Source organism: Zea mays, chromosome 4 (assembly GCF_902167145.1).
Source record: "Zea mays cultivar B73 chromosome 4, Zm-B73-REFERENCE-NAM-5.0, whole genome shotgun sequence".
Classification (NCBI taxonomy): Eukaryota; Viridiplantae; Streptophyta; class Magnoliopsida; order Poales; family Poaceae; genus Zea; species Zea mays.
The window spans coordinates 101,617,418-101,689,506 of record NC_050099.1 but is presented as its reverse complement, the minus strand read 5'-3'; positions in this window follow the sequence as shown (position 1 = coordinate 101,689,506).

Below are 72,089 nucleotides of genomic sequence, written 5' to 3'. Positions count from 1 at the left end.
CTCTGCCAAGTTTGGGTTCGCCCCTTGGGGAGGAGTGCGGTGCATTTAGGAAACCTAACGGGTGGCTACAGCCCCGGGGAATCTTTGTAAAGGCTACGTAGTGATGCCCTGCTGGGTCACCTTGGTAGTGATCAATGGAGAGTCATGATCTCCGGGCAGAATGGGAATCACGGCTTGTGGGTAAAGTGCACAACCTCTGCAGAGTGTTTGAAAACTGATATATCAGCCGTGCTCGCGGTTATGAGCGACCAAGGGAGCTCCAGTGATTAGTGGTACTTGATCAGAGATACTTTGGCACAGGTGGTTATGAGATTGATGGTTTTGGTTATGACTATGGTGCTGGTAAGTGGTACTCTTTCCGTTTGGAAAGGAGTACGTTTGGGTTAATAACTTGGGTTAATGCTAAAACTTGGCTTTCTACTAGTAAGTAATAATCTGACCAACTAAAAGCAACTGCTTGACTTATCCCCACATAAAGCTAGTCCACTACAGCCAAACAGGATACTTGCTGAGTATGTTGATGTGTACTCACCCTTGCTCTACACACCAAACCCCCCCCATCCCCAGGTTGTCAGCATTGCAACCACTGCTCAGGCGAAGATGAAGCTGTGGAAGGAGACTTCCAGGAGTTCCATGATTACGACGAGTTCTAGGCGTGGGTTAGCGGCAACCCCCAGTCGGCTGCCTGTGAAGGCCGCGGTTATCTACGTTTCTTTTCCGCACTTTGATTTATTGTAAGGACTATATGGACGTCTCAGACGTATGATGTAATCGACTATTTCCCTTATTAATACTATTTTGAGCACTGTGTGATGATGTCCATATTATGTAACTGCTGTGTACGTGAATAACTGATCCTGGCACGTACATGGTTCGCATTCGGTTTGCCTTCTAAAACCGGGTGTGACATAAGTGGTATCAGAGCCGTGCTGACTGTAGGACCGCTAACCTAGAGTAGAATGGTCGTTCTAAGGACTATAGACCTCTGTCTCTGCCTTGACTTTGATATCCCTTCAAAAGTTGGTCATACCGACCAAACCTATGTTCTACTATATATTATACCTTGCTGAAAATTATGTTTTATTCTAATCCTTCATTTACTTATGATTCATTATTTGCTGGTCATATTAATTCTGTTCTCACCCTTTTGCTTGTGATGTCTTTTGTAGATGGCTCGACTTAGACACACTGCACGAAAGTCAGTCATCCCCTTCTTACCCTCCCGCCTTGCTGAGCGTCCGCTTCGCCGTCCCGTGGCCGGACAGTCCAGCCACTTGGAGAGACTACACCACCGCCTGCGTGAGGAGCAGGAACGTCGACGACAGGAGCAGCAGAGCTCTTCCTTCTCGCTCCAGCAGGAGATAGAGTCTGTGAGGAGCTGCTCCCCTGTGCTTCCTCTGGAGGCGCCCCCTGCACCACCACTGGGCGCCCCAGCCTCCGGAGTAGCTGCTGGAGGAGACCTAGATGACGGAGGTGGCGACGACAGCTCGAGCCACGACACCGACTTCTCTGCTAACCCTGAGCCAGAAGGATGGGTTGCTCGACCCATCACTCGCGACGCTGCTCGCGGGTGTCACTTCCATGATGCGCTCGACACCCTGCTACGTCGGGCATTTAACCGGCATACTTGGTCCGTCGAGTATCGCTGTGTGGTCTACCAGCATAGTCGCGGGGTCTACCCGGACCGCTGGGAGGCAACCTGCTTGGTGCGCTGCCCGGAGAACAGTCTCCAGGGTGCAGAGGCCTGCTCAGAGCACTATTCTATCTCTGAGCGGGACTCAGCTGAGGCAGCCATGCAAGATGCTGCACGGCGTGCGCTTTCGCACTACTGCTCGGTTTTCGGTGGGGCAGCTGACGGTCTTGACCTGAAGTATTACCCCCGCCGTCCATCTGGCAGCACAGGAGGCGTGATTGTCTCACCTGTTGGTGAGGGCAATCCTAGGTTGAGCAGCACAGTCAACCTAGCCGCCGTGCTAAACACGGAGCTGGACCATGCATTAGATGAGCTGAGTAGGGCTCGTGCTGAGATCGCCCTGCTGCGGGCTGAGCGCGCGGAACGTCGTCACCTGGATGGTGGTTCCCCCGCTCCCGTTGGGACTCAGCACCCGTACCGCTCACCTCAGCGTGGACACCAGTCTTATGGCAACCCCGACTGCAAGACCAAGATAACTCTAGAACCATAGATCGTTAGAGTTGGATCTTGTAATTAATACGAAATATATACGTAGAAGTTTCAGTCTTAGCGTTAGTCTCAGTCTTAGTTAGTCTTAGTTAGACAGGGTAGTTTGCTATATCCTGTGCATCTATGTTTGTCATGATGAACTATGTTTGGTTTGGATCTTTGTAATGACTGTTACCAGAGTGTGGGTATCCCCCGCATTTTGGTTTACCTATTATGTTAATGGAGTTAGCTATATAGTTGGGAAACCTTTTCATTCCACTTTCCTCTTTATCTGAGAAGCTGTGTGGTCTGTGTTGGAGATCAGTGAAGATGCTCATCTGTTCAGTGCTGTTGAAGAATTCTATTCTCTTTCCTTATGCTGCAAGATTTGCCAGATCAGTTCTAATGTGTGGTTGCATTCTGCAGATGTCAGAGAACAGGCGCAGAGGAGGAAGGCGTGCTCAGCAGGAGCGAGCCGCTCAACAGGAGGAGGTGCCCCAGCAGCAGCACCTGCCGCCCCCGCCCCCGATGTCCATCGAGCAGATGTTTCTGATGCAGACTCAGGCAGTTCAAGCCATCGGTCAGACTTTGGCCGCCATTCAGCAGCAGCAGCAGCAACAGCAGCAGGCCCCACCTCAGCCTCAGATGCCTCAGATGCCCAGAGACAAGCGTGCTGAATTCATGAGAGGTCATCCGCCAACGTTTGCTCATTCTTCTGACCCCATGGATGCTGAAGACTGGCTGCGCACTGTGGAGCGTGAGTTGCATACCGCTCAGTGCGATGACAGGGAGAAAGTCCTGTATGGTCCCCGTCTGTTGAGAGGAGCAGCCCAGTCATGGTGGGAGTCTTACCTCGCCACCCATGCCCACCCTGACGCCATCACTTGGGAAGAGTTCAGAGGTAGCTTTCGTCAGTACCATGTCCCTGCAGGTCTGATGACAGTGAAGAAGGAGGAGTTCCTGGCCCTCAAGCAAGGGCCATTGTCTGTTAGTGAGTACCGGGACAAGTTTCTGCAATTGTCTCGCTATGCTCCTGAAGATGTCAACACCGACGCCAAGCGACAGTACCGTTTCCTGAGAGGCTTGGTTGACCCTCTGCAGTACCAACTGATGAATCACACCTTCCCAACATTCCAGCACCTGATTGACAGAGCAATCATGACAGAAAGGAAGCGCAAGGAGATGGAAGATCGTAAGCGCAAGATCAGTGGACCCCAGCCTGGAAGCAGCAGTCGTCCTCGTTTCTTAGGCAATCAACCTCAGCAGTTCAGGCAGAACCAGCGTCCACCTCAGCAGCATCAGCAGTTTCAAAGGCAGTATCCTCAGCATCAGTACCAGAACCGTCAGAGCAATCAGTCAGGAGGTCAGTTTCAGAGGCAGAATCAGCAAGCACCTCGTCTTCCTGCCCCAGCAAACCAGCAGAACAGTCAGGCAGCACCAGCTCAGCTTGGAAACAGGGCATGTTTCCACTGTGGAGAGCAAGGCCACTGGGTGATGCAATGTCCGAAGAAGGCAGCCCAGCAGCAGTCAGGCCCCAATGCCCCAGCGAAGCAGAATGTGCCTCAGCCTGGAGCAGGCAATCGCTCTCAGCCGCGCTATAATCATGGAAGACTGAACCACTTGGAGGCTGAAGCAGTTCAGGAGACCCCCGGCATGATAGTAGGTATGTTCCCAGTCGACTCCCATATTGCAGAAGTGTTATTTGATACTGGAGCAACACATTCTTTCATTACTGCATCATGGGTAGAAGCACATAATCTTCCAATTACTACCATGTCAACCCCCATTCAAATTGACTCAGCCGGTGGTAGAATTCGAGCCGATAGCATTTGTTTGAATATAAGTGTGGAAATAAGGGGGATAGCGTTTCCCGCCAACCTTATAGTAATGGGTACTCAGGGAATAGATGTCATCCTAGGGATGAATTGGCTAGATAAGTATCAGGCAGTTATCAGTTGTGATAAAAGGACGATCAAGTTGGTGTCCCCACTAGGAGGAGAAGTGGTGACCGAGTTAGTCCCGCCTGAGCCAAAGAAAAGAAGTTGTTATCAGATAGCTGTAGATAGCGGTGGAGCAGACCCAATTGAGAGCATCAAGGTTGTGTCCGAGTTCCCAGATGTGTTTCCAAAGGACTTACCGGGTATGCCACCAGAGCGGAAAGTTGAGTTTGCTATAGAGCTTCTTCCTGGAACCGCCCCTATCTTCAAGAGAGCTTACAGAATATCTGGACCAGAGTTGGATGAGCTTAAGAAGCAAATTGATGAGCTGTCAGAGAAAGGTTACATTCGGCCAAGCACCTCGCCTTGGGCCGCCCCTGTCCTATTTGTGGAGAAGAAAGATGGCACCAAGAGGATGTGTATTGATTATCGAGCTTTGAATGAGGTCACGATCAAGAACAAGTATCCTTTGCCCAGGATTGAAGATCTGTTCGACCAGTTGAGAGGAGCCAGTGTGTTCTCCAAGATTGATCTGAGGTCAGGTTATCATCAGCTCAGAATCCGACCTTCGGACATTCCGAAGACGGCCTTCATTTCCAAGTATGGTTTGTACGAGTTCACAGTGATGTCTTTTGGTTTGACCAATGCGCCAGCATTCTTCATGAACTTGATGAACAGTGTATTCATGGATTATCTTGATAAGTTTGTGGTGGTATTCATTGATGACATTCTGGTTTATTCTCAAAGCGAAGAAGAGCACGCAGATCATTTGAGGATGGTATTGCAAAGATTGCGAGAGCACCAGTTGTATGCAAAGTTGAGCAAGTGTGAGTTCTGGATCAGTGAAGTCCTGTTCTTGGGTCACATAATCAACAAAGAAGGATTGGCTGTGGATCCGAAGAAAGTGGCAGACATTTTGAACTGGAAAGCGCCAACAGATGCTAGAGGAATCAAGAGTTTCATTGGAATGGCCGGATATTATCGGCGATTCATTGAAGGGTTTTCGAAGATTGCGAAACCAATGACAGCGTTGCTAGGCAACAAAGTTGAGTTCAAGTGGACCCAGAAATGTCAAGAGGCCTTTGAAGCGCTGAAAGAAAAGTTGACTACAGCGCTTGTACTAGTCTTGCCTGATGTGCACAAGCCCTTTTCGGTGTATTGTGATGCTTGTTACACAGGTTTGGGATGTGTGTTGATGCAAGAGGGAAGAGTTGTGGCTTACTCGTCCCGACAGCTGAAGGTTCATGAGAAGAATTACCCAATCCATGATCTAGAGTTGGCAGCAGTGGTTCACGCACTGAAGACATGGAGGCACTATTTGTATGGACAGAAATGTGATGTTTACACAGACCACAAGAGTCTGAAGTACATATTCACTCAGTCAGAGTTGAACATGAGACAACGAAGATGGTTAGAGTTGATCAAAGACTATGAGTTGGAGATTCATTACCATCCAGGCAAAGCAAACGTAGTGGCAGATGCTTTGAGCAGAAAGAGTCAAGTCAATCTGATGGTCGCTCGTCCGATGCCTTATGAGTTGGCCAAGGAGTTTGACAGGTTGAGTCTCGGATTTTTGAACAATTCGCGAGGAGTTACAGTTGAGTTGGAACCTACCTTGGAGCGCGAAATCAAAGAAGCGCAGAAGAATGATGAGAAAATCAGTGAGATCCGGCGACTGATTCTAGATGGCAAAGCCAAAGATTTTCGAAAAGACGTAGAAGGCGTGATATGGTTCAGAGACCGCTTGTGTGTTCCCAATGTCCAGTCCATTCAGGAGTTGATTCTCAAGGAAGCTCATGAGACAGCTTATTCGATTCACCCTGACAGTGAGAAGATGTATCAGGATCTGAAGAAGAAATTCTGGTGGTACGGAATGAAGAGGGAAATCGCAGAGCATGTGGCTATGTGCGATAGTTGCCGAAGAATTAAGGCAGAGCACCAGAGACCTGCTGGATTGTTGCAACCGTTGCAGATCCCTCAGTGGAAATGGGATGAAATTGGTATGGATTTCATAGTCGGATTGCCTCGCACTCGAGCCGGCTACGATTCCATTTGGGTAGTAGTGGACCGCTTGACCAAGTCAGCCCACTTCATCCCTGTCAAGATCAACTACAGCAGTGCCGTATTGGCAGAATTGTATATGTCTCGGATCGTTTGTCTTCATGGTGTGCCAAAGAAGATAGTGTCAGATAGAGGAACGCAGTTCACCTCTCATTTCTGGCAGCAGTTGCATGAAGCTTTGGGCACGCATCTAAATTTCAGTTCAGCTTATCATCCGCAGACAGATGGCCAGACCGAAAGGACCAATCAAATTCTTGAAGATATGTTGAGAGCCTGTGCGTTGCAAGATCAGTCCGGATGGGATAAGAGATTGCCTTATGCAGAGTTTTCCTATAACAACAGTTACCAGGCCAGTTTAAAGATGTCACCATTTCAGGCGCTCTATGGAAGGAGTTGTAGAACTCCGTTGCAATGGGATCAGCCTGGAGAAAAGCAAGTGTTTGGGCCAGACATTTTGCTTGAAGCCGAAGAGAACATCAAGATGGTCCGAGAGAATCTGAAGATAGCGCAATCGAGGCAGCGAAGCTATGCAGACACAAGAAGAAGAGAGCTAAGTTTCGAAGTCGGAGACTTTGTCTATCTGAAAGTGTCACCAATCAGAGGAGTCAGAAGGTTCGGAGTGGAAGGCAAGCTAGCACCCCGCTACATTGGTCCGTATCAGATTCTTGCAAGACGTGGAGAAGTGGCCTATCAGCTCAGTTTGCCCGAGAATTTGTCTGCTGTGCATGATGTCTTTCATGTGTCTCAGTTGAAGAAGTGCTTGCGTGTGCCAGAAGAGCAGTTGCCAGTGGAAGGTCTTGAAGTCCAGGAGGACTTGACCTACGTTGAGAAGCCAGTGCAAATCCTTGAGGTTGCAGACCGAGTCACCCGAAGGAAGACCATCAGAATGTGCAAAGTCAGATGGGATCATCACTCTGAAGAAGAAGCAACCTGGGAGCGTGAAGATGATCTGATGGCTAAATACCCTGAGCTCTTTGCTAGCCAACCCTGAATCTCGAGGGCGAGATTCTTTTAAGGGGGATAGGTTTGTAACGCCCTGAATTTGGGGGTAGAATTTTTTCTTCTTTTCTCTCACCAAATTCGGGCGTTACTCTCTTTTCTCTTTCCCCGTTTGCTCTTTCTTCCCAACTTCAAACCAGTATAGCGGCAGGTGTCCGTGTCATGTATAAACCAAAACCTAAGTGTCATGGGTGTTGCATCATGCCGAAGCACATTTCTTTGTCTAATGTTGAGTGTTCGTCTCGTTCCGTTTCGGATTTCGGTTCGCGATTTAATTCCGTTTAGTGGTCCGCGCTTGTCGTGGGTTTTCGATCCGCGAAGTGGCCCGGCCCAGCCCAGCCGGCCCGGCCCGCCCCGGCCTGCGCGCCCCTGGCGCCCAAAACCCCCCCATGCGCCCCCCCTCCTCTCTCTCTCTCTCATTTGGATCTCCCGTGCAACAACCTCTTCTCTCCCTCTTCCACCTCTCTCTCCCCGTGGTGCCCTAGGATTTGGAGACGGCGATCACCGGATTTTGGACCCCGAGGTGAGCTCCCCTCCCCTCCCCTTCTCCTCTCTCTCTCTCCCTCTCCCTCCTCTTCTTCCCCCCGCGCGCGCCCGCCCCTCCCCCTTCCCCGCGGCGCCCGCTCCCCGCCCCTGCTCGCCCGCGCGGCGGCGCCCGCCCCCTGCCCCTCCCCGCGGCGGCGCTCGCCCGCCCGCCCCTGCCCGGCCCCGCGCGTTGGCGCTCGCCCTCCCCTGGCCCGGCGGCGCTAGCCCGCCCCTGCTCGCCCGCGGCGGCGCCCGCCCACCCCTGCCCGCCCGGCGGCGCCCGTCCGCCCCCGCCCCTCCCCTGCTCGCGCGCAGCGCGGCCCCGGCGCGCCCCCGGCATGGCCCGGCGCGGCCCCGGTGGCCCCTGCTCGCCGGCGCGACCCCGGCGCGTCCCCGGCGCGGCCCTGGCCGGTTCAACCGCCCCCCTGGCCGGTTCAACCGCCCCGGCCCCGGCTCGGCTGCCCGTTTCCCGCCCCGGCCTCGCCCGACCGTATCTTCGCTCGCCCGCGCTCGCGATGATTATTCGTTAATTAGCGTGTTGCGTCGCGCGCTTCGCCGCGCGACGGATTTGTCTAAATTCAGATTCTATCTTGTGTTGCGTCGTGCGCTTCGTCGCGCGACGATCCATTTTTGTTTCAGGTTGTTTAAGGTGTAACGCCGCGTGTGTATTCACGCGACGTTCCACTTTGGACTCAGTTTAGTCGACGTATGCCGTCGTGCGCTTCGTCGCGCGACGCTTAACGTCAGGCAAAGTGTCTCGTTGCGTGCTCGGTCGCGCGACGAGTCGTTAACTTTTTAATTTGTTTTAGAGAGCTTTGTCGCGCGTCTCGTCGCGCGACCATCCTTTTATTTATCTCCACCTACTTATAATAATTAGACATGAAACATGACTTTACTTTACGCTAAACATAGTGTCTACATTAAATTTCCTTCCATTAAGCTAGTGGCTAATTTATAATCATGTAACGTGATCATTTCTCGACTGTCTTTTCCTCTTTCTCCCTTAACCGTACTCGCGAGCCCGCGTGGAACGTCTGTTTACTTATTGCATTCTATTGTATGGTGTACTGTTCTTTGGTATTAAATATGTGGATGTATGTATGTTTGCGCTCGCATAGAGAACGATCCGGTTGAAGAGCCCGAGGAACTCGCAGGAGAAGCCCCTGAGCAGCAGTCGGTTGGTGGAGGCAAGTGTCCCTTGACCTATCTATGTCCTATTCATCATTTAATTCACCTCCCGCTTTACACACTTATGCCTAAGGATTGACTAGTTTTGTTATCCATGTCCTTGTTTACCTATTTGGGTTGGATTATTACTGTTTAGCTTTATGCTATTGCTCAACTATAATCAATGAACATGATGAGATTATCTATGATACGCTGTTTTCCCTTCTCTTATGATGATGTGATACTTGTGGTCTTCAAGGGGGCTCGAGCGGTTTCTCGAGTGCCTCTCTGTAAGGACCTGTTCTATGGATGACCGCCCGGGAAAACAGTGCAACCATGAGGGTGGAATGGGGTGCCCTTAGCTGAATAATTAGAGGATCCGGGGTGTAGTTCACTTAGCCGTCGTGCCGTCAATGGGGCTCGGTGTATGCGGCTCGCTCTGCCAAGTTTGGGTTCGCCCCTTGGGGAGGAGTGCGGTGCATTTAGGAAACCTAACGGGTGGCTACAGCCCCGGGGAATCTTTGTAAAGGCTACGTAGTGATGCCCTGCTGGGTCACCTTGGTAGTGATCAATGGAGAGTCATGATCTCCGGGCAGAATGGGAATCACGGCTTGTGGGTAAAGTGCACAACCTCTGCAGAGTGTTTGAAAACTGATATATCAGCCGTGCTCGCGGTTATGAGCGGCCAAGGGAGCTCCAGTGATTAGTGGTACTTGATCAGAGATACTTTGGCACAGGTGGTTATGAGATTGATGGTTTTGGTTATGACTATGGTGCTGGTAAGTGGTACTCTTTCCGTTTGGAAAGGAGTACGTTTGGGTTAATAACTTGGGTTAATGCTAAAACTTGGCTTTCTACTAGTAAGTAATAATCTGACCAACTAAAAGCAACTGCTTGACTTATCCCCACATAAAGCTAGTCCACTACAGCCAAACAGGATACTTGCTGAGTATGTTGATGTGTACTCACCCTTGCTCTACACACCAACCCCCCCCCATCCCCAGGTTGTCAGCATTGCAACCACTGCTCAGGCGAAGATGAAGTTGTGGAAGGAGACTTCCAGGAGTTCCATGATTACGACGAGTTCTAGGCGTGGGTTAGCGGCAACCCCCAGTCGGCTGCCTGTGAAGGCCGCGGTTATCTACGTTTCTTTTCCGCACTTTGATTTATTGTAAGGACTATATGGACGTCTCAGACGTATGATGTAATCGACTATTTCCCTTATTAATACTATTTTGAGCACTGTGTGATGATGTCCATATTATGTAACTGCTGTGTACGTGAATAACTGATCCTGGCACGTACATGGTTCGCATTCGGTTTGCCTTCTAAAACCGGGTGTGACAATGACGTTATGCCAAAGTTCCCTGTAAGGTAGCTTCGACATTATTTCCATGCTGATCTTCTGAAGGTGTTTCTTCTTATAGGACCTTCGACTACGAAGCAGACCCCCAACAATCCTTGTTAATAATCAAGTTATTTTCCTTAATATAGGGACATGACGCAATCAAGTGCCCCTTTTCAAAGCATTCACTACACTTCTTACTCTTCTTAGTGTGAAGTGTGGCTTGATCATTACCTTGGATGTTACCTTGCATGGAGGCATGGTTGAGGCTTTGGGCAGAGGTATTGATTTTCTTCTTTTGTTCCTTCCTCTTGATATTCCTCAAGTCCTTGACATTTTCTTTAAGGGATTTTGTGCATGCCACGGTTGTTCCTGTCTCAAGATTCTTCACCATGTAATCACGGTTATCTTGAGAAGGTTGAGCAGTGCACTTCCCTTTTAGTTGTGTCAAGCTCATTCTTAGCTTCTCATTTTCTTCCTTGAGCTCTTGACATGTATCATCTTTTATTCCTAGAAATTCTAGCTCAAAGGAGGATTTGCTTGCTGACGAGCAACAAGCATTAACACATGGCAATATAGTTTCAATTTGACTACATGTGCGTGAGGTTGTTGAGATTTTAAGTTTTCTATCACAACCTCATGAGCAATGTTTAGCATGATATGATCATCCATAAGATTTTCATGAGAACATAGAAGCATATCAGGTTTTTCTTGAAAAACTAGATTTTCAATTTTTAGCCTTTCTACTTGGTCCTTAAGCAAGGTATTCCTATTTACTAATTGAGCAACACATAATAAAGAGTTATCTTGCTCAATTGAAATAGTTTCATACCTTTGGACCAAATAAACATGAGAGCACGTTAGCTCCTCATGTTCTTTAGTCAACTCTTCAAAGCTTTGGATTTTAGTGATGAGGACATCTTCTAGCTTGTGAAGAGCTTCGCTTTGCTCTCTCGCTCTTTTTAAAAGTTTGAGCATGACCGCCTTATCTTCTTGGCTTAGATGAGCGTAGAGTTGCATCAAGCTTCTTTCATCCTCCTCATCCTCATTTGTGCTTCCGCTATCATTTTCATTAGCCACACAATATATGTGGGAATTGAAATGGGAAGACAAACCTTTTGGAGAGGTGGATTCATCGTTTGGTCTCCACCATTCATTTTCTTCTTCTTCCTCTAAAAGGTTAGTTTCACAAGGACTAAAGGAAGTAGAAGCATCATATGAACTAACATGTTTGGACTCATCAAATCTATTTTTAATTCTAGTCCAAATATCATGCACATCATGAATAGGTTTATTATATCTAATTATGAAGGCATGATAATCTTCTTTGCTAAGAGAATTACCTAAGATGTCAAAAGCAAGATGATTTAAGTGTAAACATCTTCGATCTTCCTCGGAAGCATTTTTCATATCATAACTAGAAGGTATAATACTCTTGTCTAAAATTTGTTCTAGTTGTGAGTCTATGGTTCTAAAGGCATTTATTACACTAGTAGACCATGAAGCATAATTAGAACAATCGGAAAGTAATATCTCATGAGTTACCTCATTATTCTTCTTGAGTTGTGTCTTCTTGTTCTTTTGGGATCTTCGAGCCATCACTTCAAGCTGTTAGACTCAATATGAAGTGCCTAGCTCTGATACTAATTGAAAGTCGCCTAAAGGGACTGGGTGAAAAGGCGAAACCTAAAATTTATAACTTTAAATCCGGACTTGGTCCCTTGGTTAGTGGTTAGAACAAGATGTGCAATTATCGGAGTATAAAACTAAGTCCTTTGCTTGCAAAGAGTATTGCCTTCAAAGAATGCGGAATTAACAAAATCAATACTACTAAGAATGTTTATAGAGAATAATGCAAGAGGGCTTAGATGAGAAGAGAAATAACACAAGTTCTTTCTTGCAAGGTGTTGCTTCTCTAAATGGGAATTTAACTCGAAGCAACACAAAGTAATATTAATAAAGGATAGTGCAAGAGAACTTAGAGAAGGAAAAAACTAACAAATCACAAGCAATAAACACAAGTGAGACGGGTGATTTGTTTTACCGAGGCTCGGTTCACCAAGAACCTAATCCCCGTTGAGGAGTCCACTAAGGACGGCTATTTTTCAACCCTTTCCCTCTATCCACCGATCACCAAGACCAGCGAGTGTTTCTTCTTAATCTTAAGGATCACTAAGACCCCGCAAGGACCACCACACACTTAGGTGTCTCTTGCTAGCGTTACAAGTCTCCAAAAAGTTTGGAGGAAGATGAATGGGAGTCAAAACTCCACGCTTAAATAATCACAAGATGTAGCGCACATTTTCTCTCAATGATCCTCAGAAGGCACTATCGCTAAACACACATGAGTAGCTCTGTTTTGCTTGATCTCTCTTTTGTGGCACTTATGAGGCTTTGATGTGGGCTAAATCTTGTGTATGAGATAGATCAATGAATGGAGGTGGTTGGGAGGGCTTGAATATGTCTACTATATGCCTTGATATGTTGCTTGGGCTCCCACTCCTTGAAATGGCCGGTTGGGGTGGTATTTATAGCCTCTAACCCCCCAAATAGCCGTTGGACAGAAAGCAACAGCTTTCTGTCGATGGGCGCACCGGACAGTCTGGTGCGCACCGGACTCGACACTGTTTAGTGTCCGGTGCCTGCCACGTCAGTTGCCCGTTGGATTTGTCTGCCCTGAGGTGCACCGGACAGTCCGGTGCGACTGACTTTCTCTAACCGCTTCTGCTCTTCTGTCCTTTCTGACCGCATAGCAGTCGACCGTTGGCGAAGATGACCGTGGGCCCTAGGCTCACCGGGCAGTCCGGTGCACACCGGATAGTCCGGTGAATTTTAGCCACGGGCGCTGAGTTTTTCCCGAGAGCGGCCGATTCGCTGGACGTGCCAGCCTGGGCACCGGACAGTCCGGTGCACCACAGGCTGGTGTAAACTTGTCTTGTCCCATTGTTGGATTTCTTCGCTGACTCTCTTGAGCTTCTCTTGATCTTGAGTCTTGGACTTTTGCTTCTTTTTATGTCTTCATTTTGAGGTGTTGTATTCTCATCTTCTTAGTCCAATCCTCTTTGCATTTTGATTCTTTTACTCATATATCTTCTTTTGCCCAATACTTGCTCCACAATAGTGATATTTTGATTTCGAGCTTTCCAACCTTTCTAGATGTGTTGAAAGGATTTCTTATGGTATTTAGAACTTATACAAAGAGTAGAACTATTGGTAGTTCATCTATTCAATGTATTGCCCCTATTTGGTTGGAACTGAGCTGATTCTAACTTAGAAACTGAATTGTTGATCTTATGAACCTGTGAAGCAGAGACCAGGCAAACTAGTTAGTCCAAATGGTTGTGAAGGTCATCAAGCACCAAAATATGAGAAATGGTTTAAGACCATTTCCCTTTCACATTGCATTGTGGTTTTATTATTAATTTTGATCTCTTATTTATTTGGGTTGGTATCTACTTATACTTAGTAACTGCTAATAAAATTTTGACCGACTTTAAAAGCAAGTGAGCTCATGCACATGCACATTAACCATCTTCTTTGGTAAGCCACATGAGCCCCCGCCTTAAGTGAGCTCATGCACATTATTCCCCACAACTTGTTGAGCGATGAACGTATGTGAGCTCACCGTTGCTGTACTCATATCCCCAGGTCAAGGATAGGTACCACAAGATAAGGAGCATGAAGGATGCCTGAAAGGGAAATAGCATTAACCTTTTCCCACAATTAATTTTGGTGGTTGAATGCCCAACACAAATATATGGACTAACTAGTTTGCTCTAGAATACATGTTCTACAGGTGCACAAATGTTCAACACAAACCAAGAAATACTCAAGTTAGGGATCAAATTCAAAGGAGCAAAAGAAACCTAGTGTGCTCTGGTCTGGCGCACCGAACTGTCCGGTGCACCAGGATCGTACAGAGTCCAAAAAGCCACTCTCGGGTTTCAGCAGGCGCACTCCACTAAAATTCACCGGACTGTCCGGTGTGCCACCGGACTATCCGGTGCACCAGCGGAGCAACGACTACTTCACGCAACCGTCGACTGCAAAAGAGGCTGATAGATGAACAGTGCAGCGGCAGAGTCAAAGCACAGAGTTAGAGGCGCACCGGACTGTCCGATGCCACAAGAAGACAACGACGCAAACGGTCGACTGCTCCAAAACCCTAACGGTTGGGTGACTTGGCGGCGCACCGGACAGTGAACAGGACCTGTCCGATGCGCCCATCGCCAGCAGCCTTCCCCAACTGCTACTTGGTGGTAGAGGGCTATAAATACCCCCCAATCACCACAACTCCAAGGATCCAAGTCTTCTGAAGTTTTCATTCAATACAAGAGCTAGTGCATTCACTCCTAGGCACAATTCAAAAGATCAAAGCCTCTCCAAGTCCCAAATTCATTCCAACCACCTAGTGACTTGAGAGAGTGTGTGTTCATGTTCATTTACGCTCTTGTTGCTTGGATCAGTTTCTTCCTTCCTCATTCTTGTTCCCAAGTGAATTGTAATCAAAGCAAGATACACCTAAGTGTGTGGTGGTCCTTGCGGGATCTAAGTGACCCGTTTGATTAAGGAGAAAGCTCACTCGGTCTAAGTGACCGTTTGAGAGAGAGAAAGGGTTGAAAGAGACCCGGTCTTTGTGACCACCTAAACGGGGACTAGGTTCTTTAGAACCGAACCTCGGTAAAATAAATCACCGTTTTCACTCGCTTGATTTCCATTTGATTTGTTTTCCCCATCTCTCTCAGACTTGATTTAAGTTCTAACGCTAACCCCGGCTAGTAATGTGTGTTTAAAGTTGTAAATTTCAGTTTACGCCTATTCACCCCCCTCTAGGCGACTTTCAATTGGTATCGGATTGGTGCTTCATCAGAGTCTAACAACTCGAAGTGATGTCGGGAGATCACGCCAAGAGTGAGAACGAAACCGGCGACAAGCCCGCAAGCCTTGGGAAGGCTCCATCAAGGGAGTCTGGCAACAAAGCCAAGGAGGGATCCCCTCCCTCCATCAAGTCACATCGGAGTGGCGACAAGAAAAAGAAGATGAATAAGGTGGTCTACTACGAGACCGACTCATCGTCACCCTCTACATCAAGCTCCGAGGAATCCGTCGCTTCTAAGCACCATGAGTGCAAGAAGTATAGTAAGATGCCCCTTCGCTATCCCCGTATTTCTAAGCGCGCTCCTCTACTTTTCGTTCCCTTAGGCAAACCACCATATTTTGATGGTGAGAATTATTGTATGTGGAGTGATAAATGAGGCATCACCTAACCTCACTCCACGCAAGCATTTGGGACATTATTGAGTTTGGAGCGCAGGTACCTAAGGTGGGGGACGAAGGCTACGACTCAGATGAGGTCGCCCAAATTCAGCACTTTAACTCCCAAGCCACAACTATACTCGTCGCCTCATTGTGTTGAGAGGAGTATAATAAGGTGCAAGGGTTAAAGAGTGCCAAAGAGATTTGAGACGTTCTCAAGACGGCTCACGAAGGGGACGAAGTGACCAAGATCACCAAGCGCGAAATAATCAAGGGAGAACTCGGTCGATTCATCCTCAACAAGGGAGAGGAGACACAAGCAATGTACAACCGGCTCAAGACCTTGGTAAACCAAGTGCGCAACCTTGGGAGCACAAAATGGGATGACCATGAAATGGTCAAGGTTATTCTACGATCCCTTGTATTTCGTAATCCCACTCCAGTTCAATTAATACGTGGGGATCCTAGATACAGCCTAATGTCTCCCGAGGAGGTAATTGGCAAGTTTGTGAGCTTTGAACTTATGATCAAAGACTCCAAACATATTGTCAACTTGGAGCAAGGCACCACCTCAACACCTGAGGTGCAACCCGTCACATTCAAGGTGACAGAAGAAGAGAAGAGGGAGTCTACACCAAGTAGGCTTCCAATTGCCATCTCCAAGCTCGACAACGAGGAAATGACGCTCATCATCAAGAGCTTCCGCCAAATCCTCAAGCAACGAAGGGGGAAGGACTACAAGTCCCGCTCCAAGAGGGTGTGCTACAAATGTGGTAAGCCCGGTCATTTTATCGCTAAATGCCCAATGCCTAGTGATAGTGACAGGGGCGAAGACAAGAAGGGCAAGAAAAAAGAGAAGAAGAGGTACTACAAGAAGAAGGGTGGCGATGCCCATGTATGCCGGGAATGGGACTCCGACGAGAGCTCCACCGACTCCTCCTCTGACAAGGACGCAACCAACATCGCCGTTAACAAGGGCCTCCTCTTCCCCAACGTCGGCCACAAATGTTTCATGGCGAAGGACGGCAAGAAAAAGAAGGTGCAATCTAGAGCCACCCCCAAATATACAACATCTAGTGATGAGGGTAGCTCTAGTGAAGATGAAGATGATTTACTTACTCTTTTTGCCAACCTCAACATGGAACAAAAGGGAAAATTAAATGAACTAATAGGAGCTATTCATGAGAAGGATGAACTTTTGGATAGCCAAGAGGAATTCCTTATTAATGAAAATAAAAAACATGTTAAATTGAAAAATGCTTATGCTCAATGAGTAGAAAAATGTGAAAATTTATTTAGGGAGCTTAGCATTCGCCATGAGTCAATTTCAAGCCCTAGAACTGAGAATGCTAATTTAATTTCTAAGTTTGAAAAGTTAAATGTTTGCAATGATTCTATTTCCAGTCTTATAGATGAGAATGCTATATTAAATGTTAAGATTGAGGAATTAAAAACATGCAAACCATCTACATCTACTATTGATCGTGTTACTATTTGTACTAGATGTAGAGATGTTAATGTAGAAGCTATTGATGATCACCTTGCTATGATTAAACAGCAAAATGATCACATAGCTAAATTAACTGCTAAAAATAATGAGCATGAACTTGAAAATGAAAAGTTTAAATTTGCTAGTAGCATGCTCTATAATGGGAGACGCCCTTGTATTAAGGATGGCATTGGTTTCCAATAGGAAAGCAATGTCAAGCTTAATACCCCTAAAAGATTGTCTAATTTTGTCAAGGGCAAAGCTTCCATGGTTCAGGATAATGAGGGCTATATTTTATATCCTGCTAATTATCCTAAGCACACGATTAGGAGAATTCATGCTAGAAAACCTCATAATATTTCTCACCATGCTTTTATGTATAAAAATGAGGCTTCTAGCTCTAGGCATTCTACTCGTGTTAAAATGCCTAAAAAGAAAACTCCTGCTGCATCAAATGAGCATAATGTTTCATTTAAAACTTTTGATGCATCATATGTTTTAGCTAACAAATCAGGCAAAGTAGTTGTCAAATATGTTGGGGGCAAACACAAGGGTTCAAAGACTTGTTTTTGGGTACCCAAGGTGCTTGTTTCTAATGTGAAAGGACCCAAGACCGTTCGGGTACCTAAGAACAAGGCCTAAAATTGTTTTGTAGGTTTATGCATTCGGTGGTTCAAGTTGGATAATCGATAGCGGGTGCACAAACCACATGACAGGGGAGAAAAGTATGTTCTCCTCCTATGAGAAAAACAAAGATCCCCAACAAGCTATCACATTCGGGGATGGAAATCAAGGTTTGGTCAAAGGCTTGGATAAAATTGCTATATCACCTGACCGTTCTATTTCCAATGTCTTTCTTGTAGACTCTTTAGATTACAATTTGTTTTTTGTTTCTCAATTATGTAAAATGGGCTACAACTGTCTTTTTACTAATATAGGTGTTACTGTCTTTAGAAGAAGTGATGACTCAATAGCTTTTAAGGGAGTGCTAGAGGGTCATCTATACTTAGTTGATTTTAATCAAGCTGAACTAGACACTTGCTTCATTGCTAAGACTAATATGGGTTGGCTCTAGCATCGCCGACTAGCCCATGTTGGAATGAAGAATGTTCACAAGCTTCTAAAGGGAGAACACATTCTGGGACTAACAAATGTTCATTTTGAGAAAGACAGGGTTTGTAGCGCATGTCAAGCAGGAAAGCAAGTTGGCGCCCACCATCCACACAAGAACATCATGACGACTGACAGGCCGCTCGAGCTACTCTACTCCATCAACGGCGATAATTCCAGACCGGTTTTGGGCTGAGCCGATTAACACCGCCTTCTACTCCATCAACGGGCTCTACCTTCACCGAATCCTCAAGAAGACATCATATGAACTCCTTACCGGTAAAAAGCCCAATGTTTCATATAGAGTCTTTGGAAGCAAATGTTTTATTCTTATTAAAAGAGGTAGAAAATCTAAATTTGCTCCTAAGGCTGTAGAAGATTTTTTTACTCGGTTATGACTCAAACACAAGGGCATATAGAGTCTTCAACAAATCCACTGGATTAGTTGAGGTTTCTTGTGACATTGTGTTTGATGAGACTAATGGCTCCCAAAGTGGAGCAAGTTGATCTTGATGAGCTAGATGATGAAGAGGCTCCGTGCGTCACACTAAGGAACATGTCCATTGGGGATGTGTGTCCTAAGGAATCCGAAGGGTCTCCACAAGCACAAGATCAACCGTCATCTTCTATGCAAGCATCTCCACCAACTCGAGATGAGGAACAGGCTCAAGATGATGAAAATGAAGATCAAGAGGATGAGCCACCTCAAGTGTGGTGGAACTGCCCGAATTATTCCAACTTAAGTGCCTAAGTCCTGCCTTAGAGGCTAGACCACACTTAAATGGGAATAACCCGTCAATCCCTCGGATCTAGTCCGACGAGGCCACTGATAGGATCAAGTACCACAGTCTCACTCGATGGTGAGTCACAGAGCAAATACAATAAAGCATAAAACCATACATTAAGGAGTATTAAACTTATTACATCATCATCGAAGTTTTAGCAAAAGTAGTCATCCTCGTTTGAAGTGTAGCGGAATAAAACTAACGATAAATAAACATAGAGATGGGGAAGCCTGTCCCATCACTCCTCATGCTCCTCCTCGGCCGAGGCAGGGTCCCACTCGACAGTCCAACCCGGTGGCAAGATGGACGGCCAAGTCACTCCAGCAACCATGTCCTCCAGAGAACCTGTAAAATTATGCCACAAGCAAGGCTGAGTATACTAATACTCAGCTAGACTTACCCGGTGTGAGGAGTCTACTCCTCTACCTCTAGACATGCAGCTGTTTGGCTGAGGGGTTTGGTTGCCAAAAGCACTAGCTGAGTTTGTAAATCAAGTTTTAGCTTTGTCAAGTTTTAGTGTGACTCTCTTAGGACTAAATGTACACCTATCTAATCATACATGGTATCAAACATTTAGCAATCAACAACTTTTGCCAATTCATCTCATTTCCACTTGTTACTCAATGTAGCAGCATGGATCATCGATAATACCCTGCCAATCTCAGTTCAGTCATTGGCTTGGCAATTCTGGAGAAATCCGGAATGAATCATCGATAATACCCTGCCAATCCCAGAAAACTTTGAATCTGTCTCACTATGGTAGGAGGTTTCCAATCCATTACTTCTTGTACCTTTTCAAGATCAACTGATATCCCATCCTGAGAAATTGTGTGACCCAAGAATTTAATTTCCCTTAGCCAGAAATCACACTTAGACAACTTAGCATAAAGACGATGATCGCGCAGTCGCTGAAGCACGATGTGTAGATGCTCAGTATGCCTGTCTTCATTCTTGGAATAGACTCGAATATCGTCAATGAAAACGACCACAAATTTGTCCAGCTCTGGCATGAACAGCCCAAAAGACATCACCAAGAATTCATAGAGCCCATATCTGGTAGAGAAAGTCGTCTTGGGAATATCGCTGGCATGGATCTTGATCTGATGGTAGCCCGACCGAAGGTCTATCTTGGAGAACACTTTGGCTCCCACCAACTGATCAAACAAAACATCAATGCGGGGCAGCGGGTATTTGTTCTTGATGGTCACCGCATTGAGAGGGCGGTAATCAACACACATTCTCAAACTCTCATCCTTTTTCTTCACAAATAAGGCCGAACATCCCCACGGTGAAGTACTTGGGCGAATGAACCCCTTGTCCAACAACTCTTGCAGTTGCTTCTTCAATTCTGCCAATTCTGCTGGAGGCATCCTATAGGGTCTCTTGGATATAGGAGCAGTCCTGGGTTGCAATTCAATCGCGAACTCGATGTCTCTATCAGGTGGCATCCCTGTCAATTCGTCAGGAAAGACATCTGGGTAGTCACAGACCACAGGGATTCTTTCAACCGGTGACTCTATCATAGTGAATGCACAAGAATGGGTACAACCCTGATCAAGCAAATATAAAGTAGTCTCGCCATAAGCAGGGGAGTGAATCTCAATGGCCCTTGCTGCAATATCCAATACTGTCTGATGTCTGGATAACCAATCCGTTCCCAATATAATGTCCACGCTATCCAACCCTAAGATGAGAAGGGTGGTTCTAATCACAAGACTACCAAATTTTATAGGCACTTGCCTGTTGATTTGGTAGGTGGCAACCCTGCCTCCCGGTGTTGAAATTGTGATACCCCCATCGGTGTGGTGAAAAGGTAATTGGCACTTGGCACTAAATTTGGCACTGATAAAACTATGTGATGCACCAGAATCAAAAAGAATAATAGCAGGATAATTCAAAACTGAAAAGATACCAGTCATGACGGGCGTTCCCTCTGGAATATCAGCCATGGTGGTGAAGTTCAGCCTGCCTTGCCTTACTTGCACCTTCTGTCTCTTGCCTTGGTTCTGGTTGGCATTATGTCCCTGCCGCTGCTGGTTTCTGGGGCAATTCTTGGCATAATGTCCGGTGTTACCACAAGTGAAACACCTGTTGTCATTGGTCTGACGGTACTGCTGCTGCTGTGGCTGATTGTTCCTCTAAACTGGAAACTGGGTGCGGTTGGGTGCCTACTGCTGCTGCTGTGGCCGGATCACCCAATGTCCTTGTTGCAGTTGGGGTCCCCTGTTCTGAGTGTCAGACACGATCCTGAAGCGATGTGGCTGAGCTGAGGGTCCTGCCACAGGGGTCTTCCTCTTCTTTTCTACCTGACGAGCTGTGATACAGTCCTCCTGAGAAATGGCCATGTTGACTAACTCATTGTAGTTGTTGGCCCTGACTGTGTTGAGACGGTCACGGAGCTTAGTGTTGAGCCCCCTCCTGAACCTGTCCCTCTTCTTCTCATCGGTGTCTGCATGATATCCGGCATACTGGCACAGGTCATTGAAGGCCTGAGCATACTGTAACACTATCCGGTTCCCTTGAGTGAGTGCCAAAAACTCGTTGAGCTTGCGGTCCATAATGCATGCTGGTATATGGTGCCCCCTGAAAGCTGCCTTGAACTCTCTCCATTCCACCTCACGGTCAACTGGCTGCATAGCAAGAAAGTGGTCCCACCATGTTCGCGCGGGTCCGCGAAGCTACTGGGTGGCGAATCTGACCTTAGTCACTTCTGAACAATTTCCATGGAGTAGCGGGAATTTGGATTCCACTACCCTCAGCCATACATCAGCATCAAGTGGGTCCTCGTCCCTGGTGAACAACGGTGGCTGGGTACTGAGGAACTCCTGATAAGTGGCTGCTGCAGGGTGACGCTGATGATCACCACCACCATAGTGCTGAGGTGGTGGCTGACGCTAAGCCAGCTGTTGCAATATCTCGTTCTGTTGAGCCATCAACTCTTGCAGAGTAGGAGGCGGTGGCGATGGTGGAGGAATGCGCTCATTCTGACCACGACACGCTCTTCCTGCCATCTGAAAAATCATGTATATTCTCAATACAACATTTCTGAGGTTCAAGGTTCAATCGTGGTGAAAGAGTCAAAAAGGGTAAAACCAATATATTTTTGCATAATTATAAAAGGTCCCACATGGCATAAACTTTTTCCTCTTAAATCTAAAAACTGGCATCATTCATCATCCATGCTTCCAAAAGAGTTTGCCATGATTACATCAGTAACTCAAAAGACTCAACTCTATCTAGCCTAGTACCCCAAGGGTGCAAAAGCTAAGCTAGCTTCGAGGAGTTCTACCGTCACCGACTTCTAACTCTATCCCTGCGACCTACTGGGCAAACGAGGCAACACTCGACTCGAGGGAAGGTGGTCTCCCTGAGCCAGCAGTGTCCAAACTGGAGGCAGGCTCCTCTCCTCCCTCAATGTCGACATCCTCATTGGCCTCCATGTCCTAGATCTCCTGGTGGTGCATATCCAGGTGCTGGTTAGCCTCTGCAAGCTGCTGCTGGGTGTTGATCAACTGATCCTCGAGAACCTTGATGGTGTTCTCCCTCGTTCCCACTAGCTCCTCAAGCTCTTGGATTTCATTTGACAGTTGCTCCACTTGTAAGTCCTTTTCCACCATCTCAGTGGACAAGTCTACCACAAGTTCCTCTCTGTTATCCAAGGTAATTTTGTTAGCCTCCAGTAATGCCATCATATGGGACATTGCCTCTCCACGCATCACTTGCAGACGATACAGGGCATTCATGCACCGCACCGTCAAGTGAGCAGTCTACCCTGGGTAGATAGCCCAGATATCCTTGGCATGCTCCACTCGGTCCTTCCACATTGGGTCGTCCTCCTTTTCTGCGGGGAACAAGCCAATGGGGTGAGTGGACAGCTCCAAGGGGTGGAATCCGCAGAAGGTGGTCAGTCCGTGAAGAGCAATTGCCTCCATAGTGTCCTCAGCCCTGTATCCAAAAGACTCAGAGTCCAGCGAACGCCAGCCTGGCTGTAGGGGATGAGGCTCCAGGGTCATCCTCACCCTACAGCGGGGCACTCGGTGCTTCTCAAACAGCTGCACCGCGTACTGGGGAGGCGTCGTGTAACCAGCTCCCTGAAGTACTTCCCAAAAAATACGGGGAAAACCCTATCGTGCAAGTCCGTCAGTGTGGGACTGTGCATTCCCTTCGTCCGAGGATCCGTGAGAAGTCATCTGTGTACGGTTAAGCGTAAGTAAAAGAAAAAGAATTATAAAAAGAAAAGGGCTCACCACTCAGCCTCTCTATAGCTACGACAATGGTACTGGTACTTAGTTTGCCATCATTTTGTATTAAAGTTCTTACCCAATTATCTATTAGTTTAATTAAGGATGCATGCATGCTCGTCCTGAACGACCTCACATCAACGTAGAGGGAATAGGGAAGAATATCCATCCTTTATAGTAGTCGGTAGGGCTTACTCAAATAGCCACCTAGCTACCCCTCTATTATCCTAAGGCTTCACATCCTAGGTCTATCCTTATCATCCTGACGATCTATCCAACATTTGTTTCTAACCAGTTTTACTTTGAAAAAGGATGGTATTTATAGTTTATTGATTCCTCTGTGGTGGTACAAGCTCTGATACCAGCTGTGGTGGAACTGCCCGAATTATTCCAACTTAAGTGCCTAAGTCCCGCCTTAGAGGCTAGACCACACTTAAATGGGAATAACCCGTCAATCCCTCGGATCTAGTCCGACGAGGCCACTGACAGGATCAAGTACCACAGTCTCACTCGATGGTGAGTCACAGAGCAAATACAATAAAGCATAAAACCATACATTAAGGAGTATTAAACTTATTACATCATCATCGGAGTTTTAGCAAAAGTAGTCATCCTCGTTCGAAGTGCAGCGGAATAAAACTAACGATAAATAAACAGAGAGATGGGGAAGTCTGTCCCATCACTCCTCATGCTCCTCCTCAGCCGAGGCAGGGTCCCACTCGACAGTCCAACCTGGTGGCAAGATGGACGGCCAAGTCACTCCAGCAACCATGTCCTCTAGAGAACCTGTAAAATTATGCCACAAGCAAGGCTGAGTATACTAATACTCAGCTAGACTTACCCGGTGTGAGGAGTCTACTCCTCTACCTCTAGACATGCAGCTGTTTGGCTGAGGGGTTTGGTTGCCAAAAGCACTAGCTGAGTTTGTAAATCAAGTTTTAGCTTTGTCAAGTTTTAGTGTGACTCTCTTAGGACTAAATGTACACCTATCTAATCATACATGGTATCAAACATTTAGCAATTAACAACTTTTGCCAATTCATCTCATTTCCACTTGTTACTCAATGTAGCAGCATGGATCAAGCAGTCTCATTAGCTGCGAGAAGCAGACGATTCGAATTGAGTTTTTATCCTTGCAAGGTAAACCTAAACACACGACGTGGCGAGGCACTCTGTCCCCACACACATCGACCGTCCCCATCGATTCCCCATCAGCAGAGAGGGGCTCACCGCCTTGGCGTACAATGCCTCACTGACCCCGACTGCCGTCGTGCAGTGATCGCACTTGTACCCACCATAACCGGAATGGGAGACCACGTCTCAGGTCGTGTGAGGAGGGCAATCTGCTGCCAGGTTCAATCAGGTACTAGGCTTACCGATTTACCATATTTCTCGGCATTGGTTTAGTACGTTCAAACGCTTGACTCACGGTACCACACCATAATCCTTATTCAAATTTTTATCTCGTAGACAACCAATCCCCATGGATTGTTGCCCACAAACCAACCTCGTTATGATATGAAAGTGAGTACAACAAATTCCTGACCTTGCGCGAGTGCTTGAAAAATCACTCGACTTCTACCGAGATCCCTAATTAGTAAAGCAGCTACTCGACCTAGCATACTAGTATCCTTCACAAAAGGATTCCTGAGATCATGCAACTAGGGTTTCAAACAACTCCTACACTTAAGTGCACATTCAATCCTACAATCATTAAGTGTAGTAAAATAGCATAATAAATAGGTTATGCATAAAACCGGGGCTTGCCTTCCAAAGCTGGGACAGGCAGATCCTCTGGGGCAGGCTCTGGTGCTGGATCCGGGGCTACCTCCTGAGTAACTCCTTGCTCCGGCACGAGGATGTACTCTCCGTCCGCGAGGTTGCAATCTATCGAATGCAATGAATAAGATATATGCATGCTATGATATGTAGAATTTAATAACAATTATGCCTTAGTGCAAAAAACTAAGTTAGTTAATCATTTTAGGGTTTCTTTGTCATAAGATGCTCTTAGGGTTTTAGGCTTATTAATTTAGGTTTGAGGTTCTTGCCTAAGCATAATGGATTACTACTTGGGATGCCCCTTAAATGTTTTAGTGGGTACTCAAGGGGTTTTGCTGGTTTAGTTAGGGTAACATTAGTCTCCACTATTAATTCCCCTTTTTCAATTTCTATTTATGAATCCTAATGTGGGTTTGAACTACAACAGTGATTCAACTCCTTCCAAAAATTCTGAAAAATTTACAGTGGGTTACTATTGGTCACTGTAGTCTGTCCTATAAATTTGAGGTCCAGAATAAATAAAATATGCCATGGACAAAAATAACAAAAGTTGGGGCAAAGGGGTCACTTTGCACTACAACTCTTAACTAGGGTGGTTTCTGTCCTAAGGGTCATTTTTGCTGGTATTTAAAAGTAATAACATGCTTCTGTGCCAAAAATCACAGAAGATTATTTGGTGGTTTTTAAATTGTGATTTTCTAAAGTTTGATGTTAAAAAGGCACTTACTACTATCTTGTTATTTGAAAAATCTCAAACAACAGATTTCATATTTTTCCTATGTTCTTAATAACAAAATATTAGTTACCCCAAGGTTTGGGGTATTTTCTCCTTGGGTTATTTTTCTGGGGTTTTTTTAAGGTTTCCTTGTTTTTCTAAATTAAAAGGTATTTCCTTTCTTTTGCACTAAACAAGGGTATAATAAACTTTTCTAGTGAACTACACTGAATAAGGGGGCTAACAAAAATGTGGGTGCTCCCTGGTTCTTATTTTAAACCACTTTTAGTATTTTCTCTAACTTTAAGCAAAAAGTGATTTAAAGGGCAAACTCTGCCTTAAAGGGGTGTACAGAGGGGTTTATTATTTTTAAACAGGTTAGGAAGTGATTAAGTACTTCTCTAAATTTTCTTAACCCCAGTCAAATAGTGTAGCTACTTTTCCTTATTTCTTTTAGCTTTTGACCAGTTAATTATTTAAATCATAACTTTAAGGTTTTCTGCAACACTTAGGGGTTTTATATTTTTCCTAAGTAGTTTACATTATTTAGGACCTCGCAAAGTTGGTTTGACTCGATTTGGGTAAACCAAACTAAAGTTATGAATTTTTCAAGTTCTGTTTGGATTTAAATCAGAATATTTTAAAATGTTTCTGGAAAACTACTTTGCACCGAAGACCCTAGGTTCTTTCTAAATCAATCCATTCATTTCTACCCCTGCGCTACTATTCCCTGAGTCACTGACAGCGCACAAAACCCCCTGGCCTTTTCTTCCCCCCCCCCCCCCCCCCCCCCCGAGGTCCCTCCCCTTATGTAAACAGTACCCGCGGAAAGGAAAAGGGCGGCGCGGCTTACTGGCGGTGAGAGAGGTCCGGCGAGGGGCGGGGTTGGCTTCGGGAGGTCCTGGCGGTCACAGCGAGGTACGACTCGACGGTGGTGGTGGCCGGAATCGATCGGTCCACGTGCGCTGGCGGGTGATCTCGTCGGCGGCGGGTGTTCCAGCCTAACCACGGCGATCCAGCTCAATTAAACGGCACGATGAGCTCCACAGGGTGACGTAGAGGCTATGCGTGCGGGGAATCGGAAAATGGTGCGGAGACTTACCCGGTCTACGTTCACCGGCGATTGGGTGAAGTACGGCGACCGTGGACTGGCTTCTCCGGCGAGGCAAAGTCCGATTCCTTGCTCAGGGAGCTTCACCGAGGCATGCACGGTCTCTTCCGAGGGTTGGGCGTGGCTGGGAAGGGCACTGCAGGCCGGTCTATGGTGGCGGGGGATCGGGTGGCCGCGGGCACGCCATTTGTAGGGCAAATGCCGGTGATCTCTGGCTCCGGTGAGGTCGAGCGTGCACGGAGAAGTACGGTCGACGTCTATGGGGGCTTTATAGGCGTGGGCGCGGGCAACGGCGCCGGCTCGGCTTTGGCGTGACAAGGGGCACGCGGGGGCGTGCGCGAGCGTGCTCTAGCGAGCTCAGAGCGCGTCGAACACATGGCTCTTTGCTTCTGTTCGTGTTCTACCCTCTGCTGAGCGGCCAAAACGTGTGAATCTTGCCCTAAGACCTGTGAGAGATCTCTTCCCTGCAACTAGGTCTACCTAGTTCATGTGAGTTCCAAGGGAAGATGTGGTCAGATTAGAGATATATGGGGGTGGGAAGTTGTCTCTGTCCTAGTTGTCCAAACCGAGACAAAACTTGTGCCAAGTCATGTCAAACGACTTAGGGTTGGGTTCAAACTTCTCCAGAGTGTTCTAGAGGTATTTTGGCGCCACTTTGTCAATGGGGCCAAATGGTTTTAAGTTTGGGATCAAGGTGAACATGTTTGATCTTTGAAAAGGGGTGGTTTTGGACTTAGAAGAATTCTGATTTTTCTTTTGTGCTTAACCCTTTGGTGAACCTTTTGGGGTTTTTCTGAATTCTTTTTGGGGTCACTTTCTTACTATCATTTGTGGGGTATCAAGTGTACTACATCTTTTATAATTGGCCCAAGTCATGATCATGTAGTTTTCATACCCTTTTGTTCATGCTTACTTCTAGTGCTCCACTTGTCCAAAAGGGGTTTGAATTAGGGCTTGGGCAATCCTCCCCATTATATGTGAATAAGAAGCCAAGGTATGACTTCTAAGGTGGGTTGCACTTACTTAGGATCTTGAGCTCCAACTTTGGTGTACTTTTCCCAACTTAAGTCACATGTGATAATGGCTTACTTGTGTAGTCTTGAGTGAAAACCCTAAGTAACACCTCGGGTGTTACATCAAGAGTAGGACAATGATCAAGGAGGAGATGAAGACAATCAAGACAAGGAAGATGATAAAGATCAAAGACCGCCACACCCAAGAGTCCACCAAGCAATTCAACGAGATCACCTCGTCAACTCCATCCTTGGTGACATTCATAAGGGGGTAACCACTAGATCTCGAGTTGCTCATTTTTGTGAACATTACTCTTTTGTCTCCTCTATTGAGCCATACAGGGTAGAGGATGCACTAAGAGACTCGGATTGGGTGTTGGCTATGCAAGAGGAGCTCAACAACTTCACGATGAATGAGGTATGGCATTTAGTTCCACGTCCTAACCAAAATGTTGTAGGTACCAAATGGTTATTCCACAATAAGCAAGACGAGCATGGTGTGGTGACAAGAAACAAAGCCCGACTTGTGGCCAAAGGTTATTCACAAGTCGAGGGTTTGGACTTTGATGAAACTTATGCACCCGTAGCTAGGCTTGAGTAAATTCGTATATTACTTGCCTATGCTACTTACCATGGCTTTAAGCTTTACCAAATGGACATGAAAAGTGCCTTCCTCAATGGACCAATCAAGGTAGAGGTCTATGTTGAGCAACCTTCCGGCTTTGAAGATAGTGAGTACCCTAATCATGTGTATAAACTCTCAAAGGCGCTTTATGGGCTCAAGCAAGCCCCAAGAGCATGGTATGAATGCCTGCGAGATTTTCTTATTACTAATGGCTTCAAAGTCGGAAAAGTCGATCCTACTCTCTTTACTAAAACTATTGCAAAAGATTTGTTTGTATGCCAAATTTATGTTGATGATATTATATTTGGGTCTACTAGCAAATCAACTTGTGAAGAGTTTAGTAGGATCATGATACGAAAATTCGAGATGTCAATGATGGGGGAGTTGAAGTATTTCCTAGGATTTCAAATCAAGCAACTCCAAGAGGGCACCTTCATCTGTCAAACGAAGTACATTCAAGACATACTTAAGAAGTTTGGGATGAAGGATGTGAGAGCACCTAGAGGGGGGTGAATAGGTGATCCTGTAAAATTCAACACTAATAGCCACAAAACTTAGTTATTAAAGTTAGAACGACTAAATACCTTGAAACGAGCTCTTGTGAACACAGACAATCAAAGAGAAAGCACACAAGAGACACCTGTTTTTTATCCCGTGGTTCGGCCAAGTAACACTTGCCTACTTCCACATTGTGGCGTCCCGATGGACGAGGGTTGCACTCAACCCCTTTCAAGTGATCCAATGATCAACTTGAATACCATGGTTTTTCCTTTCTTAGTCTTTCTCCCGTTTGCGAGGAATCTCCACAACTTGGAGCCTCTCGCCCTTACAATGATGATCACAAAAGAAGCACAGAAGTAAGGGAGGGGAGAGCAACACAGACAAGACTCAAATCCACAACACAATCACGCACACAAGTCACAACTTGAGCTCAAAACACAACGCACGGCATTCACAACTCAAATGGAGCTCAAGTCACTATCTCAAAGAATCGAATGTGTGAAGTTGGAGTCTTGGAGTCTTAGAATGTTTCTTGTAAGCTTGGGTTGCTCCTCCATGTGCCTAGGGGTCCCTTTTATAGCACCAAGGCAGCTAGGAGCCATTGGAGGCCAACATGGAAGGCCATCCTTGCCTTCTGTCGAGTGGCGCACCGGATAGTCCGGTGCGCCACCGGATAGTCACTGTAGACGGTCCCGTGCCGATCTCCTTCCTTTTCTGGAGCAGACGACTGTTGCACCTCCGGGCCAGTTGGCGCACCAGACACTGTCCGGTGCACACCGGACAGTCCGGTGCCCTTTGCCGACCGTTGGCGCGGGCCACGTGTCGCCCGCAGATTGCGCGGCCGACCGTTGCACTGGCGACTGTTGGCTCACCGGACTTTCCAGTGCACCACCAGACAGTCCGGTGCACCAACGGACAGTCCGGTGAATTATAGTCGTACGCCGCCGATTTTTCCCGAGAGTGGCCTATTCACCGGAGGCTGGCCTGGCGCACCGGACACTGTCCAGTGCACCACCGGACAGTCCGGTGTGCCAAGCCGAGCTGAGCTTCGGCTGCACACAGCCAGTCTTTTGCAATCCTTTTCTTCTTTTATTCTCATTGTTTCTAGCACTTAGATAAAACATATTAGTACTTAAAAACTATGTACTAAGTCTAGAAACATACCTTCTCTTTGATTTGCACTTCTCTCTTCATTTAGCACATAAGAACTTATTTAAATGTGTTGGGCACTCAATCACCAAAACATAATAGAAATTGCCCAAGGGCACATTTCCCTTTCAATCTCCCCCTTTTTGGTGATTTATGCCAACACATCAAAAAGCAACAAAAATAAGTGCAACATCGATGCAAATAAGGACCAAATTGTTTTTGACTCTAATTTGGCATATTTGGATCATTCTTTGCCACCACTTGGTTTGTTTTTGCAAATCAAATTCATTTTCCTATCTCTAGGTCAAACTCACTTGTTTGGGCATAAAGAGAGATATTCGAAGAGTGAAATTGATCAAGATCCAAAAACTCCCCCTTTTTCCCATAATCATAAATTCTCCCCACAAGAGACCAAATTTTGCAATTAGAGTGTTTTGACAAATCAAAAGTTCTAACTCTATTGTTTTCAAAATTCACAAGTGGTAGCTGATCCGTTTGCTTTGGCCTTAATTTCTCCCCTTTGGAATTAAGCACCAAAACGGGATCATTTTTGGCCCTCTAACCCCATTGCCTCACCAAAAATGTCAATTAAGAGCAAAAAGGCAATAAGAGCATAAGAATGAACTTGGAGGTGAGTACACTAATACCGGAGTGTAGTGGAAGTCTTTGCATGATCTAAGTTCACCTTTCCCTTTCAATGCACCTTTGAGACTACATCAAGTAACTCAAACACAAGGGTTAGTCTCAAAGGGTCAAGTTGTAGCACTTCTCCCCCTAAATATGTGCATCATTCACACATGGAATTTTGAGGTCCGGGGATCCCTTGCACAACTTGAGCACCATAAATAAGCAACAAATTTCATAAATGCATAAAGTAACATGATCAAAGGCATAAAACCCATGTATGCTATAGATCAATCCAAGTTATGTGAATCTAAGACATTTAGCTCACTACGCAACCTACAAAAGGTTTTCTCATCTAACGGCTTGGTAAAGATATCAGCTAGCTAGTTCTCGGTGCTAATATGGAAAACCTTGATATCTCCATTTTGCTGGTGGTCTCTCAGAAAGTGATGTCGGATGTCTATGTGCTTAGTGCGGCTGTGTTCAACAGGATTATCCGCCATGCGGATTGCACTCTCATTGTCACATAGGAGTGGGACTTTGCTCAGATTGTAGCCAAAGTCTCGAAGGGTTTGCCTCATCCAAAGTAGTTGCACGCAACACTGTCCTATGGCAACATACTCGGCCTCAGCGGTGGATAGGGCAACTGAGGTTTGTTTCTTCGAGCTCCAAGACACCAGGGACCTTCCTAGAAATTGGCACGTCCCTGATGTACTCTTCCTATCAACCTTGCATCCAGCATAATCAGAGTCTGAATATCCAATCAAGTCAAAGGTAGACCCCTTTGGATACCAGATCCCGAAGCAAGGCGTAGAAACTAAATATCTAAGAATCCTCTTAACGGCCACAAGGTGACATTCCCTTGGGTCGGATTGATATCTAGCACACATGCATACGCTAAGCATAATATCCGGTCTACTAGCACATAAATAAAGTAATGACCCTATCATAGACCAGTATGCCTTTTGATCAACGGACTTACCTCCTTTGTTGAGGTCGACATGCCCATCGGTTCCCATCGGTGTCTTCGCGGGCTTGGCGTCCTTCATCCCAAACTGTCCTTGAGTTGCTTCACTTGGAACCCAAGGAAGTAGTTCAACTCGCCCATCATTGACATCTCAAATTTTTGAGTCATCACCCTGCTAAACTCCTCATAAGACTTTTGGTTAGTAGAACCGAATATTATGTCATCGACATAAATTTGGCACACAAAAAGATCACCATCACAAGTCTTAGTGAAAAGAGTGGGATCGACTTTCCCAACCTCGAAAGCATTAGCAATTAAGAAATCTCTAAGGCATTCATACCATGCTCTTGGGGCTTGCTTAAGTCCATAGAGCGCCTTAGAGAGCTTAAACACATGGTCGGGGTACCTGTCATCCTCAAAGCCAGGGGGTTGTTCCACGTACACCTCCTCCTTTATTGGCCCATTGAGGAAAGCGCTCTTCACATCCATTTGAAACAACCTGAAAGAGTGGTGAGCGGCATAGGTTAATAATATTCTAATAGACTCTAGCCTAGTCACAGGAGCAAAAGTCTCCTCGAAATCCAAACCTGCAACTTGGGCATAACCTTTTGCCACAAGTTGAGCCTTGTTTCTTGTCACCACCCCGTGCTCGTCTTGTTTGTTGCGGAACACCCACTTGGTTCCCACAACATTTTGCTTTGGACGTGGCACTAGGCTCCAAACTTCATTCCTCTTGAAGTTGTTGAGCTCTTCCTGCATGTCCAACACCCAGTCCGGATCCTGCAAGGCCTATTCTACCCTGAAAGGCTCAATAGAAGAGACAAACGAGTAATGCTCACAAAAATTAGCTAATCTTGAGCGAGTTGTTACTCCCTTTCTTATGTCACCCAGAATCTGATCGACGGGGTGATTTCTTTGAATCGTCGCTCGGACTTGAGTTGGAGGGGTCAGTGGTGCTTCTTCCTCCATAACTTGTTCTTCTTGTGCTCCCCCTTGATCACATGCCTCTTCTTGAGGAACCTGTTAATCATCTTGAGTTGGGGGATGCACCATTTTTGAGGAAGAAGGTTGATCTTGCTCTTGTTGTTCTTGTGGTCGCACATCTCCAATCACCATGGTGCCTATTGCGGCCGTTACAACATCATCTTCATCTATGTCATCAAGATCAACTTGCTCTCTTGGAGAGCCATTAGTCTCATCAAATACAACGTCGCTAGAGACTTCAACCAAACCTGGTGATTTGTTGAAGACCCTATACGCCTTTGTATTTGAGTCATATCCTAATAAAAACCCTTCTACAGCTTTGGGAGCAAATTTAGAATGTCTACCTTTCTTCACCAAAATGTAGCATTTGCTCCCACATACACGAAAGTAAGAAACATTGGGTTTGTTACCGGTAAGGAGTTCGTAGGAGGTCTTCTTGAGGAGGCGATGCAGATATAGCCGGTTTATGGCGTGGCAGGCTGTGTTCACAGCTTCCGACCAAAACCGCTCGGGCGTCTTGAACTCTCCAAGCATCGTCCTCGCCATGTCGATAATTGTCCTATTCTTCCTCTCTACCACACCGTTTTGTTGTGGTGTGTAGGGAGCGGAGAACTCGTGCATGACGCCTTCCTCCTCAAGGTACTCCTCCACTTGAAGATTCTTGAACTCGGACCAGTTGTCGCTTCTTATCTTTTTCACCTTGAGCTCAAATTCGTTTTGAGCCCTCCTTAGAAAGCGCTTTAGGGTCCCTTGGGTTTCTGATTTATCCTAGAAAAAGAACACCCAAGTAAAGCAGGAAAAATCATCAACAATTACTAGACATACTTACTCCTCCCGATGCTAAGGTAGGTGACGAGTCTGAAGAGGTCCATGTGAAGAAGCTCTAGTGGTCTTGATGTTGTCATCACATTCTTGCTGTGATGAGTGCTTCCCACTTGTTTCCGTGCCTGACAAGCTGCACAAGGTCTATCTTTTTTGAAACATACATTGGTTAGTCCTAAAACATGTTCTCCCTTTAGAAGTTTATGAAGGTTCTTCATCCCAACATGTGCTAGACGGTGATGCCACAGCTAGCCCATACTAGTCTTAGCTATTAAGCATGCATCTAGATCGGCCTCCTCTTTCGAAAAATCAACTAAGTAGAGTTTGCCGTCTAATACACCCTTAAATGCTAATGAACCATCACTCCTTCTAAAGACAGAAACATCAACATTTGTAAACAAACAATTGTAGCCCATGTGTCACAATTGACTTACAGACAGGAGGTTGTAACCAAGCGACTCTACTATCTTGCCCAAGCCTTTGACCTTGCCTTGGTTCCCATCTCCAAAGATGATCGTATCCTGGGAATCCTTGTTCTCGACGTAGGAGGTGAACATCTTCTTCTCCCCCGTCATGTGGTTTGTGCATCCGCTGTCGATAATCCAGCTTGAGCCCCCAGATGCATAAACCTGCAAGACAATTTACGCTTGGGTTTTAGGTACCCAACTCTTGTTGGGTCCTACAAGGTTAGTTACAATAGCCTTTGGAATCCAAATACAAGTCTTGTCTCCCTTGCATTTGGTTCCCAACTTTCTAGCAACTACTTTTTCATTCTTACATACAAGCGCAAAAGAAGTATTGCAAGCATGGTAAATGGTAGAAGGTTCATTACACATTCTTTTAGCCACATGATGCACAACATGATTTCTCCTAGGCCTACTTCTACCATGCACAAAAGTAGAGCTAGAGGCAAACATAGCATGTGAATCAAAAGTATTATGATCATAACTCCTATGAGCATTCCTAGAATATTTCTATCATAAATGTAGGCATGACACTTTTGAGAACTACTAGCCATAGGAGCCTTCCCTTTCTCCTTGTTGAGAACGGGAGCCTTTTGGCTTGTTAATTTCTTGGTTTCCTTTCGAAAACCAAGTCCATCCTTAATAGAGGGGTGTCTACCAATTGTGTAGACATCCCTAGCAAATTTTAATTTGTCAAAATTAATTTTGCAAGTCTTAAGTTGAGCATTAAGACTTGCCACCTCATCATTTAGTTGAGCAATAGAAATAAGGTGTTCATTGCATGCATCAACATCAAAGTCCTTACATCTATTGCAAATACTAACATGCTCTACACATGAACTAGATTTATTAGCTTCCTCTAGCTTAGCATTTAAATCATCATTCAAAATCTTTAAACTAGAGATAGATTCATGGAAAGCAGATAACTCAGAAGATAGCATTTCATTTCTTTTAGTTTCTAAGGCAAGAGCCTTTTGAACACTAACAAATTTGTCATGCTCCTCATACAAAATGTCGTCTTGCCTTTCTAGCAATCTATCCTTTTCATTTAAAGCATCAATTAACTCATTGATTTTATCTACTTTAGCTCTATCTAAGCCCTTAAATAGATCAGTATAATCTACTTCATCATCACTAGAATCATCATCACTAGAAGTAGTATACTTAGAGGTATCTCGAACACTTACCTTCTTCTCCTTGGCCATGAGGCAAGTGTGGCGTTCGTTGGGGAAGAGAGAAGACTTGTTGAAGGCCGAGGCAACGAGTCCTTCGCCGTCGGAGTCGGAAGAAGAACAGTCCGAGTCCCATTCCTTTCCAAGGTGCGCCTCGCCCTTTGCCTTCCTGTAGCTCTTCTTTTTCTCCTTCTTCCCGCTCTTTTCTTGTTCCTGGTCACTATCATTATCGGGACAATTTGCAATAAAGTGACCAGTCTTACCGCATTTGAAGTAGGAGCGCTTTCCCCTTGTTTTGTTCTTGTTGGGGTACTCCTTGCGTCCTTTAAGAGCGGTCTTGAAGGCTTGATGATAAGTGCCATTTCATTCTTGTTGAGCCCGGCAGCCTCTACTTGTGCTACCTTGCTTGGTAGCGCCTCCTTGCTGCTTGTTGCCTTGAGCGCAATGGGCTACGGCTCGTAGACGGGTAGTGGACCGTTCAAGGCGTCATCCACATATCGTGCCTCCTTTACCATCATGCGCCCGCTTACAATTTTTCCGAGTATCTCCTAGGGTGTCATCTTTGTGTACCTGGGATTTTCATGGATGAGATTCACAAGATGAGGGTCAATGATGGTAAAGGACCTGAGCATGAGTCGGACGACGTCGTGGTCCGCCATCTTGTGCTTCCATAGCTTCTAATCTTGTTGACCAGGGTCTTGAGCGTGTTGTAGGTTTGTGTTGGCTCTTCTCCCCTGATCATGGCAAATCTTCCCAATTCGCCTTCCACCAACTCCATTTTGGTGATCATTGTAGCATTGTTTCCCTCATGTGAGATCTTGAGGGTGTCCCAAATTTGCTTGGCGTTATCCAAGCCACTTACTTTATTGTATTCATCCCTGCAAAGCGAAGCTAACAAGACAGTAGTAGCTTGGGCATTCTTATGAATTTGATCATTAATGAATACAGGGTTATCAGTGCAATCAAAATGCATCCCATTTTCCACTATTTCCCAAATGCTAGGATGGAGAGAAAATAGATGACTACGCATTTCATGACTCCAAAATGAGTAGTCCTCTCCATCAAAGTGTGGAGGTTTTCCTAGTGGAATAGAGAAAAAATGTGCATTCGAATTGTACGGCATGCGAGAATAGTCAAAAGAGTAATTTTGATTAACCGTTTTCTTCTTTGAAGAGGAATCGTCGTCGTCGTCGTGTAGTGAAGAAGACAAGGCATCACTGTCGTAGTAGATGATCTTCTTGATGCGCCTCTTCTTCTTTCCATCTCTTTTCTTATGACTCGAGCCTGAGTCGGTTGGCTTGTCGTCTCTAGGCTCGTTGAGGAAGGACTCCTTTTCCTTATCGTTGACCACCATCCCCTTTCCCTTAGGATCCTTCTCTTCGGGCGATTAGTCCCTTACGTGAAGAGAACGACTCTGATACCAATTGAGAGCACCTAGAGGGGGGTGAATAGGTGATCCTGTAAAATTCAACACTAATAGCCACAAAACTTAGTTATTAAAGTTAGAACGGCTAAGTAGCTTGAAACGAGCTCTTGTGAACACAGACAATCAAAGAGAAAGCACACAAGAGACACATGATTTTTATCCCGTGGTTCGGCCAAGTAACACTTGCCTACTTCCATGTTGTGGCGTCCCGATGGACGAGGGTTGCACTCAACCCCTTTCAAGTGATCCGATGATCAACTTGAATACCACGGTTCTTCCTTTCTTAGTCTTTCTCCCGTTTGCGAGGAATCCCCACAACTTGGAGCCTCTCGCCCTTACAATGATGAACACAAAAGAAGCACATAAGTAAGGGAGGGGAGAGCAACACACACAAGACTCAAATCCATAGCACAATCACGCGCACAAGTCACAACTTGAGCTCAACACACAACGCATGGAGTTCACAACTCAAATGGAGCTCAAGTCACTATCTCAAAGAATTGAATGCGTGAAGTTGGAGTCTTAGAATGTTTCTTGTAAGCTTGGGTTGCTCCTCCATGCGCCTAGGGGTCCCTTTTATAGCCCCAAGGCAGCTAGGAGCCATTGGAGGCCAACATGGAAGGCCATCCTTGCCTTCTATCGAGTGGCGCACCGGACAGTCCGGTGCGCCACCGGACAGTCACTGTAGACGGTCCGGTGCCGATCTCCTTCCTTTTCTGGCGCAGACGACCATTGCACCTGCGGGCCAGTTGGCGCACCAGACATCCCCCTGTCGAACGTTGGCGCGGGCCACGCGTCGCCCACAGATTGAGCGGTCGACCGTTGCGCTGGTGACTGTTGGCTCACTGGACAGTCCGGTGCACCACCGGACAGTCCGATGAATTATAGTCGTACGCTGTCCGGTGCACCACCGGACAGTCAGGTGTGCCAAGCCGAGCTGAGCTTCGGCTGCACACAGCCAGTCTTTTGCTATCCTTTTCTTCTTTTATTCTCACTGTTTCTAGCACTTAGGATAAACATATTAGTACTTAAATCTATGTACTAAGTCTATAAACATACCTTCTCTTTGATTTGCACTTCTCTCTTCATTTAGCACATATGAACTTATTTAAATGTGTTGGGCACTCAATCACCAAAACATAATAGAAATTGCCCAAGGGCACATTTCCCTTTCAATGGCAAACCCATCAAGACACCCATGGGAACCAATGGACATCTCGGCCTCGACACGGGAGGTAAATCCGTAGATAAAAAGGTATACTAGTCAATGATAGGATCTTTACTCTATTTATGTGCATCTCGACTGGATATTATGCTTTCCGTATGCATGTGTGCAAGATTTCAGGCCGACCCTAAGGAAGTTCATCTTAGGGCCGTAAAGAGAATCATGAGGTATTTAGTTTACACACCTAAGTTTGGGCTTTGGTACCCCAAGGGATCTCTTTTGATTTAATAGGATATTCTGATGCCGATTGCGCAGGGTGTAAGATTGATAGAAAGAGCACATCAGGGACTTGTCGGTTTCTGGGGAGATCCCTAGTGTCTTGGGCTTCAAAGAAACAAAACTCAGTAGCTCTTTCCACCACCGAAGCCGAGTACATTGCTGCAGGCCATTGTTGTGCGGAATTACTTTGGATGAGGCAAACCCTCAGGGACTATGGCTACAAATTGAGCAAAGTTCCTCTCCTATGTGACAATGAGAGTGCAATCCGCATGGCGGATAATCTCGTTGAACATAGCTGCACAAAGCACATAGACATTCGGTATCACTTTTTGAGAGATCACCAACAAAGGGGGGATATCCAAATTGCTTATGTAAACACCAAAGAACAATTAGCCAATATCTTTACCAAGCCATTAGATGAGAAAACCTTTAGCGAACTTAGGAATGAGCTAAATATTCTTGATTCTTGGAATTTTGATTGAAACATTGCACACATAGCTTATTTATATACCTTTGATCATATCTCTTTCTTTTGCCACATATACATAGTTCTTATTCTTCTTGTGCCTAAGCTAAGACTAATACGTCTACGTGAGCATCTTTTGTATTAAGTCTTAGATTGAAAGGGAAATGGAGTATTCGGCAAAGACATCGCTTCCACTCTACTCCATCAGTACTATTTCCTCTTTGCCGGTATTCCGCCATCTCTCTGATTGGTATACTCTTTCACTCATATTTCTTTTATCAATGGGGTAGGAAATTTAAAAGAAGGGCTCTCAAGTTCTCCGTTTTTGGCGATTATTGCCAAAGGGGGAGAAAATATTAAGCCCAAAGCAAAAGGACCGCACTACCACCAAATTTCATATTTTTCGAAATGAAGTTTTAAATTAGTATATTTCAAATTGGTATCTAATTGATCTTTCAATTGGTATTTTCAAAGTCTAAACTCAAAAACCCTCTTGAAAGCAAAGAGGAGAATTTCATTCAGGGGGAGTTTTATTAAGTCAAAGAAAAAGCATTTGAAACAGAGGGAGAAATTTCAAATCTTACAAATGCTTCTTGCAAGATCTTCTCTATACCTTTGACTATTTGCAAAAAGACTTTGAAAAGATTCTCCAAAAGAATTTGCAAAAACAAAACAAGTGGTGCAAATGTGGTCCGAAATGTTAAGTAAAAGAAAGCAATCCATTCATGTCTAGTAAGATTATCAATTGGTTTAATTCCAAGTAACCTTTGCACTTATCTTATGCAAACTAATTCATTTCTCCACTTATATATTTGCTTTGGTCTGTGTTGGCATCAATCACCAAAAAGGTGGAGATTGAAAGGGAAATAGCTTTAACCTTTTCCCACAATTAATTTTGGTGGTTGAATGCCCAACACAAATATATGGACTAACTAGTTTGCTCTAGAATACATGTTCTATAGGTGCACAAAGGTTCAACACAAACCAATAAATATTCAAGTTAGGGATCAAATTCAAAGGAGCAAAAGAAACCAAGTGTGCTCTGGACTGGCGCACCGGGCTATCCGGTGTGCCACCGGACAGTGTTCGGTGCACTAGGACCGTACAGAGTCCAAAAAGCCACTCGGGTTTCAGCAGGCGCACTCCACTAAAATTCACCGGACTTTCTGAAGTGCCCGCGGAGCAACGACTACTTCACGCAACGGTCGACTGTAAAAGGGGCTGACAGATGAATAGTGCAGCGGTAGAGTCAGAGCGCAGAGTCAGAGGCGCACCAGACAGTGTCCGGTGCCACAAGAAGACAACAACGCCAACGGTCGACTACTCCAAAACCCTAACAGTTGGGTGATGTGGCGGCGCACCGGACAGTGAACAGGACCTGTCCGGTGGCGCACCGGACTGTCCGGTGCGCCCATCGCCAGCAGCCTTCCCCAACGGCTACTTGGTGGTAGAGGGCTATAAATACCCCCCAACCACCACAACTCCAAGGATCCAAGTCTTCTAAAGTTTTCATTCAATACAAGAGCTAGTGCATTCACTCGTAGGCACAATTAAAAAGATCAAAGCCTCTCCAAGTCCCAAATTCATTCCAACCACCTAGTGACTTGAGAGAGTCTGTGTTCGTGTTCATTTGCGCTCTTGTTGCTTGGATCGGTTTCTTCCTGCCTCATTCTTGTTCCCAAGTGAATTGTAATCAAAGCAAGAGACACCTAAGTGTGTGGTGGTCCTTGCGGGGTCTAAGTGACCCGTTTGATTAAGGAGAAAGCTCACTCGGTCTAAGTGGCCGTTTGAGAGAGGGAAAGGGTTGAAAGATACCTGGTCTTTGTGACCACCTCAACGGGGACTAGGTTCTTTAGAACCAAACATCGGTAAAACAAATCACCGTGTTCACTCGCTTGATTTCCATTTGATTTGTTTTCCCTCTCTCTCTCGGACTTGATTTAAGTTCTAACGCTAACCCCGGCTTGTAGTGTGTGTTTAAAGTTGTAAATTTCAGTTTACGCCTATTCACCCCCCTCTAGGCGACTTTCAATGCCACAATGAGTTCATGAGAGGTCTAGGCCGTCGTCTCCTAGTCAACTATGGTTGCTGGATCGTTGTCTTCATATGATGTAATTAGTTAGCTATTTTGTATAGAACTCCTATTATATAGTAAAGATGTGACATTTGTTTCTATACCATGAGTCATCATATGTGTGAGACTTGATCCTAGCACACATTTGATTTGCGCCTAGATTTTCCCTTAAATTCGGGTGTGACGAAAGTGGTATCAGAAGAATGTTGACTGTAGGATGTAACCTATATAGATCTAGACAACCCTTACCTACTTACCTTTGCTACTCTGATTCTTTCTAAACTTACCGCAATCTTTTCTCATCTATTGCTGCTTTATTCTGATTATTCTTATCTTTTCTCGTCTAAATACAAAAAGGATTTCACTCCTTGGAATCCTGTACCAAAGTAACCCTTAGGAATAGGAGTCCTAATTATAACCATAAAAAACTATTTTTATAGGTATCTATGCACTTGAATGTTTGTTCTTATGATATCTGTTTGATTTGGTTCTTTGATTGAGTGTGATGTGTTGTGGAGTAATGCCCACAATTGCATCTAAATACATATAGGCATAAAATTATATTTAGAAAGATAGATTATCACCATATAAAAAAATACATCTATCTTGTAGACTCATCTCATCTTAACATACTCTATCATACCCTCATAGATTTAGATTAGTCATATCTTGTCTAGTCTAGATCTGATCTAATCTAATGTGAACTAATCCAATGTGATCTAATCTAATAAGGCCTAGTCAATCGGTTCACATTCATGCACCAATTTGTAGGGTAGACCAAAATTAACCCAGATTAGTTAATAGATTAAACTCTACACCTGAAACTCTTTTCCCACCTAGATCACTTAATCCTAAACCGGTGCCTTAGACCAACTCGGCCATGAGCAACAAGTTGAGCTACATAATAGGTTACATAACCTATCTAACCAATCTAGAAGCAAACAACCGAACCAGATTCCCACTAATCTTATTTAACTCAGCCGCTGTTACACCCAAGTTTTGGGGGCACCAAGACCCGGGCGTGAAAATAATCACCAAGTGTGCTGGGAACAAGTCTTACACATATGATGACTCATGCTACACAAACGAATGTCACAACATTAATATATAACGGAGTTCTATACAAAATAGTTAAATAATTACATCATGCGAAGACACGATCCAGCAACACATCGCGACATCCTTCATGCACCTCATCCTGGGGTACCTGTTCTTGACCTGAGGAGGATGTGAGTACAACAAGGGTGAGCTCACATACGTTCATCGCTCAACAAGTTGTGGTGAATAATGTGCATGAACTCACCAAAGGTGGGAGCCCATGTGAAGTGTAAGGCTTACCAAAGAGGATGGTTAAAGCTAAGCATTGCTTTTAAAGTTGGTCAAACTTTTATTAGCAGTTACTAGGTATAAGTAGATACCAACCCAATTAAATAAGAGATCAAGATTAATCACAACACCCGCGATAAAATGCATATGACAAATTGAATTTAATTCCATAAGTTAATCAAGTGAGGGTCCAAGCCGCTCATGACTGTGAGCACGACTGATATACCAGTTTTACACTCTGCAAAGGTTGCACATCTTTACCCACAAGTCGAGTTACCCATTTGCCATGGAGTTGATTAGACCCCATACACCTCTACCATGGAAGCGAGGTAGGGTACCACTACGAGGCCTTTACAAAGTTCCACTAGCTTCAGAAAACCTGCTACAATTCTAGGCAGCGCAATGCAGGGATCCCCCGTCTGACTGCCATTGCAGCAAAATCAGCCCGAGAACCTACCTACACCGACCACTCTCTACTGCCCTTGCCCCTTTCGGGTAAGGTATTCCTCCACTAGCTTTCCTAATTAGCAAGCCAAGGGTGTCCCATACCACCCTTGTGGTAGTACTATTTTCCCGGGTGGTTCTTCATGTTCCAATTAACAATATGATCTTATCATGAACAATAATTAAACAACAACATAATTGGAACATGATCATAATGAAGCATTAGTTTCCCAAAACCAGGTAGAGCAATAGAAAATCTACCTAATAATTCATCTGTTTGCAAGGTGGAGGATAAACAATGCTAGAGAAACCTATTAGGTCCCATCAAATTAACCTGAGTATGTCACAGTGATTAACAAGAACATTATTAGGTAAAAAGGATTGATCAAGGGCACAACTTGCCTGGGACTCGAGATTCCAAGTAATAGGATGATCTTCGGATCCTCGTGACCTCACTTCTATTTGTAGCAATACAAACAAACATGGTATAGACAAAATTAACATCACACCAAACATAAGCAGAACCTGCATAATAATATTCTACGCGTCGTAACGAGATCACGGGTTCAAGAATGACTAAATTCAGAGTTACGGTTAAAGAGATGTGGTATTCAGAAGGTCTATGTGATTTAATAGTAAAAGTATATCCGATGTTAATTAATATAAATCATGTGAGAAGAGTATTATAAATAAATTAAAAATTATATTTTAATCCCTGGTATAACTTAATAAGTTATCATATTTTAGTCCGGTTATAATCATAGATAGGCTAACTTTGATTAGCAAGCTTAATTTACTAAACATATATTAAACAATATCATCTATAAAAATATGTGTTATGATAAACTATTGTTGTTATTGTGTAGATAATGTTATTACGAAACTAACGCAACCGGAACAGGTCAAATCAGAATTGAAATGAGTAGATTACTGGGTTTACAAGTTTTCTATTAATTTTTACTTAAATTTTATACGTCAAAATAGATCAAGGGGTCTATTTGGAAAGTCCAGGGATGATTTGTGAAATCTGAGGGCGTAACTGTTATTGCAACAAAACTCGGTGATTGGCGGGTTTATTTTTTAGAAACCTGAGGGCTCTTTTGAATAATTTTGCACTCGAAGGGGTATCTTCAATCTTGAGTCGCCCGATCAATTCTTGACGTCCCAGATTAGACCCTCCTTAATATGAAGTCGATATGCGATCACGTCCCTTGGATCACCAACCTGCGGCCCACACGAACCCATCGACCCAATTCGATCAAAGTCGCATCTTATCATATCAACGGTTCAGATCGGACCCCACAATTTATGTAACGGTGTGAAACCTCATCCATTAGATCTTGAATCGATGGCCTGAGAAATGCCCACGTCAACGTTCATCATCATCGTTCAAACAGGATCCAATGGACCTGCCGCTATCTTCTCCCCCACGCCACCAGGGTGCGACGGCGACCCCAACCTCACTGGCGAGTTCGCCGAGCAGTAGCCAAAATCGCGACACCGACCACAATTCACCACCGCGCTAACTCCACACAATGCCGCTGACCCGACGACCCTAACAAGTGGTTTCCTACCCGCACATACATCGCAATGTCTCCAGCCCACAGTGAGGCACAGACCCGAGGGGAGCAAGAAGCACGACGAACAATTCCCCATAAGGCCTAGTTTGGATACTCTAGTAATGAGTGGGATTGAAGTGGATTAAGATGTATTGAGAGAGTATTTGATGTATTGGGGATTTACACCCTCTCCAATCCCTTCAAAACACTCCAATCCTAAAGTATCCAAACTAGGCCTAACAGAGGGCCGAATCCAAAGCGTGGTTGGGTTATACCCGTCCATGAACCAAATATGAGTACGAGAAAAGGTATCTCACCGGCGATGTGGGTGCAGAACGTCCCGCCCATGAGTCGAGGCGGAAATCATGGTGAACGCGTGACTCCAGTGAGGAATTGCTAGTTCTCCGACCCTAGGTCTTGCCCGACGAGGCCACGGATGGGTCCTGCTTTATATCCCGCCAGGCGATCGTACCGACTTAGCGCAATCAATGAATCAACAGAATCCACCCTGAGTCCGTCCAGGTTATGCGCGCGCTCGTTACGGTGAAGAAGAAGCTCTAAGAATCCGGGCCCACATGGAAGTGTCAAGCGTGCGGCGGCTACGGCTAGCACGTGGGCCAAGTCTGTCAGTGCGCAGTTGTGAGTGTAGCTGTTGAGTGGGGCCCGCATGTCGGCGCCGGGCTGCTATTGGGCGAGGCAGGTTGGGCCAAGCGAGAGTAAACGTTTTCGGCCGGCGCGGAGCAAAGGTAAGGGGCTGGCCCAAGCAGCTTTTTTTCTATTTTCTTTTATTTTAACATTTCTATTTTGTTTTCTAGTTTTAGTTTCTTAGTTTAAATTTTAAGTTTCAAATTCAAATACCCAATCCAGCATGTGATGAAAAATTATACTTGTTTATTTATTATTTATTTAAGTGAAGGACTCTACATGTATTATAAATGAAAGAAATATTCACTTGGTTAAATAGGAAACCCTTCTATTGCTTATTTTCCTAAGTTCAAAATTATATTCTAGACTTTAAAAATCTCAAATTTAGATTTGAGGTATCAAAATTCAATATTACTTTTATTTGTATAGCTATTTAGAAGGATATGCTGTGATAAAGATTCACATAGTAGGATGGCTGCTAAATTTTATTTCTCGAATGATGAAGAAACTTCCCAAATATCTTAAATACATATTTTAGGGTTTACATCCGCCTACGAAACTAGCTGCTCTACCAACTAAGTTGTTACCTACAAATCTGTCTTAACCACATGTCCCTAACTCGAATGGAAGCACCAAGATCTGAGAGAAGATAGATCAACCTCAACAATGAAAGGATGGGAGTCAGATCAGATCTCCAGGGGAATCAAGGTCAACAATCCCGAATGGAGTCCTTCCTTTGCCTAATCTTTCTTACCACGACTTATCCCTGCTATAACCACCCCTCATCTTGCCTTATTATAAGTATAGTTAAAAGAGAACTTTTCAATTTTGACCTAAGTAGAACCCAAAAGCTAAAATTACAAACAAAACTTTATACATCCCTTTTCTTAGTAATCTCGAGGACGAGATTGTTGTTAAGGGGGTAGAATTTGTAACACCTCAAATTTCTCTTTAGAGAATTGTGAAAACTTCTCCAAAAAATGTAATACTAAACGACCTTTAATAAGGATTTTCTTTCTCTCAAAACTATTTTTTCATTTAAAAATAAATAGATAGAAAGGCTTTCAATATGTATACTAAATGGATTATTCACTCCAAAAATCACATGACTATAAACAATCCATAATATTCTTTAAATTGAACATTACTTTTTATAAATTAATTACTAATTAATAATTGATTTGGATTGACTTTTAACTTTCATCACAACTCCAAAATAATAATGTATGTGATGAGTATTGGAATTATTAGCCTAAATAGGTGCATAAAGTAATTCATATAAAATTTTGAGTTGCATTTCATACTGGTTCATTGAATTTTGCATTTAAAATTTAAGTTTTAAAACCAAAACAGATTTGAATTGATTTGAAGTGAAAGAAGACAAGAGAAATAAGAGAAACAAAAATAAGAAAATAAAATGAACTCTTACCTGCCTAGGCCGATTTCCCCAGCTTCCAGACCAACTCCCTACACCAGCCCATTTCCCACGTTCTTTCCCCCCTTCTGCACGACCACTCACCCACGGGGCCGGGGTGTCAACAGGATTTCTTCCTCGCCTGACTCGCTTATGGGTGGCTCCCACCTAGAGGTGGTAACAGACCATTTCATTTAGCCTAGCAAATTTACGGATCGAATCAAGTTAGGGCCAGATCATAAAACAATATAATTTTGAACTAACAAAATTAAAGGCTTTGTTGGTTTGTGAAGCAAGTATTAGGGCCATGATCCATTACCACCCCTACCACCCAGTCAGCCTCCTTATCCACACCCCCGCGCTCAAGCACACACTGATTGGTGGGGCCCACGCCTCAGTCACCCATGCGGCGCGTGTGGCCGGCCTCCACTATGCTAGGCATGCAACTCAGCTTCACACCGCCACACCTATGTGCTCAGCTCGATTATCTACCAAGTGAGACCGGGGTGTCAGGGCGTTTCTTCCACACAGATCGTGCCAACCGAAATCATCCCAATGCCAACCATGGTCGCCATGGTTTTCGGGTGGGTTGTTTCCACCCGAACCTGGATAAAAGACCCAAATCACTGTGACCCTCCCTCCTTCCATCGAGCTAGCACATGACTTCGAGCCATCCATACTCAGCCACCATTTTCGCCAAGAGCAGGAGAGAGAGCTGAGAGTGTCGTCGACGTTGAAAACATGATTCATCGTCGCTCCAACCCCCATGGTAGGTTCGTCTGGAAGGGATGTGCTCGGGGAAGATTCACGCTATATCCTTGGGCTCATGGGTGGTCGGATCGGCGAGGATTACTCGCCGTGGTTCAAGCGCCGCCGCGGAGTCGTATGGATATGTGGTCCTCGCACTCCGACGCATCAACAAAAGGTATTACGCCATCCATCTAGTTTGCACTCGACTCTACATCACACAGCACCAGAATTTATGGGGCTGGGGCATGGAAACAACGTTGGGGCGAATGCTGGTGTGCCCTCCACCGCGGGCGGTGGCCATCCGCCGTGGCTGGCCGTCGGGGGGTTGGCGGCGAGTCCTTGGCTGTCGGTTCCTAGATGGACGTTGGAGATTAGATCTCCAGTTACCGCTTCGAGGTTGTGATCTGGGCCGTCCATCCGAAGTCCAACGAACCGGCTTAGATCTAAGTTGTTTTAAGTCTAGTACGTGGATCTATGATCCATTAGTGTCGATCGTATACCGATTCGGATAGTAAAGCTTCTAATCTGGGCCGTTAAGTTTAGATCGGATTGATAGTAAAAGATACCCTTCGTTGGTTGTAAATTATCTAGGGACCCCCCTGGTTTCTCTCAATTTACCCGTTGTCCACCCAAATACAATAAAAGTAACAGTTATGCCATCACGTTACACAAATAGGTCCCTGGAATTTTCAAATGAACCCCTAGAGTTTATTTTAGGCATAAAATTAATACAAAAATGCACGAAAACATTGGAGAATCATAACTTGTTCATTTTAACTCTGATTTGATCCGTTCAAATTGTGTTAGCTTCGTAATGAAATTATCTACGCACTAGCAACATTACTTATATTATATTGCATACTTTTATAATTAAGTTTAGTTAACCTATGAAGAGTAAATTAACCTTTCTAATCAAAGCTAATCTATCCATAATTATAAACTAACCAAAGTATGATATTTAATCAAGTTATGATTTAGATTAAGGTTGAAATAGTTATATATTTGTAATATGTTTCTCACATGATTTATAACATAGAAGATAGTATTACCATTTAATCATCTAAAACATTAGGACAACTATATCTTCTAAACCATAACCCTGATTTAGTCGTTCTCGAACCTACGATCTCGTAGCAGTGCGTAGAATATTCTTACGTAGTTTGTTCATATGCTTTGGTGTAATGTTACCATATCCATTATTTGCTTGATCGTATGTATTGCTACGAGTAGTAGTGAGGTCACGAGAAATCTAAAGACCAACTTGGTGAAGTACATGGAATCTCAAGTCACAGGAAGTTGTGCCCTTGATCACTCTTCTTTACCTAATAATGTTCTCTGTCATTCACTATGACATGCTCGGGTTAATTTGATGAGACCTAATAGGTTTCCCTAGTTTTGTTTACCCCATACCTTGCAAACAACTAAACTGTTGGGTAGACTTGCTATTGCTCTACCTGGTTTTGGGATTGATGTTACATCTGAATTATGATCATGTTCAAATTTTGTTGTTGGTTTACTTATTGTTCATAACAAGATTATTGTGTTAATTGGAACATGGAGCTTAACTTGAGATAATAGTGCTACCACAAGGGTGGAATGGGACACCCTTGGCCAAGTATTTAGGAAAGCTAGGGAGAGATTACACACCCAAAAGGGGCAAGCGGTGTCACACCCGGGTTTTAGGGGGGCCAAAACCCGGGTGCGAATAATCACCATGTGTGCTAGGATCAAGTCTCACACATATGATGACTCATGGTACATAAACGAATGTCACATCATTAATATATAACGGAGTTCTGTACAGAATAGATAAAAATTACATCATATGAAGACAACGATCCAACAACCAAAGTTGACTGTGAGAAAATGGCCTAGACCACTCACGATCCATCACAACATTCTTCATGCGCCTCATCCTATGGTACATGTCCTTGACCTATGGGGTGTGAGTACATCAAGGGTGAGCTCACATACGTTCATCGCTCAACAAGTTGTGGGGAATAATGTGCATGAACTCACCAAAGGTGGGAGCTCATGTGAAGTGTAAGGCTTACCAAAGGTGATGGTTAAAGTTGAGCATTGCTTTTAGAGTTGGTCAAAATTTTATTAGCAATTACTAAGTATAAGTAGATACCAACCCAAATAAGTAAGAGATCAAAATTATTAACAACACCCACAATGCAATGCATATGACAAACTAAGTTTAGTTCCATAATTTACTCATGTGAGGGTCCGAGTTGCTCATGAGCGTGAGCACGGCTGATATACCAGTTTTACACTCTGCAGAGGTTGCGTATCTTTACCCACAATACGTGTATCCCGTCTAGCCAGGGTTTGCAAGACCCTTAGACACTTCCGAGGTGAATGGCTAGGGATCCACTACGAGGCCTTTACAATGTTCCACTAGTTTCAGAAAACCCGATACGGTTTCTGAGAGGGCAATATAGGAATCCCTCATCCGAAAAACCATCACAGCATGATCGACCCGAAAACCTCTCTATACGTAGCTCCTTTACCACCCTTGGCCCTTTCGGGTAAGGTAGTCCTCCACTAGCTTTCCTAATTAGTCAGCCAAGGGCATCCCATACCACCCTTGTGGTAGCACTATTTTCCCGGGTGGTTCTCCATGTTCCAATTAACATAATGATCTTATCATGAACAATAATCAACAACAGGATGGAACATGAACATAATATAACATTACTTTCCCAAAACAAGGTAGAGCAATAGCAAAACTACCAAAAAGTTCAATGGTAAACAAGGTGTGGGATAAACAATTCAAGGGAAACCTATTAGGTCCCTTCATATTAACCTGAGCATGTCACAGTGATTATCAGGAACATTATTGGGTAAAGAAAAGTGATCAAGTGCACAACTTGCCTTAGACTCGAGATTCCTTGGTACCAACTTGGTCTTCAAGTGAATTGTAACCTTGCTGCTACTCGTACCAATACAAACAAACATGGAATAAGCAAAATTAACAATACACCAAACATAAGCACAAACAATGTAAGAATATTCTACGTGCCGCTACGAGATCGTGGGTTCCAGATGCACTAAATTCGAAGTTACAGTTAAGAGGATATGATTTTCCAAAGATTTAGGTGATTAAACAATAAAAGATAAATTATATGTTAATTAATATAAATCATGTGAGAATTAATTAAACTTTAATTCGAGAAATAACTTATTGTGTAGACAAATTTAATACGAGACTAACGCAACTTGAACGGACTAAATCATAGTTAAAACGAGCAATATAAGGATTAATTTAGTTTTCGATCATTTTTTATAATTAAATCGAGCTCTAGGGACTTATTTGCAATTCTCAGGGACTGCTAGGTAATCATCTTACCGCACAGGTGGACAGTGGGTAGATTAATATAGAGCATAGGGTCTCTTTTACAAAAGTAGACAGCCGAAGGGGTATGGGCTTTTGTAGACCGTTGGATCGATAGTCTACGGTGCAGATTAGATCGAAGTCTCGGTCATTGGATCGGAGATCAACAACAAATATTTTATGATATCAAATCGAATTTCCCCCGCTAGATTGAATCGGACGACCTACAGCCTAAGCCGAATCGGTACGAGACCTATCCCATCACAGCCGTCGGATCTAAAATCAACGCTCGAGATTAAAGGATCCCACGATCTGATCTCGGTCAATAGATCTGAGATCAACGGCTACGATTTTCGATCACGATGGGGTATTTGAGATTCAACCGTGAGCCCTCATTACCGGATCGACGACCAGTGTCGTTTCTCCCCTGCACAACCCTGTTCATGCTGGAATGGGTCTGCGACATCCTACCAACGGTGGCAGGCCCACCAGCGAGCGGTGGCTGCTGTGAGGCTATGGATGAGATGAGTCTTTGATTGATGGCTTAAGGTGTTATGGTGGCATGTATTTATATCGGCTATGAGGTGGGTGGTTACATGATAGATCTAATATAATACTTATTTGTTACAACCATATCCTATATTATTAGGAACTCTAACAAACTTGAACCCAAATCTCTTACATGATAGATCTAATCTAGTACTTATCTGTTACAATCCTATCCTTTCTATTTGGAACTTTAACAAACTCGAATCCAGAATAGGTAACAGTGATGCAAGATCCGGCAAGTGGAAATAAAAATAGGAGGAAAAACTCATGTGGGTTATGTTCCTTAAGTGGCTGAATAGATAAGACTTTTATTTGCTATTCTTTTTTCCTATTTTTATCTCTAGATTTAATTATCCCAATTCAAATCTGATTTTAAATTTTGAAACCATATTTATATGCACAACCAAAACAACAACATGCATGCAAATATTTTACATTTATTTACTCCTTATTTACTTTGCTCAAATAAGTATTTGTATGCATGAAATTTAATAAGCATGGAATTCACATAGTTATATAACCTAATAGGAGTAATTTATATAGAATAACTCACTATCCTATTTATTATAGTTTTTATATAGCCAACATTTTATATTTACTATTTATTAAATTTTAGGGAAGAAAGTCTCAATTCATAACTTTGTTATAATACGCTTGAAATCTTAAATCTTTAGAGAATTTTCTTGAGTGAGCTCACAAAAGATCATAGCTCAATAAGTTATGGGGAATAAGGTGCATGAACTCACCAAAGGTGGGAGCTCATGTGAAGTGTAAGGCTGATCAACAAGTAATGGTTAAAGCTGAGCATTGCTTTTAATAAGTTGGTCAAATTTTATTAGCAGTTACTAAATGTAAGTAAATACATAGATCAAAATTAATAATAAACCACAATGCGGTGCAAATGACAAATTGAATTTAATTCCATAAATTAATCATGTGAGTGTCCGAGCCGCTCATGACCGTGAGCACGGCTAATATACCAGTTTTACACTCTACAGAGGTTGCACATCTTTACCCACAAGTCATGTTACCCATCTGCCAAGGGATCGCGACTTCCCATACACCTCTACCAAGGAAGCGAGGCAGGGTAACACTACGAGGCCTTTACAAAGTTCCACTAGCTTCAGAAAACCCGCTACAGTTTCTAGGAAGCTCCAATGCAGGGACCCCTCGCCTGACTGCCATCGCAACAAAATCAACCCAAGGACCTCCCTACACTAACCACTCCCCTACTGCCCTTGCCCCTTTCAGGTAAGGTAGTCATCCACTAGCTTTCCTAATTAGTCAGCCAAGGGCATCCCATACCACCCTTGTGGTAGCACTGTTTTCCGGGGTGGTTCTCCATGTTCCAATTACAATATGATCTTATCATGAACAGTAAATAACAAATTGATAATAAAAGCCTGATATTGCATAATGTGTATCGCCATGCCTAGAACCACATAAAGCAATAGCAAGTACTACCCAAAAAGTTTCGTGTTAAACAGGGTATAAAGATAGTCAAACTAGGGTAACCTATTGGGTCTCATCAAAATTAACCTATGCAGATCATTATGATTAACAAAAACATTATTGGGTAAAAGAGGTAATCAAGGGCACAACTTGCCTTCAACGAACTCCTGCTCAGCAGTCTCCACCTGCTGAACACCTGCATTCTCTGTGGCTTGCTCGTGTACTCGCAACAATACAAACAAATATGGTATAACAGAAACTAACATCACCACAAACAGCAAAAAAATGCATGATAATATTCTACATGTCGTAACGAGATCGTAGGAACAAGAATCACTATATTCGGAGTTACGATTATCGAGTTATGAATTTTCGAAGTTATTAAGTGCTTAGTATAGAATAAATCAAGTGGATAATTTTAATCTATGTTTCATGGTCAAACAGAGTTACTAAGTGATGAACAATATTAATACAAAATTATTGCAATTTGAATGGAGTAAAAAGGAGCAAGGATGAATTTTCTAGGAATTAAATAAGTTCTAGAATTCTTTTTTATATTGGAAAACCATTTCTTAAATGTAAGTGCAATCAACCCTGACTGAGGGTTTTGGTGATTAAATGACAAAACAAACAGAGTTTCTAACAAATTTGCTCCTAATATGTATACATTTATTCCAAAGACAGGAGGAGCACATATTCTATATGTACACAAATGGAAAAGCACAGCGGATTAAAATTATACATCGTATAGCGTGCTTCAAGTGCTTGTGAATAACGACAATTTACTTTTTACGATTCTTGAGTCATAGGAATCATCGTTCAATTAAGAGGGATCCGCAATAGTTGAGTAAGTAACTGCGATGAGCTCACTCCAAACCTCTTTCAAATCCTCTAAGAAAACATTTTATCAGATCATGAATGCTCTTGGAAAAACCACTTTCACTTCCCACTAAGATTTCCCCATGGTTCTCTTCAGTTTTCTAAAAATCTGTTTAGCCAGTTTCAAAAACCGGCTCAACCGGACTAAAAACCGGCTCAACCAGTTTTTGCACTATTCCTTCTGCCACTTTCTGATCTGCTAGTCAGTCCTGTCAGAAAAGTCGTGTGCAGACTGTTGAAAAACTGGCTCAACCGGTTTTTGGGCCGGTTCAACTGATTTTGGAACCGGTCCACTCTCCAGCTGAGTTAGCCAGTGAACCGAGAACCACCCTGGTGGAAACCGGTTCAACCGGTTTCAGAACTGGTTCAACCGGTTTTTCAGACAGGATTCCCCAACGGCCACTAGCTTTTGGGGGCTCCTTTATATACCCCTCACACTCTCTCTTCATTCACTTCTGTCCTCTCCACGATTTCTTGGCAGACCTACTCTCAAACAAGAGCATTCAATCCACCTCTCACACCCAAAATTGCATCTCCTTCAATTGATTGAAGGACCCTTGGTGTGAGGTGAAGTCGGTCTAACTAAGTGTTGATTTCATCTCGATTCTCCCTTTCTCTTCATCTCTCGAGCTCATCGCAAACTTGAATCTTGTGCGGATTTGTTACTCTTGGAACCTTGTGTTCCTTGACGGATAGAGGTTGCTTGGGAGTCTCCAAATTTGTGGATGACCCCAAGAAGTTTGTATCACCCGCTCATTGAGCTAAGTCGAGAAGAGACTGCCTTGACCTTGGTGGTCGGCTTGTGGAGGATTAGGGTTGGAAAATACCTGGCCCTTTGTGGGTTCCTCAACGAGGAGTAGGACACCTTTGTGGTGGTTGCCGAACCTCGAGTTAAATCGTGTGTTCTTAGTGTGCTCTTGAAAAGTGCTTTAAATTGTTGGTTAGTTCACATTTGATTATATTGTGTGCAAATCGTGTGAAACCGATTTACATCGATTTGTTACCCATTCGAGTGGATTTTCTGTAGGGCAAGTCTTAAGAAAGAATCTCTTATTACTTTGTCACACTTGTTTAACTGTTTATCTAATCTAAGTTGAGCAGGTTCAAACTTGTTCAGTTGTAAACAAAATCAGCTGAACCAGTTTGCACTAGTGCAACTTGAATTTAACACTATCTCGAAGTTTTTATTGAAAAATTTCACGTGTAGCATATTCACCCCCCTCTAGGCTACTTTCAATTGGTACCAGAGCTTCGTGCCTCATTTTACGCTTAACCGCGTGAGGTTGCGATCATGTCTACGCAAAGGGACCATGTGGATCCTCTTCTCGAGGAAATCCCTACCACCTCCACCGGTGAGGAAGTGGACCCCAAGGTCCTCGACCTTGCCATGAAGATTGCGGAGAAAATGTTCCTCAAAATGAAAGAGGAAGATGCAAAGAAAAAGGCCGAAGAAGAAGAAACAAGAAGAAAGGCCGAAGAAGATAGAGGAAAAGGCAAAATTGAATACTATGATGACTTGGTGGAACTTTTGGTATCAAGGGTGATGAGCAAGGTAAGTCTCAACACCGAAGCATCATCGACCAAAAGTAAAAGTACTGAATTCAATAAGGTTCAATTTGATTATTCTAGAAATTTTATTCCCAACTTCTCTTAGGCTCCACTTGGAAAGTTACCAAATCTTAGTGAGTTGAACTATGATGAGTGGGCCGATAAGATAAAGTCGCATTTAATCGGTGTGCATACTAGTCTTTGGGAGATTGTTAATATAGGTATGCATAAGCCTACCCAAGGAGAGGAGATGACATCGGAAATGATGCAAGAGGTGCATCGTAATGCTCAAGCAGTTAGCATAATCAAAGGAAGCATGTGTCTGGAAGAGTACCGGAATGTTCAAGGAAGAGAAGATGCACGTGACATTTGAAATATATTGAAAATGTCACATGAAGGAGATCCCAAAGCTAAAAGACACAAAATTGAAGCTTTGGAAAGCGAACTTGCAAGATATGATTGGTCTAAGGGTGAATCTCTTCAATCACTCTTTGACAGGTTAATGGTATTGGTCAACAAAATACGAGTGTTGGGTGGTGATGATTGTAGTGACTCAAAGGTCACTAGGCTATTCATGAGAGCCTATAAAGAAAAGGACAAGAGTTTGGCAAGGATGATAAGAGATCGTGATGATTATGAGGAGATGACTCCTCATCAACTATTTGCCAAAATTCAACAACATGAGTCAGAAGAAGCTCCAATCAAAACAAGAGACTCACACGCCTTGTTTTCAAATGAGCAAGATTCTTCCAAGAAAAGCAAAGACCACAAGTCAAAGAAGGTGGTTGAAACATCAAGCGATGAAGACAGTTCAAGTGATGAGGATACTGCTATGTTCATCAAGACCTTCAAAAAGTTTGTAAGGAAGAATGACAAGTATAAGAGAAAAGGAAAGAAGAGGGCATGCTATGAATGTGGCCAGACCGGTCACTTCATAGCGGATTGTCCAAACAAAAAGGAACAAGATGCCAAGAAGGATTACAAAAGAGACAAGTTGAAGAAGGGAGGCAAGGGCAAGGGATACTTCAAGAAGAAGTATGGCCAAGCCCATATAGGTGAAGAATGGAACTCCAATGAAGAGAGTTCAAGCTCGAAGGAAGAGGAAGAGGTGGCAAATGTCGCCATTCAATCCACCTCGACCTCGCAAGTCTACACCAACCTCTTCGACGACTCCTACACTCCCACTTGCCTCATGGCAAAAGGAGATAAGGTAACCTTATTTAATGATGATTTTACTAATGATGATGATGAACACCTAGTCATGAAAAATAAAATGATTAAAGAATTTAGTTTAAATGGATATAATGTAATCACTAAATTGATGGAGAAGCTAGATAAAAGAAAAGCAACTCTTGACGCTCAAGAAGAATTGCTCATCCTTGAAAAGGAGAGAAACCTAGAGCATCAAGAATTGCTACTCAATAAAGATGAGATGCTAGAAGCGTTGACTAAGGAAGTATCTTTAGTCAAAATAACTATAGAGGATAAAGAGAAAGAAATGAATAATATAAAAACCTCTGTAGTTAGTCTTGCAAATGAAAAGGATGCACTTGAATCAAGCATGTTAAGCTTGACAGTCCAAAATCAAGAACTTCAAGTGCAACTTGAAAGCTGCAAGAACTTCAATGCTTCATCTTTATTGGTTGAATCTAAGGCTATCTCCTCAAATAATAATATTTGCAAACATTGTATAAAATATCATGCTTCTTGTTGCTTGACTAACCATGCAAGGAAGGGAAGCTCACAGGTTAAAGTCAAGGAAATATTGAAAAATGCTCTAGCAATGATGGGTTAAAGAAAGTTGAACCCAAGTACAAGTCCTTGAAGCCCAACAACGGGAGAAAGGGACTTGGGTACAACTCATACAAGGCTAACCCTAGCATAGAGCATAAGGGGTGGAGATTCCCCAAGTTCATAGAGGGAACCACCCTATATGATGCCTTGGGGAGAATTCATTCCTCAAATGACAAGGCAACTCAAGTGAAGGTAAACTTGAGTCACACAAAGGATAAGATGAAGGAAGCGGTGTCCACAAATGGAGAAAAGTTTAGAGCTCCCATTTCTCACTCTTATCTTTGTGATTATATGCTGATTTGGGATTCAGGAAAACTGGTTGTAAAATATGTGGGTGCCTACACTAAGAGAAAGGTTATGAAAAGGAGTGTGTGGGTACCCAAGACGATAACTAACACTGTAGGACCCAATTCAATTTGGGTACCTAAAAGCATAGCCTAAATTTGTTTTATAGGTCTACTCCTCTGGTGGGTGAAGCTGGGTGCTTGACAGTGGATGTACAAATCACATGACCGGGGAGAAAGACATGTTTCACTCCTTGCAACTAACTCAAGAAGCACAAGAAATTGTGTTTGGAGATAGTGGCAAGAGTGAAGTGATTGGTATTGGTAACATTCCTATCTCTGACCACCAGTCACTTTCAAATGTTTTACTAGTAGATTCTTTAAGCTACAATTTGATGTCTGTTTCACAACTTTGTGGAATGGGATATAATTGCCTACTTTCTGATGTGGATGTGAAGATCCTTAGAAGGGAGGATTCCTCTGTTGCTCTTACGGGTCGTTTGAAGGGTAAACTTTATCTTGTTGATTTCACAACAAGTAAGGTGACGCCTAAGACTTGTTTAGTGGCAAAATCCGACAAGGGTTGGTTGTGGCATCGCCGGCTAGCTCATGTCGGCATGAGGAACTTGGCCAAACTTCAAAACGATAGTCACATCATAGGACTAACTAATGTTCTGTTTGAGAAAGATAGGATTTGTGGCACATGCCAGGCAGGAAAACAACATGGAGTCCCACATCAACCAAATAAAGTGGTCACAACTAAGAGGCCTTTGGAGCTTCTTCATATGGACTTATTCGGTCCAGTGGCCTACATAAGTATTGGAGGAAGTAAGTATGTATTAGTCATTGTTGATGATTTTTCTCGATTCACCTAGGTTTTCTTTTTGAGTGACAAAGGTGAAACCCAAGAGACTTTGAAGAAATTCATGAGAAGAGCTCAAAATGAGTTTGAGCAAAAAATCAAGAAAGTAAGAAGTGATAATGGGACAGAGTTCAAGAATACAGGTGTTGAAGAATTCTTAGGCGGAGAAGGAATCAAACATGAGTTCTCGGTCCCCTATTCTCCACAACAAAATGGTGTAGTGGAAAGGAAAAATCGAACACTAATCGAAGCCGCAAGAACCATGTTGGATGAATACAAGACACCTGACAACTTCTGGGCCGAGGCGGTCAACACCGCCTGTCATGCAATCAACCGTCTATATCTTCACAAGATTTATAAGAAGACTGTCTACGACCTTCTCATCGGTAACAAACCTAAGGTTGACTACTTTAGAGTCTTTGGTTGCAAATGCTTCATTCTCAACAAGAAAGTCAAGAGCTCGAAGTTTGCTCCTAGAGTGGACGAGAGTTTCTTGCTTGGTTATGCATCAAATGCGCACGGATATCGTGTTTTCAACAACACCACCGGTCTTGTTGAAATAGCGATAGACGTGACATTTGATGAATCTAATGGCTCGCAAGGGCATGTTTCTAATGATATTGCAGGAAATGAAGAACCACCTTGTAAGGCCATAAAGAAGCTTGCAATAGGTGAAGTGAGACCACAAGAAAGGAATGATGACGAAGGAACCTTTTAGATGACAAATGAGGTCATTGATGTGGGCGCAAAGGTGGCGGGTGATAAATCCTCCACCCAAGCAAACACATCAACCTCAAGTCATCCAATCCTTGAAGAAATTCATCAACCACAAGAGTTGCCTACCATTGTGGAAGATGAACTTGAAGTTGTTGTTAATGAAGTTCCTTTTGAACAAGAGGATGATGATGAAGGGCAAATTCAAAGACAACCATAAGTGCCTCATCCTCGGGTTCACCATACCATCCAAAGAGATCATCCAGTGGACAACATCCTTGGTAGCATCAAAAGAGGGGTAACAACTAGATCTCGTCTAGCAAATTTTTGTGAATTTTACTCATTTGTTTCCTCTCTTGAGCCACTTAAGGTTGAAGAAGCACTGGGTGATCCGGATTGGATAATTGCAATGCAAGAGGAGTTAAATAACTTCACTCGGAATGAAGTCTGGTCCTTAGTTGAAAGACCTAAGAAAAAGGTGAGTGGGACTAAATGGGTCTTTAGTAATAAACAAGATGAGCATGGTGTTGTTACAAGAAACAAAGCACGATTGGTTGCCCAAGGTTTCACTCAAGTGGAGGGACTTGACTTTGGTGAAACATATGCGTCGGTAGCAAGGTTAGAATCAATAAGAATATTAATTGCCTATGCTACTAATCATGATTTCAAGTTGTATCAAATGGATGTCAAGAACACATTTCTAAATGGGCCACTACAAGAGTTGGTCTATGTGGAGCAACCATTGGGGTTTGAAGATCCAAGGAAGCCGAACCATGTTTTTCTTCTCCACAAAGCGCTCTACGGGCTTAAACAAGCCCCTAGAGCTTGGTACGAGTGTCTCAAATATTTCCTACTTTAAAATGGTTTTGAGATAGAAAAAGCTGACTCTACCTTATTTACTCGCAAAGTCGATAATGAATTATTTGTGTGCCAAATATATGTCGATGACATTATATTTGGTAGTACTAACGAGAAATTTTGTGAAGAATTTAGTATGGTAATGACGAACAGGTTTGAGATGTCTATGATGGGTGAGCTCAAGTTCTTTCTTGGATTTCAAGTCAAGCAATTAAGGGAAGGAATTTTCTTGTGTCAAACCAAATACACTCAAGATATGTTGAAAAAAATTGATATGGCAAAGGTAAAACCTATCAAGACTCCAATGGCATCAAATGGGCATCTCGACCTAAATGAAGAAGGTAAACCGGTAGACCAAAAACTATATAGATCAATGTTAAGTGTATGCATGTGTGCTCGTTTTCAAGCAAATCGAAAAGCATGTCATCTTGTAGACGTTAAGAGAATCCTGAGATACTTAGTCCACATCCAAAATCTAGGATTGTGGTATCCTAAAGGCTCCTTTTTTGATTTACTTGGCTATTCTGACTCAAATTATGCCGTGTTGGCGACTTGTTCTCAAATGCTATGAATTAAGAACAAGGCAACATAAAATGTTAATGGTTAAAGCCCTTCGTCCTTCGAAGCATTATCTCCCTTTGGATATAATGATCTTCAGACGAAGGTCATGAATGACGTACCTTCATCATCGCAGTATATATTAATGAAAGAAGAAGCATATGAAACATGAGAAATAACATGAATAATCATATGACATCATTAATATATCTTTATTATATCATCATGAATGAACATGAACAATATTGAATTACAATTGTACCTTCGGGCTGACAGAAGGCAAGAGTCCAAGTGTGACGCGCGAGTGAATACAAGACAGCGTGAACAGTATGGGGTTACTGTTCATCTATTTATAGGCACGGAACGCAGCCCGGTCGAAATTACATTCATGCCGTTGGCAAATAACTAAAAACATGACACAAACTATCATGGACTGATCGGTCTTTTTCTCTTTAGGTCGGTGCAACCCTTCGTCTCAATGCATGTCACTATGTCGAAGCTCCCTGGATCGTAGCTTCGGCCTGTACCTTCGTGTTGTGTTTGCTTATGTGCTAACTTGCTTAGAGGACCTTCGGCTACGAAGCAGACCCCCAACAGTAGCCCCTTCGCGGTACTAGATCGTTTTTCATAACGAGCTTCATCCATGAAAAAAATCTCAAAGGCTTCGGAATGCCGAAGGTCCGAAAAACACCTTCCCTGAGCTCGTTGCCGAGAAACGATTAAAATATTTGGAACTCAAGGTGGCCATCACGCAGCGGGTACGAACGATCTGGTGATTCACTTCCCAGGCGCCGAGTGGTCCAGCGTTCAGCGGGTGCGGGCGACTGTTCAGCGGCTGCGGACGACTTGGCGATTCACCTTCCCACCTGCATCACTATATAAACAGACGGGTAGGTGTGAAGTTACCACAACATTCATTGCCATTGCACTGTTGTGCTGTTGAAAAAATTTAACCATAGCCAAAGCTTTTTCACTGCATTCTCGAGTGAACCATCATTTTGATCTAGCTTCATCAAAAAAGAGAGCTTCATAAAAAAAGAGAGCTTCGTCAAAACTATAAAAGACATCAACTTCGTAAAAACCGCAAAAGATCCATCAGGTGGCCAGAGTACGCTCGACTGCAAGGGTAACTCGTGAAGGAGAGGAGACTGAGGCCACCGAGATAGCTCCGATTTCCGAAGTCATGAGACAGTTGGGCTTAGTTGTGACAGAGGGAACCGTTGACGAAGGTACTTCTAGTGCCGAAGCTGAGCAGGCTGATATTGAAGAAGAAAATGCTGACGAAGAAGAGGAAGATTATGGCATTATGATCCCATCAAAACCCAACCACTTGAATTTTGAGAAATCTACTGTGTCTGAAGCCGAGTTGCCCATGATGATGAAACTGGGTTACTTCGGAGAAGCTGAAAAGAAGCTTATTCGTTTTGTCGGGTAAGAAACCACTCTGACGCCGAAGGATGATGAAGTAATAGTTTTCAAAAGCTTTTTCAGAGCAGGATTACGGTTTCCCCTGAACAAGATGATTGGAGAAGTTTTGGATAGTTATGAAATTTATCTTCATCGGCTGACCCCTAATGGTATTGTTAGGCTCAGCACCTTCATTTGGGCCCTTCAGAGCCAGGGGATGGACCCAAATGCCGAAGCATTCTGCCGAGTGCATGAGTTGCACTATCAAACGAAGGCCAGAGCAGACGGACTGCATGAAAATTTTGGCTGCTATAATTTTGCGTATCGCAAAGATATGAAGGCTCCGGTCCTCAGCTATCGTACCAAGTGGCCAATCGGCTGTAAGAGTGAATGGTTTTATGTCAAGGCCGATGAGAAGAGAGAGAGAAGCTGATGCTAATGGTTATGTGCCTGATGACTCTAAACTTCGGAATGACTAGGCCCCTGTGCAACATGACGCCAGGATCACCATGCCAACGAGCTGTAGCAGAATTCAGGGTGGTGGCCAAACAGATCAGCACTAGAGATCTGGTGCAAGAATACCTGGCCAACAGAACATCTCCAATGTTAAGTGACTGGAGCATGCCGAAGCTAAAGGGAACGAAGAAAACACTTGAGCTTGTGCGATTGCCTTATCATTTTAAATTTGAGAAGCACTTCAAGGAGCCTTGCCAAGAGTGGCTTGAAATGATTGAGACAATGTGCAATGAAATTTTGGGAAACTACACCAAAAAAGAAGATCAATTAATGACTGTAGCCTTCCGCACCCGATCGCCACGAAGGTTGAACCGAGTAATGGACGCTCTAAATTTTGAATACCCTGATTACGAGCGGCTCAACAAAGGTGCCGAAGGGACAAAAAGGGCGAGAGTTATCAGTGTTCTAAGTAGGCAGGCTGCCAGAATGGTAAAGGAGGATGAAAAAACTTTGAAGAAGAGAAAATCCAGTCCCGAGCCGAAAGCAACGGCTTTGAAAAAGAGAAAGGCTGTAGCTCCAGAGCCGAAGATGAATGAAGTGGAGGAGGAAACTCCTTCAACACCTCCCGCTGCCGAAGTAGAAGAGATTTTAAAGGTAATGACCAAATCCTTACCTATCAAGCTGCTAAGTCCTCTGGGACTGGATCTGACGAGGCTTTTTTAGAAGAGACAAGAACCTCCGGCTACAAAGAAGGCAGATAGGCTGAAGAAGCGAAGGATTGGTAGCGTGAAGCAAGCTATTGAAAAGATGCCTCCCTTGGCCTCGGTATCTAAGATAGCACCTACTGCAAGTACCGAGGCCACTGCCGAAGTAGACACATCTGCCGAAGCTGCAGCTACCACCAAAGCTACCAACCTATCTGCCGAAGCTGCAGTGCCACCGAAGCTACCAACCTAGATGCTACCTTGTTTGGGATTGATAAATTGTTATTGGATATGGGCACAGAAGAAACAGTTGCAGTTGTCGAACATGTCATGGCCCCAGTGCCTGACAAAGGAAAGAAAATTGCTGAAGCTCCTTCGGCTGAAGAAGGTTTTGAGCTTTGGAACCTGATCGGACAGGAACTATCTGAGGCTGAGAAGAAGGAGCTACAGGAATACGACATTTCCTGTGGCTACCAGCCAGGAGCCATGCTCTTTGGTGGAATCAATGAAGAGGCCTTGGGATGTGTTCGTGACCGTATCGGGGCGAAGGTAATCGGCACTCTATCGAAGAGTGTTGGTTTTCCGAAGCTTGAAGCCGACATTAGCAGCTACCGACGACAACATATCGTCGGCAGTTTATTTTATTCCAACTTTAAGGTAAGATTCTTATAATAAAACAAAATTTTATTATTTGTTTGAATCAATGAAGCTAACTGATGAAGGCTGAATCTGTACAGAATATGCTACTGAGTAAAGCGAGGCAAATGCAACAGGACCTCGAAGATAAGAAGAATGAAATTATAATCGAGGGTCTGGAAAGCAAAATAAAAGAATACGAAGTTTCTCTTGAAAAGAAGGACTTCCTACTTCAAGCAGCGGAACTTTTACAGACGTTTGTATTATCTTTGTAAAAGACATTGTAATCAAGAATTGAACATCACTCTGTATATTTGCTCATACCTTGTAATATATTTTTACCTTTCCTTTCATATGTAAATTGCTTTGCTGTGGATGAAACTTATACCTTTTGAGCCAAAGGCAAAAATCACCTTCCCTTCTTTTCGTACACAATGAAGCATATCTTGCTTCTTTATGCTCATGGAAGCATTGATATCAAAGCCGAAGTATCTATTTGTACTTTATGTTATGATGATGATGATCCTACAAATGTCTACATGAATGTGTATGAATGCAATGAATGATGTAATGTAATGTGCAAATGAATGTCCAAACACACGCACACGAAGCCACACCCAGACTCTGCATCCCCTTAGGAACGTCTTTCGAGTCTTAAGCTCTGCATCCCCTTAGGAATGTCTTTTGAGCTTCTTAACCTTCTGTTTCGGTGGAATAAGTTCTGCATCCCCTTAGGAACGACTTTTGAACTTCTTCGCCTTATATTTCGGCGGTATTTGGCTCTGCATTCTCTTAGGAATGACTTTTGAGCAGAAAACTTACGTTGCGCTCCCTTAGGAACGACTTTTTGTAGCTTTGTCATGCTCTGCATCCCCTTGGGGACATCTTTTGAGCTTCTCCCTGTTTTTCTTTTTGCACTCGATGGTGCATGCTCAGATTTACATATTACATCCTTTTGGGGGATTTGGCCCTCATGGGGCTAAATAAGAATGAAAAATTACAAGCTATGGCCCCATTAAAAACCTTTCTCCCCTCTTGAAAGGAAAAGGATACCATAGAAAAAAAATGAAAAAAGATTACATCAATATTACACATAGTATCGCTGAAGCTCATCCACATTCCAAGATCTGGGTATATCGTTGCCGTCCATATCCTTCAATCTATAAGAACCGGGCCTTGACGAAGATACAACCAGAAAAGGACCTTCCCACTTTAGTTGTAATTTGCCCACTATGTCTGGATTGGCCACTCTCCGAAGCACCAAATGTCCTGGTTTGATATTTTTCAATCGAACTTTTCTGTCACGCCATTTTATTGTTTTGGCTTGATATTTATTGATGTTCTCTACAGCCTGAAGTCTGGTCCCCTCTATAGTATCTTTTGTTACGTGATAACCATCTTCGTCTTCTGCCGAAGCTACTATTCTTATTGATCCTGCTTTAGCTTCTTCTGGAGTTATAGCTTCGTCACCAAATAATAGTTTGAAAGGTGTAAATCCTATTGATCTTGACATAGTTGTATTGTGGCTCCACACTACTTTAATCAGCTCATCTGGCCACTTTCCTCTAGGCTGATTGAAGATTAGCTTCATTATTCCTGTCATTATAATGTCATTTGCTCTCTCTACCAGCCCATTTGACTCTGGATGCCTAACTGGTGCAAAATGGATCTTCGTACCAATCTGGTCATAGAAACCTTTGAATGTTTCAGCATCAAACTGTGTTCCGTTGTCCACGGTTATCGCCTTCGGTACACCGAAGCGACAAACAATATTCTACCAGAAGAATTTTCGGACTGTGGCCGAAGTTATTGTAGCCAAAGGCTTTGCTTCAATCCACTTAGAAAAATATTCTACTTCCACCACAACATACTTCAAATTACCTTGTGCTGGTGGAAGTGGACCTAACAAATCCAGGCCCCATCTTTGCAATGGCCAAGTAGGCTGTATCAGCTGCGTGAGAGATGAAGGTTGCTTCTAGTCTCTTGCACATTTTTGACAATTCTCGCACTTTTGAACCAGCTCTGCTGCATCCAAAGCTGCCTTCGGCCAATAAAATCCTTGTCTAAAAACTTTTCCCAGTAAGGGCCTAGACCCAATATGTGATCCACACTTGAGTTTTGGATAAACACTTGAGGAATGGAGAACATAATCCATGTTGTATAATTCCCCTTCTATTATCACATACGGTCTTGTCCTTGCTTCCATTCTCTTATTATAAGCTTCATCATCCGAAACACAATTACCTTGGAGGAAAGATATAATCTCAGTCCTCCAATCTTCACTATGCACAAGGGATATTGCTAGCACTGCTCTCTCCATAAGTTCAACCGAAGGTGCTTTTATTGTCTCAAAAAATACTTCTGAAGGTAGAGGGAGCCCCTGTGCCGCTGATTTGGCTAACAAATCTGCATGCTCATTTTCTCCTCTTGGAATGTTCTTTGGGTCTCTTGCCTTGCTACTTTTGTCTACATGGCCAGAAATGACTTAAGAGTCAGTTTTAAGGATTGCCCTTCTTATTCTCATTGCATTTAACTTCCGAAGTCCCAACAGAAGGGCTTCGTATTCAGCAATATTATTTGTATACCTAAAATCCAGCCTTGCTGCATAGCATGTTCTGACTTTGGAAGGCGCTACTAGAACAACAACCGCTCCTGCGCTGAAGGTTCCCCAAGAACCATCACAGAAGACTGTCCAGGCTTCGGCATCTTTTGTTGCTTCTTCTCCTTGAGCCCCTGGCGTCCAATCAACAATGAAGTCTGCTAAGGCCTGAGACTGAATTGAGGATCTATGAACATAATCAATAGAAAATTCATTGAGCTCGGCGGCCCATTTTCCGATCCTCCCAGTAGCTTCCCTATTTTTCATTATGTCCTTCAGAGGTTGTGATGAAGGAACAATTATATGATATGCTAGAAAGTAATGTCGAAGCTTCCTAGAGGCCGTCAATACAGCATATAGCACCTTCTCCAATTCTATATAATTTCTTTAGGATAAGCTTAGAACATCGGGGACAAAATATATTGGTGCTTGTTTTTTGACCTGGCCATCTTGCTTCTCTTGCACAAGCGCTGCACTGACTGCAGAGTGGGAAGCTGCTACATATAAGAGCAATGGATCCCCTGGTGAAGGTGGAGTTAATGTTGTCAATTCGATCAAGTATTGCTTTAACTCTTAGAAAGCTTTCTGCTGAGCCGGACCCCATTGAAAAACTTCGGCTCACTTCAATATTTCAAAGAATGGCAGATTTATTTCTGCTGATCTGGATATGAATCTGTTTAATGATGCCAATCTTCCTGCCAGCCGTTGGGCCCCCTTCTTTCTATTTGGCGGCTCCATCCGAAGGATAGCTTCGATCTTATTTGGATTGGCTTCGATTCCCTTCGTTGATACCAGGCAGCCAAGGAACTTGCCCTTCTTCACTCCAAAAACACACTTTTCTGGATTTAATTTCAAACCAGCTTGTCTAAAGTTGGCAAATGTTTCTTGTAAGTCGGCAATGTGATTCTCTTGCTTCGTGCTCTTTACTATGATATCATCAACATATGTCAGCACATTCCTGCCTATTTGAGAGTGAAGGACCTTAGCTGTCATTCTGCTGAAACTTCCTCCTGCATTCTTGAGCCCCTCAGGCATCCGAAGGTAGCAATATGTGCCACTAGGAGTTATGAACCTGGTCTTTGGCTCCTCTTCCTTCTTCATCCAAATTTGATGATAGCCTGAATAACAATCCAATAGACTCATAAGCTCTGAAGAAGCTGCTGCATCCACAAGGGAGTCTATCCTTGGCAATGGGAACTCGTCCTTTGGGCATGCCTTGTTGAGATCTGTGAAATCAATACACATTCTCCATTTACCATTAGCCTTCTTCACCATAACAGTGTTGGCTAGCCATTCTGGATATGTTACTTCTCTGATAACGCCAGCACTGAGAAGTCTTTTTACTTTGTTCCGAGCACCTTCAACTTTATCATCAGACATCTTTCGAAGTCTTTGCTTCCTTGGCCTGAAGGATGGATCCACATTAAGTGAATGCTCGATGACATCTCTATTGACACCGCAGAGATCTCTGGCTGTCCAAGCGAAGACATCTTTGTTGTTGAACAAAAATCTTATCAAAGTTTTTTCCTGCTCATGAGATAACTGAGACCCCAGCAATACCCTTTGATCTGCTATGTCTTCACATAAAAGCATAGGATTCGGCTGATCTGCCGAAGCAGCCTTCTCTCTTTTGTGCTTATATTGTTGACAAGCTTTGGCTCCATCTATGTTGTGTATTGCCTTTGAATCTGTCCAACTCCCTTCAGCTCTTCTACAGCTTCTTGACTTCCGTGGATAGCAATGGGCCCTTGTTCTGAAGGTATCTTCATGCATAAGTATGCTGGATGAAGTATTTCTTCGAAGGCATTACGCGTCCCTCGGCCAATGATTGCATTATATGGGTATTCCATGTCGACAATGTCAAAAACAACTTGCTCAGTTCTTGTGTTGTGGACATAGCCGAAGGTAACTAGCATTGTGATTTTGCCAAGTGCTACAATCTACCGTCCTCCGAAGCCACAAAGAGGGTGTGTAGAATCATGAATCTTGTCCTCTGGTTCTTGCATCTGCTTAAAGGCCTTTGCAAATATAATGTCCGCTACACTGCCTGTATCAACCAGAACATTGTGGACCAGAAATCCCTTGATGACACAAGATATGACCATAGCATCATTGTGAGGATAGTCCTTTAGCTGAAGATCCTCTTGAGAGAAGGTAATTGGGATGTGAGACCACTTGGACCTGACGAAGGGTCCTTGCACCCCAACATGCTACACTCTTCTTTGCGCTTCATTCTTCTCCTTCTTGTTGGCTGGTTCTGCACTTGAACCACCCGTGATTGGGAGCACCAGCTTCGTAGCCGAAGGTGCTACAACTTGATTGCTGAACGAAGCCATTAGCTCAATTGTGGAAGTGAGTTCTCCGGAGGTGGGCGCTAATATTGGTGACTTGTTCTCAAATGCTATGAATTAAGAACAAGGCAACATAAAATGTTAATGGTTAAAGCCCTTCGTCCTTCGAAGCATTATCTCCCTTAGGATATAATGATCTTCAGACGAAGGTCATGAAGGACGTACCTTCATCATCGCAATATATATTAATGAAAGAAGAAGCATATGAAACATGAGAAATAACATGAATAATCATATGACATCATTAATATATCTTTATTATATCATCATGAATGAACATGAACAATATTGAATTACACTTGTACCTTCGGCCTGACAGAAGGCAAGAGTCCATGTGTGACGCGCGAGTGAATACAAGACAGCGTGAACAGTACGGAGTTACTGTTCATCTATTTATAGGCACGGAATGCAGCCCGGTCGAAATTACATTGATGCCCTTAGCAAATAACTAAAAACATGACACAAACTATCATGGACTGATCGGTCTTTTTCTCTTTAGATCGGTGCAACCCTTCGTCTCAATGCATGTCACTATGCCGAAGCTCCCTGGATCGTAGCTTTGGCCTGTACCTTCGTGCTGTGTCTGCTTATGTGCTAACTTTCTTAGAGGACCTTCGGCTACGAAGCAGACCCCCAACATGCAGGTTGCAAAGTAGATCGAAAAAGCACTACTAGTACTTGCCAATTCCTTGGGCGGTCCTTAGTGTCATGTAGTTCCAAGAAACAAAATTGTGATGCACTTTCCACTGCAGAAGCTGAGTACATAGTAGCTGGTGCATGTTGTGCACAGTTGTTATGGATGAAGCAAACCATGAGAGATTTTGGTTGTGAGTTTAACAAAATTCCACTGATGTGTGACAACGAGAGTGCTATTAAACTTGCAAACAATCCTGTTCAACACTCTAGAACTAAACATATCGATATTAGACATCATTTCTTGAGAGACCATGAAGTCAAAGGAGATATCGAATTATTCCACGTAAGCACCAAAAATCAACTAGCCGATATCTTCACTAAACTGTGACACCCCAGTGCCACCTAGGGTTTCTCTCAAGTGCTAACCCAAGAACCATCATTTTATGTGAACCAATTGAGCATGAGCATCAAATTGAATTAAGAATAAAGGATCCACTAAGTTTATACTTAAAAGCATCATGTTCAAAACAAATGAGTTTTTCAAAAGGGCAAAATGTTGAAACCCTAATAACAACCCTAATTGAGCTCTATAAGCAAAATTGAAGAGAAAAAGCAAAAGAGTATGAAAAATATAGAATCATGGCTTAGGCCAAATATAAACATTGAAGTATATTTAATAAGCAACAATAAAGATTAAGGAAGCTTGGCCAAAATAATTTAAATAAAACCCCAAGCAAGCTTCTCAAGTGGGGACTCAATAGGAAATTCTGAAATTCTGAATTCTGAATTTCAGACCTTGAGCCAAAGACCAAGCGTGTTCACCTTGATCCCTAGTTCAAATCCTAATGACCCCATTGACAAAAACGTGTATAACTAAGCCCTCTATCACATGCTAGAAGATGGCATTGGGACGCGAGCCCTAGACACAACAAAACCCTGGATTTGCCTCGGGTTTGAGCAGAGAGACAGACCGGATTTCCGGGCTCCAAATCTCTAAAACCAGTAGGCAAAATCCTATGACCCCCACACAAGATTGGTAGCTTGTAGGGAGGAGAAGAGGTTTTGTGCACTGACCAAGGCGAGAGCAGGCTCGGATGAATGACTACACGCGCCAGAACTTGGGCAGAACGAACGGGCATACGTGTTCGAACCTGGTCGGCACGCCGGCGTTCGCCCAACCCGCGCGCGCGCTCGCCCCAGCGTTCAGTCAAGTCCGCCGTGCGCCCTCGCCCTCGGTCGTGCTCGCTCGCGCCTATAAAGCCTCCCCGGGCGCGCCTCACCTCACCCCGTGCTCACCTTCGCCGGCCAGACGCCCCTCCTTAGCTCCGGCGAGCTCTTTTTCCGCCTGCCATTGCCGCCAGGGCCTCGGCCATCGTGGCCAGCCCACTCCAGTCACTTCCAAGCCGTGCCAGCCGCTCGGTTAGCTTCGCCAGTAGCTTGTGAAGCTTTCCCAGCCCTTGGACCCGGCAGAACTTCACCAGAAGGCCAAGATCGCCCTCACCGGACTTCGGTCGCCCGCCTGCGCGCGTAGACCGAGCAATCCGGTGAGCCGTTCTTCAATTCCTCGCGCACACACCTTCCTTGATCCCTGGTGAAGCTCTCTGACCCGTTTGATTGGTCAATTGTGCCATGGATAGGCCGGACTCCTCGTCGCCGACGAGCTCCCCCGCCTGCGCACATGGATCGGCCGACTCCGACCATCCCCGACAGCGACCCGCACATCGCCGTGACCCTCAGGACCTCCCCAACACCCTCGGCCACCTCACCGGAGCAGTCTTGCCGCCGGTAAGCCCCTCCGCCCTTTCTTCTGCCGCGGGTACTGTTTGATTTGGGGGAAGGACCTCGGGTTAGGATTAGAAGAACCCAGGGGGTTTTCTGAATTGTCAGCGACTCAATTGAATAGTAGCCCAAGGACTAGTCTGTAAGGAAACTTGAAAACACCCGCCAGGGACCCCGTTGCAAAGTAGTTTTCCATTTAATCATTTCTATTTAATCTTTTTAATGAACAGAGAACTTAGGAAATTCATAACTTGATAGATACTTAACCAAAAATTGTCAAACCAATTAAAATGCTAAACCCCATGCTTTCTGATCTAAATTTTAGAGTTTAGAATTAAATACAGAAACTGACCAAACCTTTTTTAAGTAAGGAAAATTAGTTATGCTTTTGTGTTGAACTTAAGAAAATTTGTAGATGTTCAAACCCCATTTAAAAACTGTTTAAAAATAGTGAGAACCCCAGTATTGAAAAATTTAGTAGGGATATCTATTAAAAGCCATTTTTGCCCAAAACTTAGGAAAATCATAAAGGCATTAGAAATTAATGACCAGTGGATGAAATTATTTTCCTTAGCCTACTTAAGTAACACAGAACCTAGGAAAAATAGGAAGACCTCTAGTCCAGAATAGAATTAAAGTGGAATGTTTTATTTAGCATTATTCCAACTAGAAAACAATTATTAGAGTTATAAAACCAGACCCAAGTTTGTTAATAAAAATTCAGTGGACTTGTAACCACCAAAACCCCACTGCAAAAATAATAAACATCCCAGCCCATCTTTTTAAGTAGGGTAAATAAATAGAACATGATAATGAGTCATATTTTGAATAAATCATTAGTAACCCAAAAAAATGCAATAATGGGCAAATAAAATTTTGCTAGGTCATTAATGAGATAGGCCACCAGAGAAAAATGCAAACCCATTTGAAAGATGCACAATAATGCCTATTACCAATATTTTATGAAAAAGGCCATTTAATCCAAATAATTCCTACCACCCCTTCCTTGAAGCAAAAAGATGCCAAACTTTAGAATGATTGCTCTTGCACAAAATAGAAGCTAGGAAAAATCAGAAATCTGTTGTTGATATTTTTCAAATATAGTGGTAGTAGAAACCACCCCTTTTGCTAGAAACTTGGGAAAATCATAATATAATAACTGGTAAGTATTAATGGCTAGAAAATTGTGCCAAGTCGTGTTATAACATCTAAATGCAAGCAAAAATAAGTATTAGAAAACTTCCCACTATTAAATGGTAGTTGTAGTTCAAATCACCCCTTCTGCCATAAAATTTGGTAATTTTGTCTAGAGAAAACTATTCACTTTTTAACCCCAAACTTTAGGACAGAGAATTATACACCATTAATAAGCCACTGTAATTTTTTTAGAATTTTTGGAAATTGATTAAGATAACTTGTAGTTCAAACCCACTCTAAAAACATAAAGGAAATCAAGGGAAAGAAAGGAAAAATAAACCTCGCCCCAATAAGTCCAACTTGAAAATCTTGACAATTCTCACTAAGACCTTACAAAGAATTCAGTGGAACACCAAAATGAACTTACCACTTAGTTTAACTGAGTGTGATCTAAATTACTAAGAATACCACCAAAAGTCTTGTGTAATAAGATTTAACTCTAATTTAAGTGGATTATTCACCATCCAAGTTTAATTGCTAAAGCACATATCATATCATGCATGTATCTTACTCGTTGCATTCATTAGATTGTAATCTCGCTGACGGAGAGTACGTGCTCATCTCCGAGCAAGGAACTGTCCAAGAGGAAGACCAGGAGCAAGCTCCCAAGGCTGTTATCGAGGATTTCCCCGCAGCCCCAGCTATTGAAGGCAAGCCCCGGTTTTTATGCATAACCGTATCATTATATGCTACTTTACTACACTTAATGCTTGTAGGATTGTAATGTGCACTTAAGTGTAGGTGTTGCTTGAAACCTCTAGTTGCATGAACTTAGGATACCTTTTTGAGATGTATACTAGTATGCTAGGTCGAGTAGCTGCTATGCAAATCAGGATCTCAGTAGAAGTCGAGTGATTTTTCTAGCACTCGCGCGAGGTCAGGAATTGATTGTATTCATCTTGATAACGGGATATTTGTTTGTCTATGGACTTG